The following is a 72,089-nucleotide window of genomic DNA, read 5'->3' as shown; positions in this document are numbered from 1 at the left end:
TGTGAAGAGGATCCAGAAACACGCCGTCTTCTCTGGACCAAAGCTCATTTAAAATGTTCTGAGTGGAAACCTGGATGAAGATGTGGAATTCTTTCTGGAAAGCATAGGTGATGACTCCTGGTTGGAATAATCTCTGGTACCTTTCTGTCTTGCATTGGACTTGAATACAGCATGAAAGAATTAAGATTGTGATTTTAACAGATTCAGGAAGTCCAGTACTCAGTTGCAGATGGAATAGTTTTTTTTTTATTATTAAATGAGATGGTTGGACTCTGGGACAAAGGTAAAGTCCAAAAGGAGACATGGATGAGCTGTGTTGGATTTTTTTTAAGTATACAGAAAATGCAGACATGATTTATTTGGGGAATACTGGAGAGGAAAAGAAAGCAAAAACCACTTCTTTCTACAGCAAAAAGGCAGAATATTTAAAAGTAATGCAGCAAACTTCCTTCTTCTTTCTTCCTGATTTTCTATTTTCAGGTTGATTTTTCAGCTCAAACAAATCTTCTCTGCCAGTATCCGCTGCTGTTCTGATGAATGTTGCACAATAATGTCACCATCTCTGTTTTACATAACTTCCTTTCAAGATCAGATAAATATGATCAGTCACCGCTTCCTATCTGCCCGTTGTCAGAGGTTAGAAGTGAAGCTCTAAACTTTTTACATGCGATCGTTCAGCATTCAGAGGTAAATATAACTTTATTTATACATATAATGGTAATTTAAAACATGAAAATAGTTGTTTTTCTGAAAATATTCTTTTCTTTGGTTTTTTAAGTTGAAAGATCAGACATCAGACCTGCAGTTGTGGACATGTAAACTGAGATAAATGAGACTGATGGCAGTAACTGTATAGTTTAATATGTTAATTTAATTTTTATCATACTTTTTGATAATTAACTATATTAAAGAAACAAAGCAAACCAGAATTTGGTAAAGATTGTGAATAATGATTAAAACAAAGGGAAAATAGTGAACGACTTGTCATCACGTCATGTGTCCAGCAGCAGCTTTTCCATGGATGATTTCTACATGACCTACTCGACTGACAAAAGCTTCAAGGTCGATGACAATAGAAACATCACAGACGGCAGCGACGGTACCTCCGTCATCGATGTGGTGGAATGGATCATCATCTGTTCTGGACTTCCTTTGACTCTAGTGGCCATCGCTGCAGTTTTTTCTCTGGTGTGTATCAGGTTAACTCTTCTGTATAACGACCATTTTGTTCCTGATGTGTTGGGCTGAACTCATGCAGCCTGAACTGGAACAGGGACAGCAGCTGAAACTGCGGTTCAGGAACAGGAACCTCAGCAGGACTGCAGCAGCCCTGCACAACCAGATAGATAGATAGATAGATAGATAAATACTTTATTAATCCCCCGTAGGGGAAATTCAAGTGTCCAGCAGCTGTACATTCACACAAATTCACATTCATTTAATGTGAATTTGTGAATCAATGGAAACCTGCAAAAACATAATTTCCTCTCCAGTCTTTCTTTATAGGCTTTCCTCGCCCTCCTTGTGGTTCTCTTCACTTCTCTTTGCACCATCCTAAGTCTGTCTCGGTCACCACTCCTAAACACCTCCTTTTTCTTGTTCAATACCTGTTTTAAATCCCTTGTAATCCAAGGTTTATTATTTGGAAAGCAGCGGACAGTCTTTACAGGCACCACCGTATCGGTACAGAACTTAATGTAGTCAGTAACACAGTCCACAGCTCCATTGACATCCCCTCCAGCCAAAAGTATATTCCAGTCAGTAAATGCAAAACAGTCCCCGAGAACTTCAGTAGACTCTGGGGTCCATTTCCTGACAGTTCTACTTGTAATGGGCAGCCTCTTCACACATGGTGTATATGATGGTGTTAGGTGGATCAGATTGTGGTCAGACTTGCCAAGGGGCAACATAGCCACCACACTGTAGGCATCCTTTAGGTTTGCATAACACAGATCTAAGATATTATGCCTTGTAGGGCAGTCTGCATATTGAGTAAATCCTCCTAAATGAGAGGATACATCCATGTGATTGAAGTCCCCTGATATTAAAATCAGTGCGTCTGAGTGTAGTGACTCAATTCCCGCGAAAGCTTCCTGGATGACGTCACACGCGATTGTTGCCTCTGCTCGTGGTGGGATGTAAACAATGATGCGAGAACTCCCGAGGCAGATAGTATGGTCTTAAAGTGACCAACAGGAGCTCCACATCGCGGCAACAAGTCTTATTCTTCACGGTTACATGACCGGGATGACACCACCTGTTGTTCACGAGCAAGGCAAGTCCACCACCTTTTGATTTTCCACACAATGCGGTGTCTCTGTCCGCCCTTATCATTGTGAAGCCGGTTATGTTGACATGCGAGTCGGCAATCCTCTCCACTAGCCACATCTCGGTCAAAAAGTACAAGCAACACTCGCGGTACAATCTGTCAGTCTTTACCAGTGCCTCCAACTCCTCGATCTTATTTGGTAATGAATTGACATTGCCCATTATAACTGATGGTATAAATGGCTTGTACTGCCATCTCCGTGCCTTAAACTTAGCTCCAGCTCTGCATCCACGGAGAGGTTTCTTGATTTCCGGCGGGATACAGTGCTTGATTCCCCCCGAATTGCATTGCCAGCGAAGTAGTTCATCCCTTGAGTACTTAAACATGCACATTTTAGAAAAGAAAACTCACTTTCACCACTCTTTCTCAGACACAAACAGGAGCCACTCGGACTTAATGCCACCGCAGTTGGCGCATGCGCAACTGACAAACCATTTAGTGGAAAACATTTTTCTTTGACCATGGAGACTTGATAAACACTTCAGTTGTGATTTGTGGACAGAACATTAGCATATTGAGTCAGGTTGAGGTTCAGAAAATGTTTCATGTATCACTGTTTTCCACAGATAGGAAAAGATCACCTTGCTCCAGTCTTCGTCATCAACCTTCTGGTTTCTGATCTCCTTCAGCTCTGCTGTCTGACTGCAGGGAAAGCTAACGTGGACAGCCTGTTAATCCTTTGCTTCTACTTTTTTGGCCTGATGGTCAGTGTTGGCTTCATGGTGTGCATTTCCTTGGAAAGGTAAATGAGTTCATCTATTATGCCTCTATCTACGTCTCAGACCATTAAATCAGTGTTTGTGATTAACTGTGTTTCCATTACATCTAGAATTAGACAAAAACTAAATGTCAACCCCCTATTGTAAAAGAAAACTACAGCGCCTTTTTGAAAAAGGTTGGGATGACGTGAAAAGGTGGATGCCTCTTCCTACATCTGTGCCAACTCAAGTTTGTTCCATCCCCCACAAGAAGACAGAACTTTGTTCTTGTTCTCAAGGTTCCGAGAAGAAAACGTCATTTTGTTCTCGCGGATGCGTTTGAAGACAGTTCTCGACACATCGGGCTGCAGAACTTTTTTTCTTGCAGGGCTCCAAGAAGTATCGTGTGATTGGTCGGACATTTGAGGTGGGCGTGGTTAACACGGAGAAAGCATGAAGCGGAGTCGCTGCTTCCGCGTTTTTACTGTTGCAGGTAAAACAGATTGTTTTGATTAAACAGCTGATCGAGGTGGTGAGAAAGTACCAACATTTTTACATGTGGTATTAAAACACTCAGACCCAGCCACGTGCACAACCCACCATGCCCCGTGCACGACACGTCCAGCCACGTGCACAACCCGCCATGCCACGGATGAAGTTGCTCGTTAAAAATTAAACTAGAAAAGCACTCAGAGAGCGGAAATGTTAATTGTCAAGCACAATGTTAAAGAATCCTTTTAAAACATTCCTGGATCCAAACGGTGATCTGGATCACCACCAGAATTTAATCAGTTCTTCATTTTCACATTTTCAACAACTCTTGAAACTTTTATAAAAATCCGTCGGTAACCTTACAAGTTCTCTTGAGCAAAAAGAAGCCGGGAAAAACAAACTGCTTGATGCAGGTAACAACCAGGTTCATTGCACATAGAAGCAGACATCTCCCCCTGCAGTGATCCCTCCCCGCTGCAGACCTGCTTCTTCTGGAGGATGGATGGACCTGATGAACAAGAAGGGTTTTTTTGTTCTTGCAGCCTCGAGAACAAGAACTCAGTTCTTGCTTCTCGTGGAGGATGGAACAAGGTTTAGATCTCAGTTGTCAGGATGAATGTTCTACCAGAATAAATTTCATCAGTCCAATGCTTCCCTTGTTACCTCCACCAGATTACTGGAGGAAGCTGGAGTCCTTGCTCAAATCGTTTGTCTGGAACAACAAGCGCCCTCGTATAAAAAGGTCAACTTTACAAAGGCTGAAACTTAAAGGAGGCTGGTCACTTCCAAATTGTAAATGATATCATTGGTCTTTCACTTTGCAGCACATGAGACACTGGCTGGATCTAAAATCAGAGCTTCTCTAGTTGGAAATTTAAAGGTATCTTGTAGCTAATAGACTACAAGATTTCCTGTTTACTAGTGTCTCTCTTAAATACTATTCTCTTCAACATGGTCCTATACTCTCTTCTTTATTAAAGACTTTTACATGGTGGAGAAGCACTTGGAAGAGAAGGTGAAATGGCACAGTCTCCCCTTGTGGCACAATCACTTCTTACTGACCACTTATGACAGACCTGTGAGTAGGTAGTAACATACGGATTTTAAATTATATAAATAGGGAAGATACCACACTTAGTTTTGGGGATCTAGTTTCTGGTTACAGGATCCCTAACCAATTGATGTTTTACTATTTTACACTTTGCTCAGCCCTCAAGTATCAGTAATATCCAGTGGGAATACAACTTAAATCTTATCCAATTATTGATCTAGTTTTGAATGCACCTAGAAAGATTGTATCATTTATTTATTCACAGTTATCTGGTCATTTAAAATCTTCTGATTATGAAATTAAAAACTGGCAAAAAGATATGGACAATTTGTAGACGGACATTGACTGGGACTCTGTTTGGGATAATAATATAAGTTCTTCTAAAACCCTCAACTATTTGTGACTTTACATGACTCCACAAAAGGGATATCTGATGGGGCTAGCTCCTCATCCGTACTGTACACTCTGCTCATTTGGCTCACTTGCCACTTTATTGCACTCTCTATGGGGCTATCAAGAAGTACTTTTGTTTTGGGGAAAGGTGTTAGATATTGTTTCCCAATTCACAGGTACTGACTTTCCCATGGACCCGACATTGTTGTGGACAATTCAAGATTTCCAATCATGCAGAAACCACGTAAATTGTGGTAGGCTTGCATGACAGCAGTTAAAAAATTATTAGTCCAGAGGTGGCTACCTCCCCATGACCTCCCAATAAAACATTGTTTGTACACCCTGTTTGATCTTTTGTACTTGGAATTATTCTCAGCTAGACTTAACCATGCTGGTTATTCTACTATCTAAACCTGGTTTAAAGGAATAGATGGAGTTAAGGTGCTTGTTATTGCTGTTAGACTAGCATGCTATTTAATCCTTCCCTTTACATTATCTAAATATGTAGATTAGTTATGTGTTGGTTGGGTGGGATAGAGGGTGTTCCAAAGGAAAATGAGTGTCATTCTTTGTAATGTTAAAATGACTCTTTCCCATTATTTAAAATGTTAATAAAAATTCAATTTAAAAAACTAAATACTGCAATAAAAAACACTTATGGAAACACCTACAATTAAAAAAAGGTGTCAAATATCGCTAAAATATTTTTACGCTCTCATGAGGTGTTTTTTGTAAAATGGTTTGCTATAGAAATATATCGCAAAAGGGTAACAGAAACACTTTTTTCGCATTTTTGTTTCCCTGGACATGACATGGGGCTTGTGACCAGTTCACTTCCTGTAAAGAAGGCGCAGTATGGAACAAACAACAGCAAGTTTCAGAGTTTTAGAAAGGAAAATGAGAGAAAAAAAGCTTCAATCAGTCTTAGCAAATTCTCTGCAACAAATGCAAAACCCCAAAATACGTGGCTACCTTGCATAGGCTGCAATCATAAAATCTCATGAAACCGGATGAAAATTTACAAGACCTGAGGCTTATGCACTCAACACTGTTCAATGGAAACCTGCAAATTGTCTTTGTTGTTTGTCAAAACTTACAAATATCGCTTTTATTTTGGGAAAAAATGTGACAAAAAAGCAGCTATTGTCTTCATCAGGTGTGTATTTCTGTCTTTCATTGCAGATATTTGATCATCGCCTGGCCGCTGTGGTACAGATTCAGACGAAACATCAAGACCTCTGTCGCTGTTTGTGTTGTTGTCTGGATCCTTCCGCTTGTTTATGTCCTTCCCTTCTATTTCAAGGTTGATATTCAGCTGACAGAAGTAATTTTTGCAGCGTACCTCCTCCTGCCCTTCCCCCTGTTCATCTTCTTCCTGGTTGGGACCATTAAAGCCCTGTCTGCAGCTCGTAGTGTGCCTGCTAATGAAAAACAAAGAATTGTGGCCATTCTGGTTGTGGTGCTGTTGATTTACATGCTGCTGTTCTTACCCAACATTATTTGGCTTTTGGCAGAAGAAGCCATAAATAACGAGATTTACCACACCATATCTTTCATCTTACTTAATATCAGTCCTCTCGCAGACCTGACCATGTATATTTTCATCAGAAAAGGTACCATAGACAAGGTTTTGGCCTGGCTGTGCTGTAAAATCTTGACCAATCAGCAGATGAGCAGCATGAGTATTGACATGTCAGCTTCTTCTAATCAGACTGTATAGCTTTTACTTTACTGGAAATTCTAACCTTCCTGAAGTGGAATTATGGTACAAATTTAACAGTTATAAACATCATGTTTTATCTATTTTTATAAATTTGCCATCTAATTTTTAAAATCATTCAGTTGACCTTCTTGGCCCTTTTTTGAGCTGAACAAATATTTTCTTAGCAGATGGTACTGTTGCAGAGGACACATTTATTTGTGGTCGATTGATTTGAATGCTTTCGTAAGATCAAGAGACACCAACACCAATTTCTCTCTTTTCAAAATCCTCATTATCCGCAGGCCCATCCCTTGCCAGCCTGGGCCTGCTGGGGCCTGTTCCCCCTGACAGCGGGGGTCTCTGGTTGGGGACCTCCTTTGCCAGCTCCTGGGTGGGTGCATGGCTGGCTCCGGAGTGGGGTGGTTGGGGTCTGTGCTTGGGGGTGACTGCCGTTTGCCCGGGTCTCTGGGTTCTCCTGGCCTTCCTCTTGCCTATGGGTGGGCGAGGTCACATTGGCATGATCACTCTTCTCTAAACAAGTTCCACTCTGAATGTTCAGCATGTGTCAAAGTGACTGATCTGGTCATCCAGCAAGTTTATTCATTAGCAGCAGGTAGCTTTCTCTTTGTCTTTCTGATTTAACTTGCTAGTTTCTGGTGCTCCTGACTGTCAATTCTCCCCCGGGACCATGAATCTAGAGTGTGCTTGTGTGTGTGTGTGTGTGTGTGTGTGTGTGTGTGTGTGTATATATATATATATATATATATATATATATATATATATATATATATATATATATATATATATATATATGTGTGTGTGTGTGTGTGTGTATGTGTGTGTGTGTGTGTGTGCGTGTGTATGTACAAATGTATATAGATGGGTATGTATGTGTATATACGTACACATTTATTTCTTCCTCTTATTTTCTGTTCTCTTTCTGTCCCTTTTCTGTCCTCTCCGGTCTGGTCCAGCAGCATAAACTCTGTAATACGAACAATTATCCAAAACAAATAGAAATACAAGGGGATCATTATATCTATAAAAGCTCCCCTTGGCAAAATAAATTTGCTTAGCAGAACACAGCATCCAGAACATCAGTCTGCTTGCTTAAATGCAGGACAAGACAAAATAAAAGATCCTCATTTAATTTTTCAGCCAGATCTAAAATGGCCAAATATGTGCTGCTGTGTTTCCCAAAGATACCAGAATATTATGTTTTTCCATATTCTGCCTTGACTAGACCACTTCATCTGTCACATTAGACAAGGTTAGTAAAATCCATGTGGGTATATGATTTTATGACGGAAATTTTGTCCATTCACCTAAATACTGGTTTTATTTTCCCATAATCATCTTACTGCAGACTCTATCAGCACCAGTTGTGTGTTAACAATTAATTTTCCGAAACATCTGTCTTTTCTTGTTAACCTCCCACCCCTTTTCATCTGGCTGCCAGTGCTCCTGCTTGTCTCCCTGTGCAATCATGTGACCTACTTCCTGCCAAGTGGAACCTGACCGCTTGGTGAGAGAGATGTGGAAAGTTTTTCCCTCTGAATAAAACTCTGAACTTCGGGTGAGATTATCACGTTACATCCTGAATTTCCTAAGAAGTCCACATAAAGTGTCTGCACTGTGATTTTCTGGGGACCTAAATCTTGAACTTGCATTTCACAAGTGGGGTCAGGCCCTGATTCCTCTTTAAATCTAAGAACTCTGTTGGTTTATGAGTGTCATGATCTGTCTGTTGGCGTTCTTCTGCTAATTGAATTAACTCAACTGGTGCATGTGTATTGTCCTTCTGTGAAATATCTAAAGACCAATAAATGTGTGGCTCTCTGGTGCTCTGATGAAAAAATCCATCCTGACTTTCTCTTCCACAGACTGCAACCATACCATGCTTAGTGGGAATGACTGAAATCTCTAATCTCTGTAAGAAATCCCTACCTATCAAATTTATTGGGCATTCTGGTGAGTACATTGCAGAACATTGCACTGCTTTATTCGACTCTGGCTCCTTGGACCATAGTGGATCTGTCATGTGTTGTAAGCTGAGCTGGCCATTTGCTGACTGACAGAAAAATTTTTTCATCTGTTAAAGTTAGACCTGGTACTCGGGAATTTAAGACTGATTTATCTGCTCCTGTATCACATAAAAAGGAAACTTTCTTGGCATTTACTTTGAGTGTTAACAGGTTTTCTCTTCATGCTTTGGTCAAAAAACATTATTTCTGCTGCAGAGAGGTCTACAATGCAGACAGATCCTCTCTGCTTCTCTGGAGCTTCCTGTGTTTTTCACTTGTCATCCTGTCCTGATGAGTCATGTACGGGCGGTCCATTGAATTCAGCTGGGTGGACCCTGCAGTTCCTGGCCATGTGACCTTTCCGGACGCATCACCAGCACTCCAAGTCTCTCCCAAACTGACTTCGTCTTTTCCCCCTGCCTTTTCCCATCCAACCTCTGGTTGGTGGCCCCGTATAGAACACTTGTGGCTGTTCTACAATTTTTGTGTCACTCACAAAAATTGATCCAGTTGTGAGATTCTTCTTAGATTTCTTCCCTTGAATAACAGTTTGAGCGTGCTGTGCCCAATTCATGCCCTCTGTCAGAGTTCCTGTTGCATTATTAACGTCATGTTTTCTGATAAAGTCGGCAATGCATGGTTGTAACCCAGACATCAGTGCTTGCTTTAGCTGTCTCATATAAGGAGTGTCCTCCCCTGCCTGTTCCGGGATTCCACTATGTTTTTGAAAAATGTCCTCCAAACGATTTCTATACGCATGTAGGTCCTCATTTTCAGCCTGTTTACACTGGGCTATTTTGTTCAAGTCTGGCGTCGGTCGAAATGTCTGTCTCAATCTCGCATGAACTGCCTCAGTTTGGTCAATTAAAGCCTGTTCCGTGTGATTTAGCACAGTTCCATTTGCCCGTGTGCCAGTGTATTGTCCCCAGACCTTCAGCCTGTCATATGTTAGACATTTTTTTAAAAGTCGTTTCATTTTACCGTCCATCAACAAAATAAGACTGTCTGAGGCTTGTTTATGAAGTCCTCTGCATTTATCCGAGGGTCGCCTAGGCTTTTACATGCGTCAGTACATTCCTGGTCTGTCCAAGGTCGGTAGACACGTATAGTGCGTTCTCGGTCGTTATCGAGGCCGTAATGAGGGTTTGCAACCTCTATCAGGGTAAAAGTCTCTGCTGTTGCTTGGTCTGCTATTCCATATTCCCTCTTTTGCTCTGTTAAGCATGGATACAGACCTTCTGATTTCCCTGTCAAGTTCTCTGACTGTTCTGTCACTACTGCATTTACTTGCAGTATTTGTCAACTTTGCACTTCTCTGTTATCTCTCTTTCTGCTCCTTCTGCCTCCTGCTTCTGTCTGTTTGCTCTGAGTTCTCTCTGGGTCTCTGTTCTGGCATCTTGCCTAATTTTTTCTCTCCTCACCGCATCTGACAGAACCAGCGTCTCCTCATCTGACTTCACAACAGCAACTGCCTGAAAAACTTCTGTTTGTTTATTCCCTGATCGTCTTCGAGCTTGAGTTAACCATAATCTTGACATCCTGAGCTGAAACACTTTTTTCTGCTTTTTTTCTTCCCGTCCGCTCTGCTACGTCCAAAGTCAGTTGTTTCACAAGCTTTTCACATTCTTCTACCATTAATCTTCCTGCAAATTTATACTTCTTGCTCCATTTCCTTAGAAATTTTGTGCTGCCAGGGAAATTTTTTTTCCATGAACTTCCCATCTCCCTCTAAGGCAGTCTTACTGTTTTTTGTTCCCATTATGACAACTTGTACTCTGTACAGACTACGTGTCTGTTAGAGCATAAATCAAATCCACTCCTTTCGTATACTTCACAAGATCAGATGTTTTTAACACCGTCCCATAATTCCACGAGTGGCACTCACTCACAAACTCTCCTTACACATACACACACGTGAGGTGAGAAAAGGAGAAAGACCTAACTCTTGCTATGGGCTCACTTCCGGCAGAGCTACCAACACATTTTTAACCTCCTTAATTGGCGGAGATGCCGTTAACCTCCTTAAAGGAAGGCGGAGAAACCTTCTTGCTAACTAAATTAACTACTTAATGAACCTCCTTAAAGAAAGGCAGAGAAACCTTCTTGCTAACCAAATTAATTAGTTAACGAACCACTTGTTTACCTCCTTAAGGTGGAGAAACCTCTTGCTGACTAAATAAATTAGTCAACGAACCCTTGTGTTAACCAGCTTAACTAGTCAACCAACCTCCTTCTAGGCGGAGATGCCTCACTTAGAAAGAAAGAAAAGAAAACCCTTGTCTCACCTCTTCACGTCATCTGGCTCCAGATGTTCGGAATTCCGTCAACCGATGTCCAGTGAGGAAAGTTGGGTACACCGCCAGCCAAGTGACAAATTCACGCCACAGGACTTTGTTACAGGACGCACTCATGCCCCGGCTGACGACAGACTAAACGACGTGTCTCCCTCCCATCCTCAGCTGTCACCGACCTTGGAATCCGGCTTCAGAAGGACCAAATATGTTAAGTTTAAACCCTTAACATCTTAAAATAATTATCATTAAATAAGGAGGAAGCCAGACGAGACGATCTTGTTCAACTTGCAAGGAGGCTCATCTCAGAAGCCTGGCTTCAAAAAACCTCCAAGCCATTTATTGAAAGGTACCACGTGACATTCATACAAGTTGACACAATTCAGTGTGTGTGTGGGTGTTTGCTTGGTTCAAAAGTCCAATACGTATGTCCTGATAGGACAACGCATATGTGTGCTCTTCTTAAAGATACCATTCTGATAGGAACCGAATGTTTATCAAATTTGGTCAGACCACTCTGACCTTGCACGTCACTGGAATGTCCTGCTTGTCCAAACAGCACACAGAGGAAAACTTTTAACTTGTACATGAGGATTAATGGGGGCTGCACGGTGGCGCAGTGGTTAGCACTGTGGCCTCACAGCAAGAAGCTGGTTCGATCCTTGGCTGGTTTGGTCAGTGGCCTTTCTGTGTGGAGTTTGCATGTTTTCCCTGTGTATGCGTGGGTTCTCTCCAGGTACTCCGGCTTCCTCCCACCATCCAAACACATGCATGATAGGTTAATTGGTCACTCTAGATTGCCCCTAGGAGTGAGTGTGAGCGTGAGTGGTTGTTCGTCTCTCTGTGTGGCCCTGCGATGGACTGGCGAGCTGTCCAGGGTGTACCCTGTCTGTCGCCCAAAGCCGGCTGGGATAGGCTCCAGCTTCCCCGCGACCCTGAATTGGAATAAGCGGTTCGGAAAATGAATGAATGAATGAGGATTAATGAAGAACATCAATGTAAGACTAATAAAAGATGATCATAATATGAACTGAAAATATTATAAAAACTGAAATTCCCAACAGCTTGACATACAAAGAGCTGCTATAGTTATTTTGAAGACCTGGTCTATAATTAGCTCCAAATACATTTTTACCAACAAAGGAAAATAACCTATTAAAATAAGTGGTAGATCATCTTTCTTAATCAAACAATGAAACAAAGTATTCTGGTGCCAGGTTTAACTGATTAACAAATATTTTGACTAGATATCACATTTAAAAACTTCCATGATTTGTCTGATTCCAAGAAGCTTTTTTGAACCAGTCAGTGAATTAGTTTTGTTTAGTAGCTCGTATTAAATTAGTTAATTTATTGTTATATGTTGTGATGTTTGTTTTTTTTTTTTTATCCTATTTGACTGTATAATTTAATCTTTGACTTTAAAATGCCTTTTATGGACTTCTTTTATGTTCTTGGTTTTATTATCCTTTCTGAAAAAGTTTAATTCACAGAGTCAGTCATTTGGTGAATAAAGTAATTTTATGCTTTGTTGGGATCTGAGGTGCTGTTTATAGCATCCCAGTTATTAATTTGAGGATACTGGGTTAGGTTTGTAAGGGTTTTGTTATTGAGGACCAGTAATTTTCTCTTTACACATGATTTGGGTGCTCTTTTAAACCAGTTTATAGAAAATACTGTATGATCTGAGATATCTGAATATACAGTACCAGTCAAACGTTTGGACACATCTCCTCACTCAGTGGTTTTTCTTCATTTTTTTCATTTTCTTAATTGCAGAGTACAACTAAATACATCCACACTATGAAGGAACACATGTGGAATTATGTAGTAAACAAAAAAAGTGGTAAATAAACCAGAATATGTTTTATATTTTAGATTCTTCAAAGTTACCTCCTTTTGCTTTGGTGACAGCTTGGCACACTCATGACATTTTCTCAATCAATTTCATAAGGCAGTCACCTGGGATGGTTTTCTCATTAACAGGATCACCTTGTCAAAAGTTCATTTCTGGGATTTCCTTCTTAATGCGTTTGAGACCATTGGCTGTGATGTGCAGAGGCATGGTTGCTACAAAGGTCTATACAGTGGTTTCACTCCTTTTGATCTCTGTTATAATCCATATTACGGCAAGTACCACTCAACTAAGTCAAGAGAAATGACAGTACATAATTACTTTAAGACACGTTGGTCAGTCCATCAGGAAAATTTCAAGAAGTTTGAAGGTATTGTCTAGTGTAGTTACAAAAACCATCACACACTATGTTGAAACTGGCTCTCATGAGGATCTCCTCAGGACAGGAAGACCAAAAGTTACCTCAACTGCATAGGATAAGTTCATCAGGGTCACCAATCTCAGAAACCGCAAATAAACAGCACCTCAGATAAGAGCCTACAGAAATGCTTCACAGAATTCAAGATGGTGATGCATTTCAACGTCAGCTGCTCAGAGGAGACTGCCTAAATCTGGCCTCCATGGTCAAATTGCTGTAAAGAAGCCACTTCTGAGAAAGAACAATAAGAATAAAAGACTAATTTGGGCCAAGAAACATCTGGAATGACCTCATATCAGTGGAAATCTGTGCTCTGGTCTGATGAATTCAAATTTGAGATTTTTAGTTACACTTGCCATGTTTTTGTGAGATGCAGAAAAGGTGAGCAGATGGTTCCTATATGTGTGGTTCCCACAGTGAAGCATGCAGGAGGAGACGTGGTGGTATGGCGGTTCTTTGCTCGTGAAACAGTTGATTAATTAGTCAACATCCAAAGACCACTTAACTGGCATGGCTACCACAGCATTCTTCAGCGACATGCCATCCCATCTGGTTTGCACTTAATGGGACCATAATTTGTATTTCAAGAGGGCAAAGATCCCAAACACACCTCCAGACTGTGTAGGGGATGTTTGACCAAGAAACAATGATGGAGTGCTGCATAAGACAACCTGGCTTCCATAATCACTTGACCTTGAGATGGTTTGGGATGTTTTGGACCAAAGAGTGAAGGCAAAGCATCTAACAAGTGCTCAACACCTCCAGGAACTCATTTGAGACTATTAATAAGTCATTCCAAGTGACTGCCTTATGAAACTGATTGAGAAAATGTCATGAGTGTGCCAAGCTGTCATCAAAGCAAAAGGTGGTTACTTTGAAGAATCTAAAATATAAAACATATTCTGGTTTATTTACCACTTTTTTGTTTACTACATAATTCCACGTGTGTTCCTTCACAGTATGGATGTATTTAGTTGTACTTTGCAATTAAGAAACTGAAAAAAAATAAAGAAAAACCACTAAGTGAGAAGGTGTGTCCAAACTTTTGACTGGTGCTGTATATTTAACATTCATTATTTTATAATTACCTCTTATACCGTTAATTACTGACTTCCTTTTCTCAGTAACCTGTGTATTTTTCAGTACTTCGATAAAAGCATTTTACATGACTTCCTGTTTCATTCTCTTTTGATTTGTCTAAATCAAAATCACCTACTATGATACTCTTTATTAAATTTATTTTATATAAAGTATGAAATTTTCAAAATAACCTTTAAATGTTTGTCGTGAATTTAATTATATTAAATTCCCGCTCCGAAGGATACGTTATTTAGGTGGGAAGGGTGAAAGCAAAGAACAGACCGCCAGCATCACAGACCCAGAAGATGTCAAGAAATGAAACTTCAATACGATGTCACTCAAGTAGAAAACGTTGGCCCCAGGTCAAATGATTAACACAAATTTATTAAAATAATAGAAATAGAGTTCAATGTAAATCTGCCGGGTTACTCAACTCATCCAAATGTGAGAAAAAATGGATGCCTAAGTTGTCACCATTTGAAGGTAGAGAACGTTGACCATTCATCAGATTGTTGACACAAAAGGATTGAGAATGTGATATCTAAAAGGCTACAGTAGGCTTTACAAGTAGTTAACAATTTACAAAAAGTTAACTAGTTACTTTGTTGAGTAACTTCTCCAACACTGCTAAGCAGTTCACAGAACTTTGATTACAGAAATGGTGAACAATCAGTTGCAATCTATGGTGACTTGTTATCCTTTAGGCTTTTATTTTGATAGTTATTACCTACACGTCATTGTCCGTTGTTTTATACAACAACGTTATTTATGTTAAAATTATCCAATGAGTTTGCACAATGATGCACACTTTTGGGTCTTATTTAGACATATGTACTCCAGCGTCTGTCTGTTTCCCTTTTGTCATCTTTCAATTCTGAAGGAAAAATAGTAAAAGGAATTGCCAAAAAGTACCTGAGCCACTTACGTGTGGGAGAGAGACTGATCACTGTCATTCGGTGTTGTTTAGAGCTGCCAGCGATGAAGAATGTTAAATGAGTGGTTAGTTGTTCCTGCAAGAGGAGGGTAGGTCAGCTACCTCCTGTAGACAGTTAGGACTGGGGAATAGTTGAGTGTGGCTACAATTAGGCTCATCTTGCTGCTGCCCAACTGTGACACAGCCTGGAGAAAGGAACCGTCACGCAACCGCTTTCCATCAAAGTCAATCCCCGGGTGATTGGATGGCACCTCAAGCTCAGTATCATGCTTGTCAGGTGAGTTAAGTGAACTCACTTAGCTTTTTTAACTTTTTACTTTATATCTTGCAAATTTGCTGGAATTCTAACTTGCCTGAGGAGAGAAGTGTGGATGGGAGGGTTTGCTAATATTAGTGGGCAGTATATATATTCCCTTAAAGTTGCATATTCTTTTTGGTTTTGCTGTGCCTCCCAAAGAGGGTGATGGGGCATAATGACACCGTTGGGCAAATAGTTTTAGTGCGGGGTTGCAGTCATCAGTTTGGAAACATTAACTGCTCTAAAAGTGGATGGCTTGCCTAAGTTGGATTCTGTCTCAGTTTTAATTAACTTTTCAAGACATTAATTAAGTTATCTTTCCTCTGAGTATTGTTAGATGTGATTGAGCACTTCAACATTTTTGAGGCAAGAATTTCTGCCTGTGGTGAACCTAACATTTTTACAATATGTTTATTATACTTGCTTTTCTGTCCATTTCAGTTTTTTCATAAACATTTTTTTTAATAACAAATATTTTAGTTATTCATTTTTTGGCTTTCTGAAATGTTATGTGAATTGATGTTCAGCAGCTCATTTCTGGGAAGTTCCTGTCATATTATTATGACAGCTTTTCTTGTTATTCCAGACATATCCCAGTCACAGGCAGATGGCCCAGAACAGCCACACTTGTAGTTTTGCCCCAGAACCTTGTATAACGACAGGAGACGGGGCTTCCGTTAAAAGTGGTTCTCTATTCATACGTGGTTGGAGTACTCACATCTTACAAACTCTTCTAAGTGGCACTGTTATTTACTACATAGTAGTGCTACATACTATGTTTATTCCATTTCAATGAAAAATTTTTCTCTACTGTCCATGTTTACTGCTTGTTCATGGAGATCCATGAGTGAGTTAGTTTTTGCCCTGTCTGCAAGACCAACACAAAGTGTCACACATTTGTGAACTACAGTGAAAATCACACGATTTTATTTTTTTAAGCAAAGGAACGACTGAAAAGTGCAGTGTGCAAGAATATTCAGCCCCGTTTTCTCTGTGTGCAACCAATTTCCTTTAGAAGTTGCCTGATGACTGCTGAGTGATTGAATGTTGGCCTAATGACAAAACGAGTAAATCTGTCTGTAATCTCATCTCAGTACCAGTACAGCTGTTCTGTGACAGCCTCAGAGGTATGTTAAGAGAATGTTGGGGCGCAAACCCACCATGAAGTCCGAGAAACACACCAGACAGGTCAGAGACAAAGTTGCGGAGAAGTTTAAAGCAGCGTTAGGCTATAAAATGATTTCTCAAGCTTTGAACATCTCACGGAGCACTGTTCAATCCATTATCCTGAAATGGAAAGAGTACGCCACAACCGCAGACCTACCAAGACTCAGCCATCCACCTGAACTTACAGGCCAACCAAGGAGAGCACTAACGAGAGATGCAGCCAGGAGGCCCATGGTGAGTGGACAAACTGCAGAGATCCACAGCTCAGGTGAAGAAATCTGTCCACAGGACAACTGTTGGATGTGCACTCCACAAATCTGGCATTTATGGAAGAGTGGCAAAAAGAAAGCCATCGTTAAAAGAAAACCATAAGAAGTCCAGTTTGCACTTTGCTCGAAGCAATGTGGGGGACACAGCAAACATGTAGAAGAAGGTGCTCTGGTCATATGAGACCAAAATTGAACGTTTTGGCCTAAATGGGAAAACTTTATGTTTGGTGGAAACCAAACACTGCACAACACCCTGAACTCACCATCCCCACTGTCAAATGGGGTGGTAGCATAGCATTATGCTATGGGGGTACTTCTCTTCAGCAGGGACAAGGAAGTTGGTCAGAGTTGCTGGGAAGATTGATAGAGCCAAATACTGGGCAATCTTGGAAGAAAAACTGAGTCTCCAAAAGACTTGCACCTGAGGCAGAGGTTCACCTTCCAACAGGACAAGGACCTTTAACATAAAGCCAGGGCTACAATGGAATCGTTTAAAATAAAACATTCATGTGTTAGATGGCCCAGTTAAAGTCTTCGCCATCGCTTCCGTAGCTGATATCGTCTTCGCTTCAAGTCAACGAAAAACGTCGACATCTGTCAAGGAGGGTCCGTCATGTGGAGGAGTGAATGTGAAAAGTGTCTCTTCCATATAAGAAATATTTCTTTATTTCATTAAAGTTTGGAAAGCCTCTTAGTCATTTTGAAGTAAGCTTTGAATTACCTATTTATTTGTGACAGAGGATGCGAAATCAATTATCTAGTCGTTTTTTTTATACATTGAATTTCTAGGAAAACTTCAGGCTTCAGGGCTCTTTTTAAAATCCCACATATTTACAGGTAATTTTGGCAGTTATTTTTAGCCTTTATTGTGTGAAGTTATGCATTCAAAACAGTAGTAACTTAGGGAAGTTATTAACTCAAACCTGACCTATATATAATCTGGCCGATAAAATCAGCCCTTTATAGCCTTTTTTTAAAATAATTAATCATCAGCTGTAATTTTGCTGATCAAATAATTTTTTCTTAATTTCGCATTGAACAGTAAATGCTGTTCAGTGTCGGGTTGCAGCTTTTGTCCACCAGATGGAGCTCTGACTCCATTCAATTTAGCCCTTTAGTTCAATATAATTTAACAAAAGGGCATTGGAGGGCTGCATAAATAAGGTTTTTCCACAGACTTCCACACACACCTCTGGTCAAAATGTAAAGATAAATCCATCAGTACAGCTGCCAGCCAGAGGTTTGATGCTTTGTTGCATGTTTTTATACAAAAAAAAATTCCTCCCTGCTGTAAAGTTAAGCAAAATGTTAAGGCTATAATTGATAATTTATTTGTTGTAAGAATCAAGACACAACCACCCCCCCCCCCCCCCCCCAAAAAAAATGTAATTTATTCATTATCTATCCGTATTTTCTGATCTTATCCCATCATTATCAGCAGTTATTGGGTGAGAGGCAGGGTACACCCTGGACAGGTCGCCAGCCCAATCACAGGGCCATTATAATTATATTAATTATATTGTTTTAATTTATTTAATTATATTTGTTTTAATTTTCAATTAAATCAACTTAAAATATTTTCTGCTAAATATAATCGACATCAGCCTTAAAAAATATCGGTTTGGTCACATTATTAACAACACCACATTCTTGATACCTATCAATCTTATAGCTTTGTATTAATGTAATTTTATGATGTATTAACATTTACTGCTGTAGATGTTTATTGTTGAGTTAATTCCAAATTAATTAATTTACTGTTGGGCAGTTTAAGCATTTCTTGTATATTTTCATCACAAGTTTTTCCTGTGTCATGCAAGTTTAGTTTTTTATTTGTGGAAAAAAATATCACATGTAATTTTTATTGTACTTCAAAAATGTGTAGCACTTTGTGTTGGTCTTTCACATACATTTCCACAGAAATATATGTATGTCTGTGGTGTGTAATGTGTCCAAATGTTCAAGGGGTATGAATACTTTGCAAGTCACTGTAGATCAAGGCAGTAGTTTACTAAAAAAAGTAAAAGAAACAAGTCCTGCCTAATGCTCAGTTATGCTCGAAATGTCCCAAACTTTTCGGTTCAAACTTTTGTTCTCGGTAACCGCCCACCTCCACTCATACGTCTCCTTCTGATTAGGAGTTATAAAATTTTTCTTTACCACCTCAAATTTGACCAACATGTCTTCTGATAAGGAAACAGAGCTGTGGGACTTGAGGCAGGGCTTTCCCTTTTCCAGGGCTGAGGTTGCTGAGGTGGTTAAAAAGCTCCTTGGTGGCAAGGCCCCAGGGATAGATGAGATCTGCCCTGAGTTTCTTAGGGCTCTGGATGCTGTGGGGCTGTCCCGGCTGATGCACCTCTGAAGCATTGCGTGGACATCAGGGACAGTACCTCTGGACTGGCACACTGGGGTGGTACTCCCCCTTTTCAAGAAAAGCGACCAGAGGGTGTGCTCTAACTGCAGGGGGATCACACTCCTCAGTGTCCTTATGGTGTATTTAGATGACCTGGAGAGGAAGGTCCATCCAGTCAAATCCCAACTTGAGGAGCAGCAGTGTGGTATTCATCCTGATCATGGAACTGTGGACCATCTTCAGGGTCCTGGAGGGGGCATACGAGTATGCCCAACTAGTCTACATGGGCTTTGCAGAAGGCGTTCAACCATGCCCTATGGGAATTCCCTTGTATGAGCTGTCCGACCCGTGTACCATTAGTGTTGGTGAAGGGTCCGCATTGCTGGCAGCAAGTCAGGTTAATTTTCAGTGAGGGTTGGACTCCACCAAGGCTGCCCTTTATCACCAATTCTGTTAAAAACTTTGATAAACTGAATTTCTAGGTGCAGTTGAGGTTTTGAGAGGATCCAGTTTGGTAATCTCAGAATTAAGTCTCAGCTTTTTGTAGATGATGTGATTCAGTTTTCTTTATCTGGTCTGAGCTCTAGCTCTCGCTTGAAAAAAAAACCGCATCAGAGACTGAAGCGGCTGGAACGAGCATCAGCACCTCCAAATCTGACACCATGGTTCTCAGCCAGAATAAAGTAGATTTCTTCTTCAGGTCTGAAGTGAGCTCCTGCCCCAAGTGGAGGAGTTAAAAGATCTTGGGGTCTTGTTCCTGAGAGAGGGAAGGATGGACTGTGAGACTGACAGGCAGTCAGTCGTGGTAAATAAGGAGCTGAGCCAGAAGGCAAAGCTCTTGATTTACCAATCGATCTACATTCCTACCCTCACCTATGGTCACAAAGTATATGGAAAACTGAGAACTGAAAAGGCCACGCCCAAGTAAAGCTGCAGCAAATCTTCAACCTGAGCCTGAGACAATGGAGGGTCTCACAACTGTAGAAAATATCCTGTATCATCCAAAGAAACCACATCCTGGTGAAATGAACGACTTCAAGACTGTTGCCCTGACGTTGTACATAATTAAGACCATGGAATGGCGACTGCGCCATCATCTGAGGTCACAGACACACCAGGCTCTGACCCTCTGCAAGTTTGCTTATCGGGAGAAGATGGGTGTTGACGATGCTATATTTCTGCTCCACCTATCTCTCTCTCACCTGGACAGTGGCAGCAGTGAGGACTGCTGCCAGTGAGGTGCTGAGGATTACATTCCTGGACTTCTCCAGTGCCTTTTACACTATGCTACCTCCGATCCTCGAGGACAAACTGACAGAGATGGGAGTTGAATCACACCTGATGGACTGGATTTAAGACTACTTGACTGACAGACCTTATGTGCGACTGGGGAACTGCAGGTCTGACACTGTGGCATGCAGCACAGCAGCATCTCAGGGAACTGTGCTCTAGTCCTGTTTACCCTGTACACGTCCAACTTCCAGTACAACTCCGAGCTCTGTCGTACAGAAGTTTGCTGAAGATACGGCCATTGTGGGGCGTATCAGGAGTGGAGAGGAGAAGGAGTACAGTAGCCTGATCCAGGACTTCATGGCATGGTGCGACTCCAACCACCTGTTCCTCAACACATCAAAGAGCAGAGAAGTGGCGGTAGACTTTAGAAAAACCAGGCCCTACCCAGAGCCAGTTGTCATTAAAGGCGATTTTGTGGAGGTTGTCCACACCACTTTCCACATAGGCTTGAAGCTGGACAGTCTGACATCAGTGGCAGAGTGACGGACACTTAATAGACTCCTGTCCATTACGGACAAGCCAGAGCATCTGCACAACACTATCTCCAGGCAGAGGAGGAGGTTCAGTGGCAGACTGCTGTCACTGGCATGCTCCACTAACAGGCTCAGGAAATCATTCCTCCTTCATGCCATTCAGCTCTTCAACATTTCACATGAGGTTTGAAAAACTTAATATTTGTCCAAGCCTGTTACATGAGCTAATTGTTTTTCTAAAATTCTCGGTAAAGCATGGTTGAAAAGCAATGTATTGACTGGTATGATTTTATAGAATTTTTTATTTATTAATACTTTAGTCATTAAAGTCCTTTCTGTAACCATTGCCAGTTTTTCTTTAATTGACCAAAGGGTACCAACAATTTTGTCCATGTCTGTACACCAGATGTTGTTGCTTTAAGAAGTTTCAGGATGCTGGTTGGAACACTACAGCAAATTCCTTAGGAGTTACAGGAATGTTAAACGTAGATAGAAATTCACTGTATGGTAAAAGACTTCCATTAGTATTTAGGAGCTGTTTAACAAGTATATAATTTTCTACCCAGTTCTCAAAGTAGAGTGAATTATTTTTGAAAAGAATAAATTGAAATGAAATGAAAAACACTGTAATGAATCCGTTGTTTGAAGAAGAACTCCGTGATCATGAGCAGGAACTCAGCACACTACACACTGCCATGCATTTCCGGTCAATCGCCGGGAGTGGAGGTAGGATCGGGAACCTAAAGCGCAGCAGACTTTTGTTTTATTAAGCTTTGTGATTGCATTTGAATCCCCTGAGCTACTGACAATTACATTAATCAGCCCGACTGCAGTGGATGTTCAGTAGCTGAGAAGGTTAGATCCTTCACCTTTGATCACAAAGAATGTGCATGTTGTCTTTCTATGTTTCTTCTCCACACAACACTTTAAAACACCACGAATTGGCAGTGGAGTCGTGGAACGAAAAGTACAGATCTTAGTTGCAGTAGGGCAAAGGTGTGGGCGTGGTGTCAGCTTGTTAAAGGTTGTTTCACTTAGACAGTTCACTAAAGCACCAGAATCTATTAAAACTGGCATTCTGAAACCAGTTTAATCTGAGTCTGTGGCAGGTCTGAAATTTTGTCATCAACTGCAAAAACATAAGCATCCCCGCTGGCAGTCATGTTCTGGCTTCTCACCTGGTGTGGACTCTCATGTAATGAACTTCCTTTGAAAGGCCTTTATGTGTGTCCTGTGGTCCTTGTTTTGTGATGGTTTTGAGTGGCATTGTCTTGCATAATGATTTAGTTTTCCACAGGCTATGCATTGTTTATTTGTAGCTGGGCATTCTCCATCATGAGTATATTTGCCGCCGCAGTTTCTGCAGCGGTTGTGGGAGTGCCGCCTGGCTGACCAGTTGCTCCTTTCTGTACGTGTCTGGAAAGATTTGAGGCAGTTTGACTGCAGCTGCTGCATCCTTTTCCATGCCTGTAGCCTGCATTTCAGACAGTTCTAGTGTTCGTTCGTAATCAAGAAGATTATCTAAGCTCAATTCGGACTCCCTCAAAGCTTTTCTGCGCGCCTGGACGATGTGCAACTTTGTATGATTTGCGTTTTGATCTCTGAACATCTGCAAATTCACAGGTCTTTGCTAGCATCCTTAATCTGGTGTGATAGCTGTCCAAATTTTCTCCAGGTTCCTGAGTAGCCTTCCTGAACATGTAGACCTGATATTGCATGTTTTTCTTAGGCAGGAAATATACTGCCAGTGTGGCGGGCGGTATAAGGCCCAAAAGACAACGCCACCTTGGGAGTGACCCAAGGAAAACTATACAAGTTCAAGTACCCAGTAGACAAGTTCCACTCAAAATTAATTTAAAAGAAAATAAAAACAACTAAAATCAGGGTGGTTTGACTGGCTGGTGATGGAATAGGCAGAAGGGGCATCTCAAATAACACAACAAAGATCACCCCACCAGAACATCACTCAATGCGATTGAAAAGACTGGTGAGGATTGCGTGCACACAGCAGTTGCAAAGGAGACTGCTCCACATAACGGCCTGTCCACCACCAGCAGCAACTTGTAAATCTAAAAGAATAAAAGAATGTCAACAAAAAATTGTTTGGTTAAAATACTAATAAATAATATAAAACTACTCTGAGGTTTAAAAGAAAACTGTCCTTTGCAGTGTCCGGTGCAGTCAGAACAGCTTATCATCAAAGCGAAGCAGCTTGTGGATCTGTGGACTGCGATAGGGCAGTTTTGTCAGGGTAGTAGTGCACTTGGGCCAATTTCCAGTGGCAGCAGCATAGGCATTCGTCTAGGTCCTCTGTGTCTAAGAGGGCACTGGATTAGTGCAGGATAATATAAGCAGAGGAGGACCACATTAATACCCCCATCAGAGATTGGCAACTACATACCGACCAGCAGGTTCCCACCTAGGTAAATCCTTTTATCACCACCCTGGAAGCCGTTACCTATCACAATATAGATTTTAAGAAAATATAGCCACCTGCACTACATAAAGTCAAAAGCCTGGCCAACCTACCAGTCCAGCCAGGGCTTCAGGGCATTAAACAGGGAGTTCAGCTCTCACAGAGTTCCTCTGTAGCACTGAGTGTGGACAGGAGATCAATTTTTTAACCTGCCTTACTCACCGCCACTGCTTTTATGCCATGGCCACCTATATTGGCTGGAGGCCAAATGTAATCAACTCACCTGAATACAATCAGGTGAGCAACCACTGGGTGAAGGTTGAATGTAATAAGCTCACCTGAATACAATCAGGTGAGCAACCACTGGGTGAAGGTTGAATGTAATAAGCTCACCTGAATTCAATCAGGTGAGTAACCATTACACTAGCTTCCGCTTTCTATCCGCATATTTGTCGTCTTCTGCCGATAACTTATCGTAAATGTCGTGTACAAGTTCTCCTGCAACGTGCAAAAGTAAAGCTTTAAGCCTTGCATCTCCCGTTATATTCATAGCGGCCGTGTAATTTTCAAACCTCTGCACCCATTTGGTCAAGCGAGGACCGACGGAACCACGATCAGTTTCCGTGTCAAAAGGAGGGAGAACCGCTGTATGTCCCACCATGTTTGTTGCTAGATTAGCTTAGCTTGAGTGACCCAGTACGGTCCACTATTCTGCACTTCTTCAGTTCGACGTCAGTCACAATTTCCAAGTGTCTCCGCATTTATTCCTCGTCGCCAATGTAATACATCTTTTCTTTGAAGAACTCTGTGATCATGAGCAGGAACTCAGCTTTATTTCTTACACACTACACACTGCTGTACATTTCCGGTCTTACTCTGTGTATTTTTCTCAACTTCTGCCTCCCACACGGTGGCGTAGTTTTCCAAAACATCACATTACAGTGAACATCACAAATACTTTATTAATCCCAAAAGGGAAATTCAATATTGTAGAACATAATAATTAACTTGAGGAGATCTTGTTCCGGAGGCTGATGGCTGCCAGCAGGAATGATCTTCTGTATCTTTCAGTCTTACATCAGACCTGAAGAAGCCTCTCACTGAACACACTCAGTTGTTTCATCACTGTGTTGTGGAGAGGGTGTGAAGAATCCTCCATCATCTTCATCAGCTTGTGCAGCATTCTTCTTTGGACAATCAGCTCCAGCGGCTCCAGAGTTACTCCAAGCACAGAAGCAGCTTTCTGGATCAGTTTGTTGATTCTCTTCAAGTCTCTGGTTCTGATGCTACTACCCCAGCAGATGCTGCAAAGCTGACTGCACTCTCCACAACAGACTTCTAGAAGATATGCAACATCTTGGTGCAGACGTTAAACCATCTCAGCTTCCTTAAGAAGTACAGTCTGCTCTGACCTTTCTTGTAGATGTAGTCAGTGTTGCATTTCCAGTCCAGTTTGTTGTCCAGCTGAACTCCAAGATACTTGTATTCCTCCACCACCTCAACCTCCTCTCCCAGGATGGAAACAGTGCTTTGTTTATTCTTGTTCCTCCTGAAGTCAACAATCATCTCTTTTGTTTTGCTGCTATTTAATATGAGATGATTGTCACCGCACCATTTAACAAACTGACTGACCAGTTCTCTGTACTCTACTTCTTGTCCATCCCTGATACACCCCACAACTGCAGAGTCATCAGAGTATTTCTGCAGATGACAGGACTCAGAGTTGTACTGGAAGTCTGAGGTGTACAGAGTGAAGAGGAATGGCCAGAGTACAGTTCCTTGTGGTGCACCAGTGCTGCTGACCTCCATCTCAGACACACAACCTTTCAGTCTCACAAACTGGGGTCTGTTTGTGAGGTAGTCATAGATCCAGGTGGTTGTGGAGGTATCCACCTGGAATTTATGGAGCTTCTCACATAACAAAGCAGGCTGAATGGTATTAAAAGCACTGAGAAATGAAAGAATATGACCCTCAGAGTGCTGCCTGAATGGTCCAGATGAGAGTGTGCTCTCTGGAGCAGGTATATGATGGCATCTTCAACCCCAAGTCCATTACGATATGCAAACTGGAATGGGTCCTGAAAGGTGTTTACTTGCTTGTTGAGGTGAGCCAATAAGAGTCTCTCCAGGACTTTCATGATTGTGAGATGTCAGGGCAACTGGTCTGTAGTCACTTGGTTCAGCTGGTTGGGTTTTTTTAGGCACTGGAACAAGGCAGGAGGTTTTCCACAGCACTGGGACTCTATTTTGTCTCAGACTGGTGTTGAAAAGGTGCTGGAGAATCGGACATAGTTGTTTTGAGCAGGTCTTGAGAACTCTGGGACTGACACCATCTGGACCTGCAGCCTTGTTCTGGTTCAGTTTCTCAAGTTGCTTCTTAACCTGATTGCAGGAGACAAACAAGGTGGAGGTCTCAGGATGTCCTGATGTGGAGGGAGATGAAGCTGTGTTCTGGTCCATGACTGAGCTGCAGGGTGACAGATTGGAGGGGTGACAGGAAAGCAGTGGGCTTATGGAGGGTGTGTGGTCTGTTGGGCTGGAGGTAGGGGGTGAACTGAACCTGTTGAAGAATATGTTCAGCTCATTAGCTCTGTCCAGACCTCCATCAGGCTGGTCCCCCTTTAACTTGAAGCCGGTGATCTTCTTCATTCCAGACCACACATCCCTCAGGTTATTCTGCTGGAGCTGACTTTCTAACTTCTTCCTGTAGTCCTCCTTGCACTTCTTAGTTTGTGTTTTAAGTTGTTTTTGTGTTGCCCTCAATAACTCCCTGTCTCCATCCCTGAAGGCTTTCTTTTTTATGTTCAGCAGCTTTTTCAGATCACTGGTGATCCAGGGTTTGTTATTGGGGAAGCACCTCACTGTTCTTGTTGGGACGATGCTGTCCACACAGAAGTTTATGTAATCTGTCACACACTCAGTCATGGTGTTGATGTCGTCTCCATGAGCTTCACAGAGGACGTTCCAGTCTGTAGCCTCAAAGCCTCCTCTAAGAGCATCTTCAGCTTCAGCAGACCAGATTTTGATAGTCTTTGTGATGACTGGTTGCTGCTGAACGATGGGCTTGTAGGTGGAGGTGAGAAGAACCAGATTATGGTCAGATCTTCCTAAAGGAGGCAGGGCAGAACAACTGGATCCATTATTCATATTTGCATAAAATAAGTCCAACATCTTATTTTCTCTGGTGGAGCAGCTGACAAACTGCTGGAATGTTGGTAGAGTTGCAGAGAGGGAGACGTTGTTGAAGTCTCCGGAGATCGCCATGAATGAGTTTGGATGCTGTGTTTGTAGCCGAGCAACGACGGAGCTGATGACGTCACAGGCTGTGTCTGGTGCGGTACCAGGTATTATATAAACTGCTACCAGAATAACACAGGTAAACTCTCTGGGTAAATAATATGGACGGAAGCTCACAGCTAACAGTTCCATGTCCCTTGTGCATATCTTCTTCTCCTTGACAGTAACATGTCCAGGATGACACCAACGCTGGTTAACCAGCACTGCAATTCCACCACCCTTTAGCTTTCCGCTGTGTTGTCTACTGCGGTCTGCACGGACCGTTTTAAAGCCCGGTACAGACACATTACAGTCAGGGATGTGTTCATGCAGCCATGTCTCGGTGAAGCACATAATACTGCACTCTCTGTATTCTTTCTGAGACCTTGTTAGCATCTCGAGCTCGTCCGTTTTGTTAGCTAGCGATCTCACATTACCCATCAAAACAGTTCGGAGAAATGGTTTAAATCTCTGTCACTAGCTGTCACTTTCTGAATAAAAAAATTAGTTTGGCCCACGACTTTGCTCCTCTTTTTAATTTTGGCCCTCTGTGAATTTGAGTTTGACATCCCTGTGCTACAGCTACATTTGATTTCCCAGTCCAAATCTCCATCTCTTCATGTGTAGAATATTGACAAAGTAGAAGAAAAATTCAGGCGAAGGGAAAAAAAAGTTTAAATTTCCTTGAGTTTCAACTTCAGTAACTTTATGCTGGTTATATTTACAATACATTTGAAATCTCAAGAGTAAAAATTTAAAGTGTTATCTTTATAAATAGACGAGGGTTTTGAATGTACTTAAAGGAGTTCAAGATCAGCATCTAATTTCATGTGAGTATGCCTTTTTAAGGGCATTTTTGGGGGTGACTGTTACGAGGTTAAAGAAGGAAATAAACAGTAAAAGACAGTTGTTGGGAATTTATTTTTAGTTTCCACTGACACCACTTCGGAAAACTGATTGTTTACAAACAAAAATGTAGAAATAAAATGGTGAAAAGTTAAGAATATTCTAAAATGAAGTGTAAACAGAATTATTCTATAAAATAATTGTACGTCAAGTTGCAATAACTATGGGGCGTTCAAAGAAACTGGATTATAAGAAAGTGTTTATTTGAATAATTCTGGCTCATCAAAATAAGAATTATGTTCCATTGTTGTGGTTAAATGCATGTCTGCTGTGTTACCGTGGTAACTTTATGCTAGGGAACAACTGATAATAATTCAATCCATTAAAATATCAGCCCTTCCTTTCTTTCTCAAATATAAATCGTATTGTATTCAAACCTTGTATGTAAAAAAAATAAGGAAAATCATTTTAAACTTATGTTAAAACAAATCAATTAAAAAATTATAAAAGCAATTACTAGATGAAGTTATGTGCATCTCAAAGAGGTCCGTGAAGATTTAAGGAATGATGATAAATTTTTGTTCAGGTCGGTCTTCAATGAGTCTAGATAAATAAAGATTGAATGAAACATCTTAGGAAACGGTGATAGTTTGAGTTGGACATCTTTGGCTAGAAACTATCTAACACCCCTTATTGAGTTCTAACTAGCACATAACTACAATGTACACAACACACTGCTAACAGATTTGTAAGAAAATCCTCCATCTCTGCAGCTTCTATTTTGTGTGGGCACTCGTGCCCTTTTAATATATTATGTCGTCTAAATAATTTGCCACAAACCTCACAGGGAAGGGGTCTCATTCCTGCATGACTTCTAATATGCCTGTTTAAGCTTGCCTTTTGACTAAATCTTTGTCCATATTCCTCTCAGCTGAACGGTTTGTCTCCTGTGTGGATTCTCATGTGTTGGTTTAAGCTTGTCTTTTGACTAAATCTCTGTCCACATTCATCACATCTGAATGGTTTGTCTCCAGTGTGGATTCTCATGTGTTGGTTTAAGTTTGTCTTTTGACTAAATCTTTGTCCACATTCATCACAGCTGAATGGTTTGTCTCCAGTGTGGATTCTCATGTGTTGGTTTAAACTTGTCTTTTGACTAAATCTTTGTCCACATCCATCACAGCTGAATGGTTTGTCTCCTGTGTGGATTCTCATGTGTTGGTCTAAGCTTGTCTTTTGACTAAATCTTTGTCCACATCTATTACATCTGAATGGTTTCTCTCCTGTGTGGATTCTCATGTGTTGGTTTAAGCCTGTCTTGTGACTAAATCTTTGTCCACATTCATCACAGCTGAATGGTTTGTCTACTGTGTGGATTCTCATGTGTTGGTTTAAGTTTGTCTTTTGACTAAATCTTTGTCCACATTCATCACAGCTGAATGGTTTGTCTCCAGTGTGGATTCTCATGTGTTGGTTTAAGCCTGTCTTTTCACTAAATCTTTGTCCACATTCATCACAGCTGAATGGTTTGTCTCCTGTGTGGATTCTCATGTGTCTGTTTAAGCTTGTCTTTTGACTAAATCTTTGTCCACATTCACAACAACTGAATGGTTTGTCTCCTGTGTGGATTCTCATGTGTTGTTTTAAGCCTGTCTTGTGACTAAATCTTTGTCCACATTCATCACAGCTGAATGGTTTGTCTCCTGTGTGGATTCTCATGTGTTGGTTTAAGTTTGCCTTTAGACTAAATCTTTGTCCACATTCATCACAGCTGAATGGTTTGTGTCCTGTGTGGATTCTCATGTGTCTGTTTAAGTTTGTCTTTAGACTAAATCTATGTCCACATTCATCACATCTGAATGGTTTGTCTCCTGTGTGGATTCTCATGTGTTGGTTTAAGCTTGTCCTTTGACTAAATCTATGTCCACACTCATCACAGCTGAAAGGTTTGTCTCCTGTGTGGATTCTCATGTGTCTGTTTAAGTTTGTCTTCTGATTAAATCTTTGTCCACATTCATCACAGCTGAACGGTCTGACTCCTGTGTGGATTCCGATGTGCATTGTAAGATTTACTTCATGAAGACAAGTTTTACCACAGATCTCACATCTGACAGTTATTTTGTCTGAGTGAGCTTTTTTTTGCAAAGTGACACCTTGCAACATTTTTAAACATTTCTCACTCTTCAAACAGCTGAAAGAACTTTTAGTTAAGCATCTCTGATGAGGTCTCTGGGAGGGCAACTCTTCACCACACTCAGAGCTGAGTGACTCCATGGCAGCGTTACACTCCACATCGCTGTTTTCATGTGACCCATGTGCCCTGCTGTCATTCCAGTCTTTATCACCACCCTCCTGGGAGGGCAACTCTTCACCACACTCAGAGCTGAGTGACTCCATGGCAGCGTTACACTCCACATCGCTGTTTTCATGTGACCCATGTGCCCTGCTGTCATTCCAGTCTTTATCACCACCCTCCATTTCAGTTCCAAATTCTGACAAAGAGTCTGTGAAATTCTGTGAAGAGTCTGAAACCTTTTTGTCATTATTTGGTTGAAAATACATTTTTGGGTCTGGATTACTTCTTAGTTCTGCTCTTGTTCATCAGGTTCTGATCTAATCTGTTCAGCATGGTTGTTGATCAGAACTTCTACCTCTGCGTTGCCTTTAGTTTGGGTTTGATGAAGGTGAGCTGATAAAACCAAGGTTGATATTCTTTTTCATAATCTTCACTCTTCACAGTAGCTACCATCACCATCATCAACTGTTCTCCATCCTGGCTGGTCATACTTCTTCTGGTTCCTCAAGGTCCTGCTTGTCCAGACTCCATTTATAAGGAACTCCCTCTATAATCACCAACTGCTGCTGCACATCTTCAGGAAACCCTGAAATAAAATAAAAAAAACAGATTAAACTAGATTTCAGACCTAAATTCATAGCTATGTCAATAACTTTTAGTTAAATTTTATAAAAATCCCCCAAAGACATTTTCAAAACTGACCGGCTCATCCAATGTTGTAGCTTATTTGTATAACTTAAATAGTTGAGCAGTAGGATTGACTGTACAGGAAAGGGGATATGTTGAAGTCCAGTGTTTTACTTGTCACATTCAGGCTTATTACAGCACAGAAGGACAATAGGTACAAACAATATTTACATCCACTTGGCGTTGGAATGTAAATGTGTGTGGTGTGAAATTCAATAAAGAAGGAATAATATTTACATCAATTACAAATACAAATCTGCACGATGAACCCTGATCACGTGGCTAAATACAGGTAAACATGTTTAAGGTAAATCTGCCTGTTCGGTTAACTTCCCTTTAATACTTGAACACAAAAAAATAGTGCCATTTAGTGGATGAATGAATAAGTATGCCTTAGAAGCCACATGGCGAGCTGGAATCTCGTCTCCACAAGAAAAAAACCCAATAAAGTCCTGAATATCTTTCTCATGTAATAACGCTCTAAACTCAAATAGACTTGTCCGTCCATCCATCCATCTTCTACCGCATATCCGAGGTTGGTTCGCAGGGGCAGCAGCCTTAGCAGGGAAACCCAGACTTCCCTCTCCCCAGCCACAATTGCAAACTCTGCAGGGGGATCCCAAGGAGATCCCAGGCCAGACGAGAGATATAATCCCTCCAGCGTGTCCTGGGTCTCCTCCAAAGAGACGTGCCTGAAGCACCTCACCAGGAGGCATCCTTACCAGATGCCTGAGCCACATCAACTGGCTCCTCTTGATGCGGAGGAGCAGCGGCTCTACTCTGAGCCTCTCCAGGATGACCAAGCTTCTCACCCTATCTCTAAGGGAGAGCCCGGCCACCCTGCGGAGGAAACTCATTTCAGCCGCCTGTATACAAGATCTCCTTCTTTTAGACATGACCCATAGCTCATGACCACAGGTTAGGGTAGGAACATAGATCGACTGGTAAATCGAGAGCTTTGTCTTGTGGCTCAGCTCCTTCTTCACCACAACGGACCGATGCAGAGTCCGCATGACTGCAGACACCGCATCAATCGGTCTGACAATCTCACACTCCATTTCTTCCCTCACTCGTGAACAAGATTCTGAGACAGTTAAACTCCTCCACTTGAGGCAGGATCACACTCGGCTGCGAATTGCTCTAGTGAGAGCTAGAGATCACGACAAGATGAAGCCAACAGGACCACGTCATCCACAAAAAGCAGAGACCCAATCTTGAGGCCACCAAAACAGATCCCCTCAACACCCCGGCTGCGCCCAGAAATTCTGTCCATTTACGTTATGAACAGAATCAGTGATAAAGGGCAGTCTGGGTGGAGTCCAACCCTCACTGGAAACGAATCTGACTTACTGCCAACAATGCAGACGGCAGGGACTTAACAGCTTGCACAAGGGGCTCCAGCACCCCATACTCCTGGAGTATGCCCCAAAGGAGTCCCCAGGGGACATGGTCGAACACCTTCGCCAGGTTCACAAAGCACATGTAGACTGGTTGGAAAAACTCCCTGGGATTACCGCCACCACAGGCACCAACAACCTTCCAGCCAGAGCTCTGGCTGGCCACCTCAACAATAAGGGCACGGAACACAGAACACTCAGACTCAATGTCCCCAGCCTCACTCGGAACATGGTTGAAGCTCTGCGGAAGGTGGGAGTTGAAGCTCGCTCTGACAGGGGACTCAGCCAGACGTTCCCAGCAGACCCTCACAACACGTTTGGGCCTGCCAGATCTGACCGGATTCCTCCCCCACCACCTGAGCCAACTCACCACCAGGTGGTGATCAGTTGAAGCTCCGCCCCCCTCTTCACCCGAGTGTCCAAGGCATGTGGCCGCTGGTCCGATGATACGATTACAAAATCGATCATCGAACTGCAGCCAGGGGAGTCCTGATGCCAGGTGTACATTTGGACTCTCTTATGTTCGAACATGGTGTTCAATATCCACAATCCATGACAAGCACAGAAATCCAATACAAAAAAACACCATTTGGGTACTGGGGGGGACCATACCTCCCAATCACTCCCCTCAACATCTCACTGTCATTATCCACGTGAGCATTTAAGTCCTCCAGCAGAACAAGGGAGTCCCCAGAGGGAGCAACCTCCAAGGACTCCAGAAAGGGTGGGTACTCTGGACTGCTGTTCAGTGCATGGGGGTCTGTTACTACAATCAAGGACCATGTTTCAGCTAAACACAAGCTATAAGTAGAACTGAATGACTCAAAAAACATAATGTTAGTGTGTGAGCAGCTATCAAACTGAAAGAATCTACCCACAATTACTTTATCTGAACACTACCAGCAGGTAACACCTACGTAAATATGACTAGTTAGCTATCAAAACTGTAGACCGAAATTGCGACAGTATATTGCATTATACTGGAGCTGTGGCTTTTGATAAATACTGTGCATTGAGTAACGTTTTTCTATGTTTTGTAATTTTCATGAAACAATTGAAGCAGATTGGGGATGCTACTAACATGATGACCATGCCAAAAATTTCCCAGTGATAAGCTACGTGAAACAACTGAACTAGATGGGGGATGCTACTATCGTGATGATCAGACTAAAAACGTGTAAATTTCATTCATTCATTCATTCATTTTCTGAACCGGAAGCTGGAGCCTATCCCAGCTGGCTTTGGGCGAAAGGGAGGGTACACCCTGGACAGCTCGCCAGTCCATCGCAGGGCCACAGAGAGACGAACAACCACTCACGCTTACACTCACGGCTAGGGGCAATTTAGAGTAACCAATTAACCTAACATCATGTCTTTGGACGGTGGGAGGAAGCCAGAGTACCCGGAGGCCAGGGATCGAACCAGTGACCTTCTTACTATGAGGCCACAGTGCTAACTACTGTGCCACAGTGCAACCCTGTAAAATAGAATTAATTATTTTGGCTTGACATGAAAAACTTTGCAATTTACATCCCACTCTGTAATCCAGAGCGGGATCAGTGGCAGATTTGGCTGTTCATTGTGACTGTGTAGGTGGAGTCGTGCAGGTGTCCTCTCCGCCCCTCTGACTGGCTGCAGCTGCAGTCAACCAAGTGCTATAGGACAAGGAGAGACTCTCGTTCATGACAATAACTTTACAATATGCGCTTTAAAGTCAGTCACCAAAACACCAGGAAAGTCTCCAATAACTCCAGTAAAAGTCGCTAGATTTGTCGCTAGTCGCTTCTCACAAAAAAAGTTGCCAGATTTAGCGAGAAAGTCGCCAAGTGGGCAACTGTGGCTACACTCTGCCTCTCATGACGTAGCACATAGCTGAAGTTATGTACGTAACGAGGTGCGCTTGCTTTAACTCTCTGTGCAAAGCGGTGCAGAGTCGAGGAGGAGGGAGGAAACCCCGCCAACAGCTAAAAACACCTGCGTGATAACAGGATACTCGAATATGACAAACATAGGCATTTTCTATATCGCACAGGGTACTAGCCACGATATCTCCAGTATATTCGATATATCGCCCAGCCCTAGACTGAACAGACATGGCCATAGTGTATCATATTCTTAAGTAGAAGAAATTGAAATAGCCTATTGTCTTCGCAAGCAGCCAGCGATGATACCATCTCACTACCACAAAACATCAAGCCTGGTCTGTTCACAATATTTGCATGTGACAATATAGACAGATTAGAGGAAAAAAATCTGTGGTAAATTGGCATCCATCCATTTTCTGCCGCTTATCTGGGGTCGGGTCGCAGGGGCAGCAGGCAAACAAGGGAAGCCCAGACTTCCCTCTTCCCAGCCACATTTGCCAGCTCTTCAAGGGGATCCCAGGGTATTCCCAGATCAGCCTGGGTCTTCCCTGGGGTCTCCTCCTGCAAGGACGTGCCTGGAACACTTTACCAGGGAGACGTCCAGGAGGCATCCTAACTGGGTGCCTGAGCCACTTCAATTGGTTCCTCAGCTTCATTCTGAGCCTCTCTATGATGACCAAGCTTCTCATCCTAACTTTAAGGGAGAGCCCAGCCACCTTGCAGAGGAAACATTTCAATTGCATGTTCTCGCGATCTTGTTCTTTCGGTCACTACCTACAGCTCTTGACAATCCGAAACAGACAATTTTCCAGCAAATATCTTGGACGGGATATTTTAAGCATATATGAGAATTAGGCAGGACTTGTTTCTACAGCCTACTACAGCCTTGACTGAGTTAAACAACCTCAATGGACATGAACACATTGACTCTTCTCTCCTTTAAAATGTGTATTTATTAACAAGTTGCACCTATTTACAAAATGCAGACAGGGCAAAAACTAACCCACTCAGGAATCTGTGTGAACAATCAGTAAAAATGGAAAGTAGCAAATAAAAAATGTTCATTGACATGGACATAAACATAGTACATAGCACAACTATGTAGTACATAACATAGTAACACTTAGTAGAGTTTTATAAGTGTAAGATGTGAGTACTCCAACCACTTATGAATGGAGAACAACTTGGAAATGAAGCCCCGTCTCCTGTTGTTATACAAGGTCCTGGGAAAAAACTACAGGTGTGGCTGTTCTGGGCCATCTGCCTATGACTGGGATATGTCTGGAATGACAGAGAAAAGCAGTCATAATAAAAGTCTGACAGGACCTTCTTCTAGAAATGAGCTGCTAAACATCAATTCTACCATCAGGACATCATTCTTACCTGCTGGGTCATGAATAGGTCCACCATCTGGAGGCATGGGCTTGTCGGGATCAAGCTGTTCTGATCCCATTCCTGAAGGAGGGTTACAAAATAATGAAAATAAGTTATATCAGGCATTTCATGCTTTTTTAGAGGGGATCAGAGTTGTGTAGAGACGATAAGAGAGACAAAAAGAGGGGGAAGATATGCAACATTTACTTCATTTATAACTATTTCTCAGCAACAGCACTCAGAGCTCTCTCTTGCTGAATGGATACAGGTAAGAATTATATTTCACATGAGAAGTTCTTGTCAACATCGCATCACACTTAACACTAAACTAAAGATAAAGCTGGAGTAATAAACAATCGACAGTTATGGAAGAAACACAAGAACTGTCTGATATTGATATGGATAAATAAATCTAGTTCAACTGACATCCTCAGAAATCAGGGAAGTGGCTTGATTTAGGTTACCTTCAGCAGACTTTCTCTCTGGCTGCTTATCTGTATCCCTGTGCTGATCTCCTGAAACTGTCTCTTAGCAAAGTATGAATATCCTTTGAGTGCTTTATCTTCATTGTCTCCAAACTGATGTAACATTAGCACACAGTGACAACTTCAATCATGATGCTTTTACACCAACTTCTGTAAATGTTAGCTGACTTGGCAGTGGCATTCAACCAGCTAATGTAAACTAGCATTAAAGACAAGTTTTCAATGTTAAAAACATTCTCCATCTAACACAGATACAGCTGATATCACGATTATCTAGCTAACCTCAACAAGCATTAAACTTGTGAATGGATTGATTTAATGACCAGGCATGGTCATTGTATTGGTAGCATTAGCCCAAACAAAGCCTTCGTCACATTGCCCATGAAACAGGAAAGGATTTTGTTATTCGTTTTGGGTCACTTACATCTACATGTCAGCGCAAGCCATCAACCCAGTAATTATTTAAACAACTCTGAGAATTGGCATAAAAACATTTAACTCAAGTGATCGTTAATTTATCATATACTTACTGATGACTCTCTTGTTGAGCTGCAGCTGCTTGCGTCCGTCCTACTACCTCAATGAATAGCATTCTTTGATCTTCATGCTTCGGCGTCCAGCCTCTAAGTACCTTTTGGTAGGACCCTACATGAGGTGTCCTCTGCGCGCCTGATTAAAATACACATTTATTTCTGTTTTTATTTGCTTTTGAAATATTTGGACATCTAAATATAACACTATGCTGTGCCACGTTAACAGTAAAAATACAATATTTCCAGGGATGGCCAGTGGAGTGGGCAGCTTTTGGTTCGAGGTGGCACTGGCCACCCCTGGCCACCACTTGGGGCGTCCTTGACTTTTATCCAAAACTCTTATAAGCCTTCTAACCATGACCAAAACACTAATATCATAGAAACAATTTAAGATCTGAAAGCAGCAAGTAAAAATGATCACAGAAAAAGTTAGAAAAAAAAATTACCCTTTGAGGAAATTCTTACAAGCATTAAAGAGCTTAAAAACAATAAATCCACTAGTATCAATAGCTTAACATCTGAATTTTAGAAAACCTTTGACAAAGAAATTGCAATATTTCTCCAAGCTGTCTATAATGAAGCCTTTGACATTGAAGAATTGCTACCATCATTACAGCAAGGACTACTCACTCTCATTCCTAAACCAAATAAATACATCTTATTGGCTGATAACTGGAGCCCAATTATTCTCTTAAAGCTGGGGTGGGTAATGTTCCTCAGGCACATTTTTATTTTACTATGGGTGAAGTGGTTCCTACTCCTGATAGTAGTCTATACATTCTGTAATCATGAACAATAAGAAATATAGTTAGACCCCTCAGTTTACTGTAAATCTGTAAAAACTCTGACCAATCCAAACGTTCCGACCCAAATGGAGTTGTTCATTTCTTATATTTTGTAGCTTCTTCTCCCGGCTCCCCTCCTCCCCCTCCAGCAGCGCATACCTGATAGCCACACCCTGCATATAAACAGCGTGTTAGGATGAAAATACAAAGTAGTGAAGAAGAAACTCGGAAGGCAAACATGGCTGAGAAAATGCAGGAAGGATTTCCCGACCCGGCTCGGTTTATTTGCCTCCTCCCGCTAAACAGCCGAGAAAGAGAAAATCGTTGGTGGAAAAAGCTGCGAATAAAAAAAGCCTCGGATCACGCAAGGAGCAGAACCAGAGGGGGAGGAGCCAAGGACAGGTAGAGGAGCCAAGACAGGGCGCTACCTTCACATCTTGCTCACTCCCCAACATTACCTACCCCAGCTTTAAACAACAATTATAAAATTATTGCCTTAGTTTTGGCAACACTTCAAATCTGGCCTAAATTAAATCATTTACCAATCACAGAGTGAGCTCATGCCTGATCGCCACATTTCTAACAATATCCATTATTATATCTGTTGTTCCACAATGGTGGAACGATCTCCCAAACTCTGTCCACTCTGCAGAGTCCCTGTCTACTTTTAAGACCCAGCTGAAGACTCAGCTCTTCAAGGAGAACTTCAACACTTAGTATAGCTGTATTTATTGGAAAGTTGGAGAACTTAGCCCAGTTCTTTGCAACAAACTTCATGGTATTAATTCTTTGTATTTTTACATAGGTGATATTATGTAGTGGGAAGGGAGTAAACAAAAAACACAAACAAAAAAAAAAAAAAAAAAAAAAAAAAGCCTGTAGCACTTCATGGAAGGACCTATGTCCAACTGGACAGTCCACCAGCATCTTCCTACGATGTCCTCTACTGTTTGATTTTGTGCTTGTATTGTTCTCACTCATATCTAAGTTGCTTTGGATAAAAGTTTCTGCTAAATGACTGTAGAATAGAACAGAATCCGTCCTGTCATCGACCTGTTCAACTATAAAAATCTGATTGATGGTTCCCCATTAATTCTTTTTTATATATTTTCAAGAAGCCTTCAATACTGTTCCTCATAATTTCATCTTTGACACACTTGAATTCTTCAAATTTGATAACTTTCTAAAAATGTGACATGATAACAATTCCAGTTTGGTCAAACTTCTTCAGGGTCCATCACCCAGGTTTGAAGAGAAAGGAGGCATCCACCACTCTCTCCTTAACTTTTTCTAATTGCGGGTGAAATTCTGAATCTGATTATCACTCAGCATTCCCTCTAAAGGCGTCCCTTTTAATGACAAACAAATTAAAATATCTCAAATGGCTGACACTACTCTTATCTTAGAAAGCCAAACTGAAGTCTCATTTGCCCCGTCTGAAGCTGAAAAGTTCTCTGAAGCATCTGGTCTCAATGTAAATCTGAATAAATGTGATATACTTTCTCTTAAAGATATTTTGCACACTTATATCTGTGCTACTCAAGTTAAAAAAATTTCAAAAGCTTAGACATCACAATATCCAGTGATTGTAATTAATAAATGACAATTTAAACCCAACAATTTCTTCAATACAAAAGAAATTTAATTCCTGGTTTGTCAGAGACATTTTCTCGAGTACCGTAAAGTAAAACTGAAGGTCATTCTGAAATCTTTTCTGTGTTCTCCTCTATTGAAGGAAACAACAAAAATAATTTTAACAAGCTTTTATTTGAACAAACAAACCTCACTAAATCTAAAAAGGTCAGCATGCCCAAATGCTGTCGGTAAACTTCCTATTCAGTTATCAAATTTCCATAAACAGGTTTTATTATGTTGGTCTCTTCTTTACAAACACAACTATTCCCACATAGATGTTTTCTATGGAACAATGCCTGTATCAGAAACAAAGATAAGTTATTTTCTATAAACATTGGTTTCACAACATCCTGCTTGGAAGGCAACTCTTTGATAACAATGGTCAATTATATTCATTTGATGAATTTAGGAGCAAATACAGTGTTCCTATACCTTAAGATGAATGTTGCACTGTTATTAATGCCCTCCCATCATGTATCATGGCACCATTGTGTTGCGAACCAAATATACATAGCTCTTTTAATAGAACCAACTACAGTGTTAAAGTAGATGGAGTTTCCATTTTTGATTAGAAATTTAACCATGCTTTCATAAAAAAAACTCCTTACTACCAAAACTACTACACCTACTACATACAGATGGCTAGAACAGACACTACATGGTAAAACGTGAAACTCTATATTTACTCTTCCTTACAAATTAGTTCTGCCCAACAAGGTTAAAGAACTTCTCTTCAAAATTGTACAGAAATAGTATCCTGTTAATGGTCTCATTTATAAATACATACCTGGTTTACATGATAAATGCAGCTTTTGCCAACATGACTCTGAAACTGTAGAGCACTTACTCTTTCCATGTGTGCATGTCTCCAATTTCTGGCTTGACTTTCAATTAGATCTTAAATATTTGGGTAAGGATTTGTTTTTAATTGAGTCTGACTTGCTATTTATTTTTAGAAATTGTAATTCCACCCAAAATGAGTCACATATCATCCATTTGCACCTTATTTTGGCAAACTTTTACATTCATAAAATGAAATTTTTGAAAAATTGCCTCTTTTTCTCTGGTTAAAAAATCTGATCTACGTACTTATTTCAAGATAATCCAAATATTGAACTGTAATTTGCTAAAGCTTACTAAAAACTTTACATCTGTGCAAACTTTATCAATACATCACAGTTTAAATCCTCTTGTAATTTGTATATGTATCGTTAAATTTCTCTTTCCACCTTTAATGTTCTTTTGTTCTTATCAATGACCATCTTCATGATTGCATTCTGCATTAATTTGTTTATGTTCTATAGTGTTTTCATCTTTCTGAAAGAGTTTTCTTCTCCACGCGGCTCTTGTTTTCTGTGGAGCTAAATACCAGTGCAGCGCTACCTCTGGTGGGAATGGGGAGATATTATTCTAATGGTTTGGAGCGTGGGACCAAAGTGCAGCGTGAAGGTGATCTCTGTCTGCGTGGATACACCCCACTACAACTGGACCAAGTCCCCAAGTCTAGCGGACTATCCTCATGTAAATGCAGCCTTAAACTATGAAAGCAAACCTTTTTAAAGCAAGGATGTAAAGTGTCCCCTCCTCTCCTGACGAGGCTTCCCTCCATTAAAACAAACGTCCTTCTCTAATCCTTCTTCTGTGGCCTCGTTTCTCTGCAGAGGACACAAACCAACTTTAGTCGCTAGAAAACCAACATCGGACTCACCTGCTGGACTTTAAAGTAAGCTATCAATTAAATAACGTTACAGAAAATACCTTGCGAGAAAATGAAGCGGATTCTCCAGATCTGTTGTCTTCCTCTTCCTGCTGCTGCTGCTGCTTCTTCCTCTTCATTTCCGGCAGGCTGAACGCCGTCAGGCGTGTTGCTGCCCCCCACAGTCTATCAGTGGAACTGCATCAAGGACAAATCCTCCGATGTAGACTGGAAGAGGAGACTAAATCAATAACTACCGGAATTGTTACACCCTGGTGCCCCAGATGGATTTGAATTCTGGACTTCTGCAATTCTGGAAAGGGATTATATGAAGAAAGACACTCAGACATGATGTCTGACCTGCAGCAGCACTGACGTGATTGAAGCTTTGTGTGTGTGTGTGTGTGTGTGTGTGTGTGTGTGTGTGTGTGTGTGTGTGTGTGTGTGTGTGTGTGTGTGTGTGTGTGTGTAATTTTGTAAGAAACCTCTTTAATTTTATTGTTAAGAAAAAACATTTCATTCATCAACCACGCCTTTTTCCATTCAATATAATGAAAGAGAGATGCCCAAACACACGTTCCTTGGGATAGCTGTAAAAACAATATTATATTCCTTTGGTGGGACTGTTATGTCAAATTTAGATGTAAATTCTTCATGAGGTAACAGTTTACCATCCGCTTTCATAAGTTGTGAGTCCAAGACTATTCCATTATTTACCCAGTTTTTGTTATATAAGGATTTTATTTTTTATTAAGAATGCACCTGTTATTCCAAATGTAATAGTTTGTCGGTAAGAAATTATGTTTGTACAGTAACTTCCTTGCTAGCAGAGCTGGCTTGTGAAAGTTACCTGATTTTATAGGTGATTTATCAGGATTATAATCACACTTTAACAAGAAATTGAGTCCTCCAACTGAATCAAAAATGAATTTAGGGAAAGCATTCCACATGCTATCTTCCTCTTGAATTAATTTAGTCAACCATTTAACTTTAAATGTATTATTTAGGGTTTCAAAACTTAAGACACCCAATTTGTCTTGTGTTACATAATATCTCTTTTTTTAGAAAATGATCTTTATTTCTCCAGATGAAGTTGAATAGAATCTTATGTCGTTTCTTATACGTAGTAGTCAGCAGTCCTTTCTTTTTTTCTTTTTTTTGTCTTGTCCAGCATTTAAGCAGCAGACTGATGTTCTGGATGTTCTGCTGAGCAAATTTATTTTGCCAAGGGGAACATTTATAGATGTAATGATCCCCTTGTATTTCTTGATTCTTATTTTATTTTCCTATTTGTTTTGGATAATTGTTTGTATTACAGAGTCTATGCTGTTGGACCTGACCGGAAAGGACAGAAAAGGGGCAGAAAGAGAACAGAAAAGAGAACAGAGAAAACAAAAGAAGAGATCAACGCATACATGTATCTGAACATACATACCCACCTACATATATATGTATATACACTCGTACACACACACACACACACATATATATATTTATTTTTATATATATATATATAGAGAGAGAGAGAGAGAGAGAGAGAGAGAGAGAGTAGCCGGCATTCCTAGAGCCAGAGACACATCAGCAGCTCGTGATATTTTCAATTCTCAATTTGTCTTTTTTTTTTTTTTTTTGGTTCGGGGATCAATTTAATAAGGCGTTGTTGAAGGGTGGGTGGTAATTCTCCATTGTCTGTGGCTTCTTTAAAAACCGCCACTAAGAACGGGGCTAAATGCTTCCTGAATGTCTTATAAAATTTATGAGACCATCACTACCAGGCAACTTGTCTTTAAGGGAGCCAATTCACTTTTAAACCTCTGTTAAATTGATTTTCTGATCACAAGCTAATTTAAATCCTTCATCGATACCGCTAATATCTTTTTTGATACCTTTAACAAACGCATCAATGCTTTCGTCACTTTCAGAATCAGAGGCATATAGCTTCTTATAAAAGTCAGTAACATGCTGGGATATAGTAACGCTGGTTACTTCTGACCAACCAGTGAGTAGTGGACAAAATGCACAGTCAGAATTAGGCTTAAAAGGTTACGTTTTATTACAAAGATGGTTTAAAATTAAACTAAAAAAAATAGGCAAATGTCCTTCAGTGTTGGTGTGCCAGTAGGCAAACTGGGGAGAGTCAATGGAGGAGGTTGGGCCTGTTATGCAGCTCATATCCACGTGGCAAAGCCTTACATCAGGCTAGCAGTAGCTAAGCGAAGTCTGTCAGCCAATGAACCACCAACTCAGACCTCTGCCATTCCTCCTCCTGAGCAGAACCTGCAGGTCTCCCTCTGAGCCCACCTGGACACACTTCACCAAGCCACAGAGAGCCAGAATGTTGTGTGTCTGCCTCTTAAATAGGACAGTGATTTACTAGCAGATGGGGAACACCTGGTTCACCACACCCACACACAGTTCCACAGCAACCACACAAAAACAAAATGGTGATACAGTTCTACCACGTTACAATATGACCTTTTGATCTTCACATATATGGTCATCAGTTTTGAGTTTAGAGAGGGAAGATAATTCAAAATTCCTTTTTTACAAATTACAAAGTATTTTGTCCATTTTTCTCCTTGTTCCAACCATTTCCTTCTAGACCTGATAAAAGCCCCTCTGGCTTTTTCTTCATAAATTCTGTCTAATTCAAGTTGTCATGCTGCAGAAAGATTTACCTTATCAGACAACTCTAATATTTTGGTAATCATTTGAGATTCCTCGCTAACTTCCTAATTTCAAATTTCATTAACTCCCAATGATTACCATAATTATTTATTGTTTTAGCTTGTTGCCAGTGTTTTTCAATGATAACTTGTGTTTCCTTCTTAAATTGTTTATTTTGTAATAGCGTTTTATTTAACTTCCAATAATCTCGACTGAAATTGTTTTTACATTGAGCCATGTTGATTTTGATAGTAACGGCTTGGTGGTCAGTAAAAACTGCAGGCTCTATTAGAACTGGATCCACACTATTCTCAATGTCTGAGGAGATTAACCAGAAGTCTAGCCAAGATTGCTTAGATTTATCCTTGTTTGACCAGGTGTATGAATTTTGATTTGGGTTTTTGTGTCTTCAGATATCAATAAGGTCCATTCTACTACAGATATTATTCAGTTCACACACTGATTTGGGCTTAGGCGGCCATCTGTCCATCGAATTATCCAAAACTGTGTTAAAATTCCCCATAAAATCTGGGCAGTCAGAAATGATAATAACAGCTGATTTATTTTATCTTCAATTGTAGAAAATAGAATTTTGTTGTTTTGTTTAACATTGGAGGCATAAATATTAATGATGATAAATTGGGATTGATCAATATCGACTACAAGAATTATCCATCTACCATTATCGTCTGAGAGATGCTTAATGATATTACCTTTAAATTTCCCTTGTAATATAGCTACCCCTGCCGGTCTGTTACTCCCAAATGAGAACCACAGGTTCTTCCCCCACTGACTTCTCCAAAATGAAACATCTTCTTCTGAAGCATGGCTTTCCTGTATAAAATAGAAATCAGCACCTTTGTTTTGACAATACAAAAAAAGACATTTTCTTTTTAACAAGTTTTTGACACCCCTGACATTAACAGTAAGCACAGAAATTGACATGATGAACACAAACAACCAAAAACAATCTTCTCTTTGATCAAATATAAACTTCTGTACTCTAATGTTAATTGAATTGCAGGAATTACTGAACTAATTTACTTCCCATGCCAGAATACTGTGTACTATATAACTCAATACGATATAACTTGAACATAAACTCCAGAGTTTAACAGGACACTATCAGTTCGGATAACACTTCATCTTATTTATCATTTGACTTCTTTACCATTCACAAAGGCCCTATTTCCCACAAAGAAAGCCTTATCACCCTTCTTCCTGGCTGCTTCCACCGCTGGCCACAGACGAATGCGAGTGGCTCGGTTTGTAAGATCCTCTTTAAAGTGGAGCCGGTTGTTCTTCAGGTAGTTGTTTGCCTTGGACGGCTTCCACAGTACATCCCTTGCCTTTCTTGAGATGAACCTGATGATCACTGGGCGTGGGGGCTGATCCTGGCCTCCTTCCTTGGGCCTCCCGATTCTGTGAACTGTATCCACTGCAGAAACAACCGACTCAGCCTCCCTGACAGGAAACACAGCTCGATAGATATCCTTGACTTGTGATCTGATGTTATCTTCACCTTTTTCAGGGACACCGTGCAGACGCAGGTTTTTCCGTTTCATTTACCTTCTGCTCCATCTCGTCTACTTTCTTCTGAAGCACTTCACACGTCTTTTTAAGAGCTACGTTTTGGGTTTTTAAATCAACGATTTCTTGGTGGCAGAAGTCCAGAGACTTTTTCAGGCCATCAATTTTCATGGTGTTGTAATGAACGGCTTTGTCTGTTTTATCTGCCCTTTCATTTATCTTCTCGGTGACAGCTGAAATGATTGTGTTTTGTAGCTCGTAAAGTGAAAGCTCAATTTGTGAGTCAGTTCCCCCACCTTTGTCTCTACTCTTTTTAGCAGGGTGCTTCACGGGTGTGTTTGGCGTGGAAATACAGTCTCAAGAATGCATATCTTTGATGTTACGTTTTTCCTTGAGGGTTGCAGTTTCCATTTGTGTCTATGCTCTGAGTTTTCCATCGTTAGCTTGTTGCTAAATCTGTATCCACAAATGGGGATGCAAATAGCAAAAAATGGGTTTTCTTCTTCTTCTTTCAATCTGTCTTTTAACAGTTACCTTAGTCCAGTGATTTCCAAACTTTTTCTGCATGGCCCCCTTTTTGTCAAAGACAATAATGTTGAGCCCCTCCTCCCATCACATGAACCGAAGAAACATACTAAGAAATGCCTCTTTAGTTTTAGTGGCTGCATTGTAGGTACCTATAATTAAAACTGTATCAGCATTATTATCCATTTTTCTGCTTTAGTGTGAAACATTTTAAACCAGGAATCTCTGCAAACTACTTTAGGTGAGTCAAGTTTTGTATGAGATGATGCTGCTTTAGTAAAACAACTCTGCTTATATATATTAGTTGTTAGTAGTTTATTTCTAACCTGCAGGGTTTTCTTTGTGTTGAAGAAGTACCCAAGTAACAGTGGTGTAACTTGTTTGGCTTCATACTTCATTATATTACATGATATTTTGGTACATGCAAAAAACTGTGGTGTCATTATTACCCACCATTGATTATTACTCTTACTGGTCAAGCAGGGACAGTGTTAAATATTACAGCAGCAGTCCATCATAGCTTGTTCTCTTTTTTTTTATTACTTGAAGTCTAAAACTGGCAAGGTGGAGTCCACATGAAGCCACAACAACAGTGTGCTGATGCTGCAAAAGAAGAAGAAGACAGAAAGAGACGCAGAGTTCATCCTGTTGTAGGAAAGAGGAGAACTTGGGGAGTTTCATTGTTTAATCCAGGATCTGAAGCTGGACCATGACCGCTTCAGGATGGACTTCAGGATGTCCATGAGACAGTTGGAGGATCTGCTTTGGAAGCTAGCTGCTTGCTTTAAGAAGCAAAGAAGAAATAAAGACGTTCGTCATGATGATACAAAGTTTAAACTTTAAAGTTCTTTTTTTTTCCAACTCCTGCTCTCAGCGAAGGCAGACGCTTTTTCTCTTTGCTCCTGTTAGAATAGAATAAAATAAACTTTATTGTCATTGCAACAAGTACAATGAAATTTAGAGTGCCATTTCAGTTGATGCCTCTTTATTAAATAAAACATAATATAAAAAGATAAAGATAAAGATAAATAAAATACACAAACAACGCAATAGTGTACCATCTGCTGCCCCAGCTTAATCATCTATGATTGGCAGTATTTAAAATGATGACAACTGTTGGGTAAAAACTGTTCTTAAATCTGTTTGTCTTCGTCTTCAATGATCTATACCTTCTACCTGAAGGTTAATAGTTCAAACAGCGAGTGTCCAGGGTGTGAAAAGTCCCTGCTGACATTTTGGGCCTTTTTGAGACAGCATGAGCTGTGAAGGTCTGCAAGACTGAGGAGAGGGCAACCAATGATCTTCTGAGCGGTGTTGATGAGTTTCTGAAGCGCTTTCCTCTGAGCCACTATGCAGCTGTTATACCACACACACATGCAGCATGTCAGTATGCTCTCCACTGAGCACCTGTAAAAGGACACCAGCAGTCTCTGACAGATGTGGTTCTTCCTGAGGTTTCTTCCCCTCCCTCCCACTCTGGACTCGGAGCCTCTTTTTACATCTCTTTACTTTCACTCAAATTGACATCATGGATCTGATCGGCTGGTCTCTCAACGCAATTGATCAAATTTTCTCAACCCAAAGATCGGGCAGAGGGGAGCCCGCATGTCCTGACGGGACGCTTCCGGCTGGATGCGTTCAGGACTCATGGGCCAGATGGACACAGATGTGTCTGGTGGTTCTGTCCTCTGAGGACGTGGAGGACGTTTACATCTTTGGAGTATTGGTGATCGGGATTCTGCTGATTGGCGCTGGTGGAGTCCTGATCTACCTCAAGACCCGTGAGATTCTGGCAACAACTGGCAGGCTGCCTGAATTCGGTAACGGTATGTGCCGGGCTAGCAGTGCACAGACTCTTGCGTTGACCGGACTCGACCGTAAGCAGGATGCCAGTCTGGTCCATACTGGTCATTTGGCCGAGGTCCCGGAGCTGGTCCGCAGAATCGACAACAACATGGAGAAGATGTCTGTTTGAATCTGTGGAAATTGTGTCTTGTTTTAGTTTGTGCTTCAGTGTATGAGGTTTTTTTCTCTGTATTTTCGGGCTGCGTCATTGTGGCGCAGCCCGAAGTGACATGACCTTTTTTCCCCCCACCCCATTAGCCTAATGTATCTCTTTTCTTATCTGTTTTAAGGCGGCGCTGGAAAAACTGGCTGCGGGGCCTAAGATCAGCTTGGTTCTGTATTAATGTTAAATGTCTGTATGTCAAACCTTGGACGAGCTGGCGTGAACTTTGAATTTCCGCTCGGGGATGAATAAATTATCTTTGATTTGATTTTGACTTTGATTGAAGCAGCAGCGACAAAGTGACACCTGCATGGCTGCAACTGCTGATCTCAGTCAACACGCCCTCTCTGATTGGTCGATTACATATTTGTCAGATGCAAACAAAAACAAATTCAGCCTCAGTTTGAAAAACTAAAACTCGCAAAGTCACTGGATAGAATTTTGTTCCTGATGTGAACGTTCACATTAACTTTACACTGAGCTGATAAAAAATACTGCTGTGTGAATTATTCAGAGTGTGTAAAGGCCTTGTAAAGGTCAAGACTTTCGGCACTGTGAAAACATTTTGTAATCTGTAGCAACTGACATCATGGTACTTAGTTTAATGACTGTTAGTTTCAGGTACTTTACTTTTTCTGCAATGTTCACCACCACACTGACTCCAATCAGTGGCTCACTTCCTGGTGAAAACCAGAGAGATGGACGTTACACATATCATTTACAAGCCTTCCACGTCCACATCAGCAGAGTTTCATTCATTAGTTTTCATGTTGAAACCAGGAAACCAGAGAAGTTCAAAGTTGGGACATGTCTGCTGTCCAAGTTTGTCATTCCAGCTGAAAACCTCAAAGATGACCTGCACGATCAAGAGTTACATGGTGCACTTCTGATGCCATCAGAATCAAACACATCATGTAAACAGGAATTATTTCCTGCACCCCGGTTCTTCAAGATAGCGGGAACTTTTCCTTTATTATTAGTATCTGTTGGAGGATGTTCTGTTTCAGAACTGGAACAGAGAAAAGAATTCAAAGCAGGGCGTCATATCTTGATCATTTTATTTTCATATGTTAACCTCTTCATTAGTACCAGGCTGCTGGTATCCTAGTACACTATCACCATTTGGTAGTACTGAAGAGGTTAATCCACAGCGTTGCTGGAAAACAGGAGAGACTGTTGTACAACAAAAGAAAACACAGAAACCGTGATCATTGGAAATAAATATGTTCATAAAAGACCATAAAAATCAATAATATTTTTAAAAGCCAATGTCATTATAAAAACCAGATCAAAGTAAGTTTAAAAGTGTCATGGAGCGAGGAGGTGTGGACACAAATGCAGCGTCGGCAGGCAGTAGAATCAAGGATGTCTTTGGAAGTTAACTGAAGGCACACTAACGTGGAGACACAAGCACATGAAGCGAACAAATGAACACGCAAAGTAGACCTGAGACCAAGGCCTATAAATACACAGAGGGAACAACAAGGAACAGGTGAACTGGATCAGAAAATTAAAACCAGGTGAGACAACAGGAAGCAAAATGGGAGACAAGACACAAGGGAACAAAACTAGTAAATAAAACAGGAAACCAGGAACTAAAGCGACAACACAGAACATCACGGCATGACAAAAAAAGGTAGAAGTACAAGCTATGAAAAGAAGAAATAAAATAAATTTCTGCCTTCTGTTAAAGAATAAAACGTCTTTGCTAACCTCCAGAACCGGGAAACTGGTCCAAGGCTAGACTCCCATCAGACCCTAGTCCACACCTCCAGGTTTGATGATTGCATGCCCAATTACTTTTGACAGGGAAGAAGTCGGCTGGGTCTCCTTCCTTCATTTATTAAAAAGTAACCACTTCCCAAACGGTTGGAGCAGAAGGCGCAGCACATCCACATCTGGAGAGTTCACAAGGCTCAGTCACACAGGGGACTCTGATTAGCTGAGAGGTCCAACAGAGCCAAGAAAACATGGAATGGATCAGATCCTAGTGGTCTGGGTGGATCAGATCCTAGTGGTCTGGATGGATCAGATCCTAGTGGTCTGGATGGGTCAGATCCTAGTGGTCTGGATGGATCAGATCCTAGTGGTCTGGATGGATCAGATCCTAGTGGTCTGGGTGGATCAGATCCTAGTGGTCTGGATGGATCAGATCCTAGTGGTCTGGATGGGTCAGATCCTAGTGGTCTGGATGGATCAGATCCTAGTGGTCTGGATGGGTCAGATCCTAGTGGTCTGGATGGATCAGATCCTAGTGGTCTGGATGGGTCAGATCCTAGTGGTCTGGATGGATCAGATCCTAGTGGTCTGGATGGGTCAGATCCTAGTGGTCTGGATGGATCAGATCCTAGTGGTCTGGATGGATCAGATCCTAGTGGTCTGGATGGGTCAGATCCTAGTGGTCTGGATGGATCAGATCCTAGTGGTCTGGATGGGTCAGATCCTAGTGGTCTGGATGGGTCAGATCCTAGTGGTCTGGATGGGTCAGATCCTAGTGGTCTGGATGGATCAGATCCTAGTGGTCTGGATGGGTCAGATCCTAGTGGTCTGGATGGATCAGATCCTAGTGGTCTGGATGGGTCAGATCCTAGTGGTCTGGATGGATCAGATCCTAGTGGTCTGGATGGATCAGATCCTAGTGGTCTGGATGGGTCAGATCCTAGTGGTCTGGATGGATCAGATCCTAGTGGTCTGGATGGATCAGATCCTAGTGGTCTGGATGGATCAGATCCTAGTGGTCTGGATGGGTATATCCTCACAAAGAGGCCACAACAGAGCCATGACATATGATCACAGAATCAGATGCTACTTTAGGATAAAACCTTCTGTATAGTTTTAGTTCTACGCACACATGAAAACAATACAAAGGCTAAACCATGTTCCACACATAAGCTGGGATGTACAGATGTACTTTTTGTGGATCTGCATGTACTGACCTGGTGTGAGAATGTTCTACTCTCAAGCTCTCATAATAAAAGAGTGACAGACTATAAAGTACCGAAACGTTCCTGTAAAATGTACAAAGTCAAACTGGATTAAAAAAGACTTCTCACACATGAACTGATGATTTATATCTGATCAACAAAACTAAACCACATTTTGTCTCATTTACTTTCTTTAGTCTCAGATATTATGCTGTAATAAAATTTCATTTCCTACTTTGAATGTAAACTGATCAGTTTTCTTTGTTTATGTCACGTTGACATTTTTACCTGACATTAACAGTCAAGTCCAGACCAGACAAGTCCAGTTTTCTCTCAGTGAGATTGCAGCACAGTGTCGGATGAGGAATTAAGAACAAAACTCTTGGTATCAGTTCCTTCAGGAACGATGAGTCTGGTTCAGTCCCACCGTGTCTCTGGGATTCAGCTCGGTGTGGGTCGGTGTCTGGTCAGACTAGAGTCCGTCAGCAGGAGGTCTGCATGCCGGAGATTCTGTGTGCCTTGATGTGTTGTTTGGGGGCTGTTGGTAATCCGCTGTTTGATTTTGATTATTGATGTTTGACCATTCAGTCAAGAGAAAGGAGGTTCCAAAATGACCTTAAAAATCACCAAAGGAACCAGGAAAAAGTTAATTCAAAGGTAGTATATTGGAGATAGATGGCACACTCCAGCCAAAAAGCTTATTTTTAAATAAATAACTTGGATGTTAGTCAAAGTTTGTTACACTGTTAGACACAGAGTCAAATGAATCGACCTGAACAGCGTTTTTTTTTCTCCCCAGAAAATAAGTTTTGACCACGAAACAGGGCAGTTGAGACATGCTTTATATTTTTCTGGTTTTAATTGTTTTTTGTTTGGAGGATAATGCTTAATAGACACCTGCAGCCGAGTTTCTTCCCGCCATCTTCTCAACATATTCTGGTCAGTATATCAAAACTCGCATTTCAACATTTCACTGAGGAGGTACATGCACATATTCTCCAACTCACATCAGGGTATCAGCCATCGGCTCACCAGGCATTTTCCTGGTTGGCAGATACAGTCCTATTTACTGGTCAGACTGGTCAATAAAATGCAGCGGATCAGCTGTGCGATTAAAAAAAAAACATTACGGTTTGTTTAGAGATGATTGATGTCTTTACTGCAGCTTCCCATTCCTCTGCTGCCATGGATGATGATGATGTTAGTAGAAGTTGTTTTAAGATGGTTTCCATCACTGACCTTCTGTTCTGAGTGACAAGGCCCATTTAACCCATTAAGGTGTCTTTTTTAACAAATCCTCGTCCGTTTGCCCAGAAAGTCTTCTACATTTGGGGAGCCAAATCTGATTGAGAACAATTACTTGGTTTGCTGGTTGTATTCACTGGTGAACTGGTTAAATTTAGTTCATTTATATCTTCCTGGACTAAATCATGTTATTGAATGATGATTTTTAACAATCGACATAAACAGTGAGACAGCAGATGTCTGGTTTTCTTTACAAGTAACACAATGTGATGACTGCTGCTGTAATATTTAACACTGTAACATAGATGTCTGATTTATTAACAAATTACACTTTTTGGAACATCTCCACTCATAGTTCTCGAGGTTTTAAGGGATTGAACTGTTGATATTCAAGGCAGCTTAAATATTTGTGTTGTGTATGATCGTATATGGCCTAGTTTGGGCCAATATGGAAAATGTACGACACATGTACAATTATGATGAATCATGAATATATATTTTGTGTAAATAGGTATTCATTTGATTAAAATACATTAGTTGCTTCATGCATGAAGGGAACTGGTTATGTGCATGTTCTGGGTATGAATGCATATTAAGTTGACAAATAAAATAAATGACTAGAAATTTAACATATTAAATACAAAATAAGTTGAAGATCCTCGCATCAATGTTGTCGGGGGCTTCATGGCCTTGGTAGGAACACTTGTGGCAAATGGGTCTCAAGGTCTCGGGGTTCCGGGGTCTTGAGGTCGCGACTCAGTGACTGCTATGATGCCCCGGCTCCATAACCAGTGTCCTCAAGAAGGGCTGGACCATCTTCCATTCTGGAGAGTCGCCGAGCGGGCAGGTATGGGCACTTGCTCACACTTCAGTTCTTGGGATCTTTTTAGGTATGCAATTGTAAAGGTGGCAAAGGCAACTTTGGCTAAATATTTCCAGCTGAGTAACAGATACCTTGGTTTTAAAGTCCTGAGCAGATGAATAAAGTCTGACGTTTTCCATTTTATAAACAGGCACTGTATCTTTGGTAATATGCATCATGACTGCTCCCACCAGGACCTTATGATAGGAGATGCAGTGTAGCAATAATTTCCCTAATGTGGTCTGTCTCCTGACAGGGTTTATCCCACACCCCAGGTCAATGAATCCCACCCAGCCAACAATCCAGGGTTAAGCTTTTTATATCCTCCACAAGACAGTCTTTCAGTCAAGTTCTCAAGGCTGACAGAGACTTGACTGAATCTGGCTTTCAAGCTTCCATTCAGATTCATTTTAAAACCCAGGCTTACAATCTGTGGCTTGCAAAATGCCTAAACTATCCAGTACAGAGGTAACACCACCAGAATTGGGTCCAAACACCAACTCAGTTTTATAAATATTAAAATGAATAAAGTTCAGTGCCATCCAAGACTTGGTGTCTTACAATCATGTTTGCATAGTCCATCCTTCTTATTAAAGGGAATATAGATCTGACAGTCATCTGCATAACAAGGAAAGGAGATGTCACGTCTCCTGTCTCATTCTGGAGCCACACCTGTAATGCCAACACAATTATTATAATATCATGGTCAGCAGTATCAAACACAGCAGTTATCCAGTAGAATTAGAAAAATGCTGTGTAAATTGACAGTTAAAGACACAAGAGATATTACAAGTACAGTTATAATGCAGCTTTCCATCATTTGCTGGTGGTAATGTGTTACCTAGTTGTTTAATAAGCTACTATAAGCAGACACTCAGCTTGCCACCAGCCTGTAGTAAAAAGTAATAAAGAACTATTTACGTATGAAAGAAAGACAAAAATGGCCCCAAACCCTCATAAAGGCAACTGGGAGTTCAGGGTCTTGCTTAGGGGCTCACAGTGGTTAATTTTAGTGAACTGGACTCACAACCCACTTGTCACAACAGAACACTTAATTCAAATCTGTTGTCATAACAACTGCAAAATCAAACAAAGAAAAAAGATCAGGTGATGGAGTAAATGCTGTGGATTGGTCATTCAGGCCACATCTGCTCCAGTCTGTCAGGGTTTAATCAGCCAATCACAGCGAGGATTGACTTTGTGGACATCCAGCAAATGGCAGTCCGGGTGAAGGCGACGCTCACCTGACAGACAGACACACAGACGGGTTCCAACAGGTTCTCATTTGTTCTAACACCAACTTATTAACTGATTATGTAATCATGATACTCACAGATGTTTCCACCAACTTCATACAGATGCTGAACAGGGCTGGGGACAGAGAGACAGGTAGACAGGGAGACAGACAGAAGGACAGGCAGGTGGAAAGGAAGACGGACGGGTCAGCTGTCAGGTGTTTCTTTAAAAGGGAAAGAGGTCTTCATTAGGACAGAATAGGTACCTGGTCTCACTCTGGAAGCGGGATGTCACATCTTTGGCTGTTGTCTGTTCATCAAGTTGTATCGCCATGGAAACCTTGGTGTGTAGGGGGGCGTGAACCCTGATCACATCTTCACACAGTTCCGTGATCTGCATATGCACATGTGAAAGGTTCAGTCTGTCTTGGTGTTAGTCTATCCCAGTCTTAACTCAAGTCTCAGGCTTATCATGGTTTTGGTCTGTTCTGGTACTGTTCTCAGTCTCTCTCAGTCCTGGTACCAGTTTCTCCCGGTTCCACTCGTTGTCTGTCTGTCCTATCCATCTATCTATTCATCCATCCATTCATCCATTTTCTGCCACTTATCTGAGGTCGGGTCGCGGGGGCAGCAGCCTAAGCAGGGAAGCCCAGACTTCCCTCTATCCAGCTACATTTGCCAACTCTGTGGAGGGATTCCAGGCGTTCCCAGGCTAGCCAAGAGACATAATTCCTCCAGCATGTCTTGAGTCTTGCCTGGGGTCTCCTCTCAGAGGGACGTGACCGGAACACCTCACCAGGGAGGGGTACAGGAGGCATCCTGACCAATGCCCAAGCCACCTCAACCGGCTCCTCTTGATACAGAAGAGCATCAGCTCTACTTTGAGCCCCTCCTGGATGACCGAGCTTCTCACCCTATCTAAACTCATTTTAGCCGCATCTGTGCAAGATCTTGTTCTTTCGGTCACAACCCACAGCTCATGACCATAGGTGAGGGTAGGAACATAGATCAACTGGTAAATTGACAGCTTTGCCTTCGAGCTCGGCTCCTTCATCACCACAACAGACCGGTGCAGAGTTCGCATTACTGCAGACGCCGCACCGATCCATCTGTCGATCTCACGCTGAGGACCATAGTCTCAGACTTGCAGGTTCTGATTCCCATCCACTTCACAGCAGGAGATCATGAACAGATGAAGCCAACAGGACCATGTCATCCGCAAAAAGCAGAGACCCAATCCTGAGATCACCAAACCAGATCCCCTCAATGCCTTGGCTGCGCCTAGAAATTATGTCTTTAAAAGTTATGAACGGAATCAGTGATAAACAGCAGCCTTGGCAGAGTCCAACACTCACTGACACCTGTTGTACAGGGACTGGACAAGAGGGTCGGGTACCCCTTATTTCCGGAGACACCGCCACAGGAACCCCCGGGGGACGCAGTCAAATTCCTTCTCCAAGTCCACAAAGCACATGTAGACTGGCTGGCAAATTCCCATGGCCCCTCCAGGACTCCAAAGAGGGTATAAAGATGGTCCACTGTTCTGCAACCAGGACGAAAACCACACTGCTCCTCCTCAATTCAAAATTCGATGATCAGACCCTCCTCTCCAGGACCCCTGAACAGACCTTCGCAGGGAGACTGAGGAGTGTGATCCTTCTGTAGTTGGAAAACACCCTCCGGTCCCCCTTCTTGAAAAGGGGAACACCTCCCAATCACTCCCCTCCAGGTCTCACCGTCATTGCCCACAAGAGCATTAAAGTCTCCCAGGAGAACAAGGAGGTCCCCAGAGGGAGCACCCTCCAACACTCCCTCCAAGGACTCCAGAAAGGGTGAGTACTTTGAACTTCTGTTCGGTGCATGTACACAAACAACAGTCAGGACCCATCCCCCCATCCAAAGGCAGAGGGAAGCTACCCTTTCCTCAAACGGAGTAAACCCCAACATACAGGCACCAAGCCAGGGGCCAATAAGAATGTCCACACTCGCTAGGCGCCTCTCACCATGACCAACTCCAGGGTGAAAGACGGTCCAACCCATCTCGATGGTACTGGTTCCAGAGTCCAAGCTATGCGTCAAAGTGAGTCCATATATCTATCTCTAGCTGGAAAAGCTCAGCCTCGCGCACAAACTAAGGCTTCTTCCTCGCCAGAGAGGTGAACTTCCACGTCCCTAGAGCCAGTTTCAGCAGCTTAGCATTGGCCCACCAGGTTCCCCGCCTCTTGCTGCTGCCATTGCACCTGACCCCTACAGCTCCTCCCGCAGACGGTGAGCCCATGGGAGGTGGGGCCCATAAAACCTTTTTGGACTGAGCCCGACTGGGTACCATAGGCAAAGGCCCAGCCACCAGATGCTTGCTCTCATGCCCCACCCCTAGGCCTGGCTCCAGAGGGGGGTCCCAGTGACCCGCATCCAGGCAAGGGAACACTTCAACCAATTGTTGACATCATCAAAGGGACCTACGAGCCACATTTAGTCTGGTCCATCCCATAGACACCAGTTTGACATGGATGACCCTACCAGGGGCATAAAGCCTTCTAACTATATAGCTGCTAGGATCTTTAGGATGCAAAAACCCTTCCACCATGATAAGGTGGTAGCTCAGGGAGGCGCTGTCTGTCCTAGTCCTGATCTAAGTATGTCCTGGTATTGGTCTATGTCTGTCTGGGTCCCAATCTTTCCTGGTTTGGGTCTTAGTCTATTCTAGTCCCGGTATTTGTCTGCCTTGGTCTCAATCTGTTCTGCTTCAGTTTTTACACTATCCTGGTCCTGGCCCTGACCTCAGTCTGTCCTAGTCCTGTTTATGGTTAGTGTATTCTCTGGTTCTGCTCTCAGTATGTTCTGACTCTGTTTCTCACCTGGTTTCTGTCATTCTTCTCATTCTTCCTCCTCAGCAAGCGTGTCCTAGTCCTGCTCAGGACAAGTGTTTTCTGATTGGACACTTGGTTCATTTGTCTCACCTGGGACAGCAGGAAGTGGGGGACCTATCACAGAAAACAGGAAATTATGTCCGTAGTGGGTAAGACAGTGATATTACTGTGTCCATATCTTGAGACTTACAATCCACAGCAGTTCCTGGTGTCTGATCATCAGCTGTATCAGTTGCGCCCCACCCATTGCCTCCTCCATCTCCTCCTGCTGCTTAGCAATGGAATGCTTATTTCCATGGTTACGAATAGCAAACATATTGGGAGCCATCACCATGGAGACGTTGCACAGAGACATCCGGTTCTGGTCTTGATGAGATACCACCTTACGTAAGAAGACCAGCAGGGCCTGTAACAATGGAAAGAGATCCAGGTTTATCTGTTACCATGTCAACAGGTTGAGAATTATCTGTTACCATGTCAACAGGTGCAGGATTATTTTAACTCTATTCATGTCTGTGGAGAGGACAACATTGTGGCTACTAGACTCGACTCTGCCTATGTCAAGGTCTGTCTCTCTTTGCCTCAGTTTGGCTGTCTCTATGTTTGTCTCTTTGTTTTTCTGACTGTGTCTTTGTCTGTAAAGTAGTAAAGACAGTATTGTGGCTGCAACTTTACTCTCAGAGTGTCTCTGTGGACTTCAGGAAGAAGCAGGGACAGAAGCTGCAGGGCCTGGATCTGATGTACCTCAGAGGACAAACCTGGTGAGACACAATAACATGTCAGCACTACTTTCATAACTTTAACATGTGTATATGTTTATGACCAAATGTTAGGTGGACAGGAGTGTGTGTGTTCACCCATCACAGAGCGGTAGGTGGACAGGAGTGTGTGTGTTTACCCATCACAGAGCGGTAGGTGGACAGGAGTGTGTGTGTTTACCCATCACAGAGCGGTAGGTGGACAGGAGTGTGTGTGTTTACCCATCACAGAGCGGTAGGTGGACAGGAGTGTGTGTGTTTACCCATCACAGAGCGGTAAGTGGACAGGAGTGTGTGTGTTTACCCATCACAGAGCGGTAAGTGGACAGGAGTGTGTGTGTTCACCCATCACAGAGCGGTAAGTGGACAGGAGTGTGTGTGTTCACCCATCACAGAGCGGTAAGTGGACAGGAGTGTGTGTGTTTACCCATCACAGAGCGGTAAGTGGACAGGAGTGTGTGTGTTTACCCATCACAGAGCGGTAAGTGGACAGGAGTGTGTGTGTTCACCCATCACAGAGCGGTAAGTGGACAGGTGTGTGTGTGTTTACCCATCACAGAGCGGTAGGTGGACAGGAGTGTGTGTGTTCACCCATCACAGAGCGGTAGGTGGATTGGAGTGTGTGTGTTTACCCATCACAGAGCGGTAGGTGGATTGGAGTGTGTGTGTTTACCCATCACAGAGCGGTAGGTGGATTGGAGTGTGTGTGTTCACCCATCACAGAGCAGTAAGTGGACAGGAGTATGTGTGTTCACCCATCACAGAGCGGTAGGTGGACAGGAGTGTGTGTGTTTACCCATCACAGAGCAGTAAGTGGACAGGAGTATGTGTGTTCACCCATCACAGAGCGGTAAGTGGACAGGAGTGTGTGTGTTCACCCATCACAGAGCGGTAAGTGGACAGGAGTGTGTGTGTTCACCCATCACAGAGCGGTAAGTGGACAGGAGTGTGTGTGTTCACCCATCACAGAGCAGTAAGTGGACAGGTGTGTGTGTTTACCCATCACAGAGCGGTAAGTGGACAGGAGTGTGTGTGTTCACCCATCACAGAGCAGTAAGTGGACAGGTGTGTGTGTGTTCACCCATCACAGAGCAGTAAGTGGACAGGTGTGTGTGTTTACCCATCACAGAGCGGTAAGTGGACAGGAGTGTGTGTGTTCACCCATCACAGAGCGGTAAGTGGACAGGTGTGTGTGTGTTCACCCATCACAGAGCAGTAAGTGGACAGGTGTGTGTGTTCACCCATCACAGAGCGGTAAGTGGACAGGAGTGTGTGTGTTCACCCATCACAGAGCAGTAAGTGGACAGGAGTGTGTGTGTTCACCCATCACAGAGCAGTAAGTGGACAGGTGTGTGTGTGTTCACCCATCACAGAGCGGTAAGTGGACAGGAGTGTGTGTGTTCACCCATCACAGAGCAGTAAGTGGACAGGAGTGTGTGTGTTCACCCATCACAGAGCAGTAAGTGGACAGGTGTGTGTGTGTTCACCCATCACAGAGCGGTAAGTGGACAGGAGTGTGTGTGTTCACCCATCACAGAGCGGTAAGTGGACAGGAGTGTGTGTGTTCACCCATCACAGAGCAGTAAGTGGACAGGAGTGTGTGTGTTCACCCATCACAGAGCGGTAAGTGGACAGGTGTGTGTGTTTACCCATCACAGAGCAGTAAGTGGACAGGTGTGTGTGTTTACCCATCACAGAGCAGTAAGTGGACAGGAGTGTGTGTGTTCACCCATCACAGAGCGGTAAGTGGACAGGAGTGTGTGTGTTCACCCATCACAGAGCAGTAAGTGGACAGGTGTGTGTGTTTACCCATCACAGAGCAGTAAGTGGACAGGTGTGTGTGTTTACCCATCACAGAGCGGTAAGTGGACAGGAGTGTGTGTGTTCACCCATCACAGAGCGGTAAGTGGACAGGAGTGTGTGTGTTCACCCATCACAGAGCAGTAAGTGGACAGGTGTGTGTGTTCACCCATCACAGAGCAGTAAGTGGACAGGAGTGTGTGTGTTCACCCATCACAGAGCGGTAAGTGGACAGGAGTGTGTGTGTTCACCCATCACAGAGCGGTAAGTGGACAGGTGTGTGTGTTTACCCATCACAGAGCAGTAAGTGGACAGGTGTGTGTGTTTACCCATCACAGAGCGGTAAGTGGACAGGAGTGTGTGTGTTTACCCATCACAGAGCAGTAAGTGGACAGGTGTGTGTGTTTACCCATCACAGAGCGGTAAGTGGACAGGTGTGTGTGTTTACCCATCACAGAGCGGTAGGTGGATTGGAGTGTGTGTGTCAGCAGAGGCGTTGGTAGCTCTCTGATGAAAAGCTTCATCAAACCTGCAGCGTCCACCTGTCTCACTGAAGACCAGTCAAAGGCTCCACAACACCTGTCCAACTCTTGGCGCAGGTGCTATATAGAGATGAAGACAGACAAATAGAAAGACATTCACTCTTGTAATATTGGTTCTCTTTGGGACATTACCATATCGCTAGAACATTTCTACTTTGGGGACATGTCTTCTCCTGGGTCATACACTTCTACAATGTGGGGTATTTCTACACTGACAGAACATTTATAGTATGTGAGGACAATTGAAGTTACACGATGGTTACTTTATTTCTAAACTTATACTATGTGAGGAAATTTGTGCTCCGTGGGGGCATAATAATGATAACGATGATAATAATAATAGTGGAACATTTCTACACACAGATCTGAGCATTTCCACTCATGTGGGGACATTTTTACACAATTGTAATTTTTCTTCTCAATGGGGGCATTTTTTCTCTAAAGGGGATGTTTCTATGCCTTCAGGACATTTTGCTGTGTTGGGATACTTATTGTTCTCGTTGTGGTAGAACAGTCCTTTACAGGGAGATGTTTTGTGAAGCTATATCTCCAGATGTCTTGTTTGTGCGACTGATGGTTTTCCTGTGAAGGTTTGTCTCACCTTTAGTCTGGCTGCTGATCCCGGAACTCTGAGGATCCCTTCGGTCTGAAGTCCAGTTAGTTCTAAAATGGACAACAACTACAGAAAGACAGACAGCTGGTCTGAGGTCAGGTAATCTGATCCAAACTGAAATAACTTTAACTCTGTCAGCTGATTCCTTCTTGCTAATCCTAACTGCTAACCACAGAGACAGGGTGCATCATGTTGAAGCTCAGCTGAAGCTACAGATATGTCCAAGTGTTTGTGGACATATCTGTAAATTCTGAAATTAAGACTGGATTATGCAACACAGAAGACAGATGGACTGAAACCGCCTGACAAAGAAAGAAATGTACAGAGACAAACAGGGGGACTGAAAAAAGAGAGAGACATGAGCAGAGACAAAGAGATTAGCTGACAGAAACATGAAAAAAGACAGATGGACAGAGGCAACCTAATGGATGGAGACAGGCAGAAAGAGAGGGAGATTGACAGAAACAGAGTGAGACAGTCTGACAGACACAGAGAGACAGAGCGATAGAGATAGACTGACAGAGACAAAGAGATGGAAAGAGCTAGATGAACGTAGATAGGCTGGTGTAAAGACACAAAGCGATAACATGATAATGAGATGGGCAGACTGGGGCAGAGATATATTAACAGAGAGGACAGGTGGTAACAAAGACATGGACTGACATAGAAAGAAAGACAGAGACAGAGAAATGGACTGAAATAGATAAGAGACATGGACTGAGACAAATATGGACTGACATAGATAGACAAAGACAGACAGGTGGGCAGAGACACACTGATGTACAGAAACAAAAAGATGGAGAGCCAGAGAGAGAATGATGGACAAAGAAACAGATCATTTTTTACCTTCTGGAAGACAACAGGAACTTTGATTCCAGGGAACGTTTTTCTGTCGTTTTCTAGCAGGGAAGTCAGAGGAACTCCAAACACACCGCTGTCTGATGGAAACATACTGTTAGAACCACAACTTATCAAGAATTAGAAACATAACATTACCTCACTGGTAGAAAAACACTGATATTCCCAAGTCCTCTGTCGATACGCTGTTTAACTCAGACCCAAAACATTCCCAGGTTCTCCACGGATACATTGTTTCACTTAACAAAAAATATTCCTGACACCTTCTGGTGGACTTTTGCTTTGGGCTTATGGAGCCTAAAAAACCCCTCTAACTAGGAGGCTAGTTCACCAAAGTTGCGTGAACTTTCCTTTTTTAATGTCACATCAGTTGCCAAAGAGATTTATTCTGCACAGCTAGTTTGCTCCAAACCAGCCTACTGCGGTTATGGCGTAACTAACCTGATGCAGATGCTACCTGAGTTTAAACTTAACAGCAAGACTGACAGACAACCTAACAGCCAGAAACAGTTAGGCTAACAGCTAGGCTAACAGCTAGACAGCCAGGCTAACAGCTAGGGTACAAGGGTCCTAAAATGGCCAACCCTTGAACACACAGCGGCTAGAACAGCATCCACACCCCCACATCCTCTTGAGAAACATCAGGAACATCCTCAGAGCAAAGTTCTGCTCTGATCCATTCATCTGAATCGGTTGTGCTGGACCAGGAACAGACTGAGAACCACCTGGGATATCACAGTAACAATCAGTAAAAATGCAGCTGGAACCACAAAAAGACATAGGGGGAAGGGTTAAAGGGCAGAACCTCCTAAAGAACTTCTAATGTCATTTACAGAACCATAGTAGACAGAATTGGGGGACCATTAAACACCCAGAGGATCTGAGGTTTTTCTCTTCCAGCTGTTGTCCACCAGGGGTCCTCCTAGTGCGGCTGCACACCTGTTTGTCACCTAAGCTCATCAGCGGAGGATAAGAGGAGTCTGCTGCCAGCCCTTCAGTGATCTGAGTGTTAGACCTCATGGTAACATCAAGCCCTCTGAGTAAACGTCTGAGATTATTTGTGCAAAAGCAAATCTGTGCAACTCATTCCAACTTGTTTCCTTTGAGGATAAACTTCTGGAGCAGCTCCCACTGTAACTCCCCAGCCTTCACATCCGTCGCCTTTCCATTGATGGGAACCTTGGATATCTTTAAAGAAGCACAACTGGATCAGGACTTTCCTTTCACAACAACCGCCTGCCAGCCATCGTCCTCACTCCATTCCAGGAACAGTTCAGATCTCACCCATTCTTCACCATTACCGCTGCGGTTAAACACCTTTTAAAGGATAACTTTTCATCTCCTAAGAGAGTTGGGTCAAGCAGCTAGCTAAAACCATGATATATGACAACTGGAAGAACCACCAGCTGATAGAATTCTTCAGGACTATTCTAGATCTAGATTTCCTCTATTCCACCTGCATTTCCAGTGAGACCCCCCAAGGACCTCTGCAACCATCAAAGGTCTTTTACTGTAGGTTCTCTAAAAGAGCCAAGAGATTCATCTTTAAGAATTTCTTCTGAAATTCCCCATCAGACGTCTCTCTGTAGTTAAACTGCTCATCGTCTCAAACCTGTGTTCAGACCGTGATGAGAAAATGAAGCGCACCCCTGGTCCTGCTGCGTGGCGGGCGGGTGCGTTTGGTTTGGACGCCCAGAGCAAGCAGGAAGGTGGAGAGCTCAATGTGAGAGATGAAGCCGAGCCGGGTGAGGTCACGTGATGACAGGTCATCTGCACAGGTGAGACCCTGTGATGGGGAGACAGGTACGAACTACACACACACACACACACACACACACACACACACACACACACAGCAACCAATCAGCGGCCTGCAGATTTATAACCAACTCTAGGAGAAGAAAAGATCTGAACTCGTCTGTCTGGAAGTTCACACTCACCTGTAACTCGCTGTTTTTACTTCCGTTGAAACGGAGACAGTCCCAACAAGTCCCGCCCCTTTTGTGTTCAGCCACACCCTCTGAGTAGGGAGTTTCCCGCACCAGCCAATCAGCTCGTCTTGGCCAACTCGCGACTGTGTGTGTGTGCGGAGGGGAGTGTGTGGGGGCGGGCAAGTTGGTATGGGTTGGAGAGGAAGGATGTTCTGGAAGATGACCATCAAAAGCAAACGTGGGGAGAGTCGGACGGACTGTAAACAACAAGAAGACAAGCTGGAAGTCAGCGTGAAGACATCCACTCACCAGAAGCACTAAAAACATCCGATCAAGCATGAAACACTTGGCATCACCTGAGGAAGCATGCAAAGGTTGTTAGGTTTATGTGATCCATGAAACGGTGAGCAGGCTGGTACCTCTATGGGTGCTGCGCCGGATGGTCTTGGTGGTGTTGTGGTATCGACTGGGAGGTGACTCAGCTCGACGCTGGGAAGGGGAGGAGCCTTGCTCTGCTGAGTCATCATCAGGCTATAAGAGAAAACAATTTATTTCTAATTCTGGATGTCCCAGACATCCCGTTGCGAGTGACTAGCGACATTTTGGCATTGCAAGCCGTGAGATGCACCTCGGTGAAGACATCTCGCACATCTCTGACTGGCTGCCTGTTTCTCTTCCTCAGTGTCTCATTGTAGTTGTCCAGCCTCTTCCTCACTGTGGCGGCCTGTTGCCGTGTCAACGTGGACAGCACAACGTCTACTGGTGGCGCCGCCTCCTCCGACCACTCCGAGCCTGTCACCAGCGAGGATAACCCTGCCTCTGTTAGCCACGCCTCCTCCAGCTCCACCCCTGTAGGATGAAACATACTGTTGAGAAAGACCACCCCGATGGAAGGTTGCCTTTTTCCCAGAAGCCGGATGCATCCGTCTGCTCTCACTTTGACTTACCATCCATGCTCTTCCTCTCCTCCTCCTCCTCCTCGTCCTCCTCCCTCTCTTCCTCAATGCTCTGGACTTCCCTCCAGTAGGTTTCCATGGTGGCACGGCGGACATCAGAGGTCACTGTGCAAACTAGTGGAGGGATGGAGGACGTGGTGGACGTAGATGACATCTTCCTGTAGAGATAAAGGAAATTAGTCATATCAGCCAATCAGAGCATCGCAGAGCCATGCAGGGTTTTTTTTACCATTACAGTCAGGTTTCCATGAAGACAGGATGCTCAAACTCTTCTTGTGTCACTGATTTGTCTCCACCTTTGTTGTTGTTTATTGCTCCAGTATCCCTCACTGAGAACTACACTCCCAGAATGCGTTTCACCTACATGTGGAGGCTCCGCCCCCTCACCACATTTCCCACCGTCTGACACCAGCTTCCATGAAATATTCATCATCATTTTCCTGAGTATCGATCCAGCAGTGTGTGTGAGGAACCTTCGGCTAATGGTTTTGGTTCCCAGGGGAGGACAGAGTGGAGTGCTCTGGCAAATGTTTGCTGAAGTTTGTCCATTAGGAGGAAATGGATGCTGTCTGCCAATCAGAGGCAGTTGTTTTCACTCAGGTCCTCAGATTGTAATCAGACCTGGTTCTTCTTCCAGCGGAATGTTAAATCAGCAGGTAAGGCTGAGATTCGGATCAGTTTGTCATTTACTAGCAGATTTGACTATTTTGGCTTCTTCAGCTCCAAACTAGCTTGTGGACTTGGTTGTGGTTCAGCAGGTGGCTTGTTGGCTCCGGATCAGCTGAACCGGCCAGAACTCAGACCAGGACCAGAATTACCAAGCAGGTTTAACAGAACCACATGGTTAGCACGGGTGAGAGGCAGGGCTAGTGCCACAGGTCAAACGTCTTTCCACCATCGGTAACCATGACAACAGCCTGGAAATCAGTGAGGATCCAGCTGGGTAGTTCAGTGTGGCCGTATGATGAGTTCCGCTTGTCTTCAGAACTCATCAAACGGATGCAGATTCTGAGTTCAGAATCCACCTAATCCTGCTGGTGTCAACTAGATCCAGAATCAACAAAAGATCAGACTGGCTTCCAGGCCGGGCCGGATCCAAGTTCACAGAGCTAAACCTGAACCAGTTCTAAAATACAGAGTAAAGCTGGATCCACATCTGGCAGAAGCAGCTTAACAGACCAGAACTTGGAGGTTTGAGAGCAAAACATCAAGTTCTGGTCCAATCAGAACCACGGAAACCATTTTACCTGCATGACTTTGATGCCTAAATATCTATAAATGTGCCAGCAGAAGCTCTCCTATCAGCAGTGAGACAGAAAGCAGAACTCACCTCCTCTCAGTCCGGCTGCTGGTCCATTCTGAAAGGAGATGCAGGAAGGGAGGGGGATCTGATGGGAGGGGCCGCCAACGCTCCAAGTTTAGACCGGCAGCTGGAGTCCAGCTCAGATGGGGAGTGTCGGACCAAACCCCATCAGCTGTCGGAGCAAACAGGGACTAATGTGTGCTGAGAATACAGGGTGGAACTGAACTGGTTTAAACTGTTCTGGGATCTGGTCCAACAGACCAAAAACAGACTTTATAATTTTGTCTTAAACTGTTTTGCTCCACCTCGTTGTAAACATCGAATGTTCAGGACGTACTGTCTCAGCATTTCTTTCCCATTTACTCCAGTCCAGGGTCACGTGGTGTCTCTCCCAGCGTTGTGGGCCGGGGGCAGGTACACCTGGACAGGTCGTCAGTCCATTCAGGACCCGCACAAACAACCTATTACCAGGGAGAATTCAGAGTGACCATTTAACCTAACACACAAGTCTTGGCTCTGTGGAGAGAAGCCAGAGAGAACCCACGCCAACGTCACACAGAAAGGTCACTGTTCAACTGTTCCACTGAGACTAATGGCAGCAGTTCTGTCAGAAAATCAGACTTTGTCCATGAGCCTGTTTACATCCCCATCAAAACCAAACATCTGGGAGAATTAATCATCTTTCTTATGAGATCTGATGCGTTTACATGCGTCTCTGAAGTATGATATATAAATGTGTCTGCATTGCCAGTCCATTATTAGACTTATTATAGAATATATATATATATATATATATATATATATATATATATATATATATATATATATATATATATATATATATATATATATATATATATATATGTATATGTATAAAAGCATGGTGACATCACTTCCGGCTATTTGCTAAACATGATGGACCCACAGTTATGCTATGCTGAGAGGTAATAAGCTGCTAAATGCCACTGAATGTTTTACGACTCCCACATCCACACGGATCCTTACAAAGGAACGTAGAAGCGCTGTAAAATAGTTTGTTATGCCGGAAAATTGTGTTTACTTCATTACTCATGTTGTAGTACAGATACAAAACTGGCATAATCTTGGTGAGTGAAGCTCATTTTGAGCATAGAGTTGCCTTTTTTACAGCCGTAAACATAATTCACCCAGAATCTTCTCGAATTAAGAAGTTTCTGCTTGTTTTCCAGCTTTACAATCAGAACTTTTATCTTCAGAGGTCCAGAAAGAAAATTATTACAAGTGGAAGAAAAATCTGAATTTCTTTTTCATCAGTTTAAAATCAAAAGGGGCTGGAGTTTATGGTGTATTAATTCCATTCCTGATAATCTGATAAAGGCTGTTATGTTATGTCTACATGAACACTTGAATTATGTGACAGCTTCAGAAATCAGGTAATTGTAGTTCTGGTGTGCTTGGAGAGAATATTTATGCGGTAATAAGTTGTCGGAACAAACGTGTTTCTGTTGAAGACCGATCTCAGTGAAAAATCTGGGATGTTGCCTGATCTTTGATGATTGTGTGGAGAACTTCTCTGATTTCATGGACCAGCATGAAAAGGCATTTTGTTGGTCCAATGAGTGCAAATATGGGATAAAGGTTAAAGATGCATTTGTAAAAATAAAAGAACGGGGAATGCAGCCAACTCCTTGCACCCCAGGGGTCTTTTTGGGATTTCTGCTTAAAGAATGACTTGATTTAATCTCTGTGATTATACTCTGTATTAATACTAGTGTGTTGAATTAATTGGAGATGGAACATAGGAAAAAATTCAGAATTTTCTCTTCACTAAAATATATTTTTAATAAAACATTAATGCAATTAAAACTTGCTTAAGTCAATAAAAGCTTCCTGAAAACCATGACTCAACATGTGGATGTTATCTGTGCAAAATGTCGTGAAGCTGAAGTGAAACAAAACAACGTAGCAGAGGTTTTACTATAGAGACGGCAGCAGGGTTTTTTTGGCACATCTCGAAAAGTTACGATTTTTTAAGTATTGAAAGTAACTACAAAGTTGAAAAAGAACTCCATTCATCCGGTTATGGAGATGCAGGACTTGGTCAATGAGTGAAAATGAAAAAAATTGTTCAGTCTATGCAACATGAAAACTTACTCAAACAAGAGTTGTGGATTCAGTTTAGACCATCCATCCATCCATCTTCTGCCGCTTATCCGGGGTCGGGTCGCGGGGGCAGCAGCCTAAGCAGGGAAGCCCAGACTTCCCTCTCCCCAGCCACATTTGCCAACTCTGCGGGGGATCCCGAGGCGTTCCCAGGCCAGCCGAGAGATATAATCCCTCCAGCGTGTCCTGGGTCTTCCCCGGGGTCTCCTCCCAGAGGGACGTGCCTGGAACACCTCACCAGATGCCCGAGCCACCTCAACTGGTTCCTCTCGATGCGAAGGAGCAGCGGCTCTACTCTGAGCCCCTCCCGGATGACCGAGCTCCTCACCCTATCTCTAAGGGAGAGCCCGGCCACCCTGCGGAGGAAACCCATTTCAGCTGCCTGTATACGAGATCTTGTTCTTTCGGTCACGACCCACAGCTCATGACCATAGGTGAGGGAAGGAACGTAGATCGACTGGTAAATCGAGAGCTGAGCCAGAAGGCTCAGCTCCTTCTTCACCACGACAGACCGGCGCAGAGTCCGCATGACTGCAGACGCTGCACCGATCCGTCTGTCGATCTCACGCTCCATCCTTCCCTCACTCGTGAACAAGACCCCGAGATATTTAAACTCTTCCACTTGAGGCAGGACCTCACTCCCGACCTGGAGAGGGCAATCCACCCTATTCCGGCTGAGGACCATGGTCTCAGATTTGGAGGTGCTGATTCCCATCCCAGCCGCTTCACACTCGGCCGCGAATCGCTCAAGCGAGAGCTGGAGATCACAACCAGATGAAGCCAACAGGACCACGTCATCTGCAAAAAGCAGGGACCCAATTCTGAGGCCACCAAGTCGGATCCCCTCAACACCTCGGCTGCACCTAGAAATTTTGTCCATATAAGTTATAAACAGAATCGGTGATAAAGGGCAGCCTTGGCGGAGTCCAACCCTCACCGGAAACGAATCCGACTTACTACCGGCAATGCGGACCAAGCTCTGACACCTGTCGTACATGGACCGGACAGCCCTTACAAGGGGGTCCGGTACCCCATACTCCCGGAGTACCCCCCACAGGAGCCCCCGGGGGACACGGTCGAATGCCTTCTCCAGGTCCACAAAACACATGTAGACTGGTTGGGCAAACTCCCATGCCCCCTCCAGGACCCCAAAGAGGGTATAGAGCTGGTCCACTGTTCCGCGACCAGGACGAAAACCACACTGCTCCTCCTCAATCCGGGATTCGACTATCCGGTGGACCCTCATCTCCAGGACCCCTGAATAGACCTTACCAGGGAGGCTGAGGAGTGTGATTCCCCTGTAATTGGAACACACCCTCCGGTCCCCCTTCTTAAAAAGGGGGACCACCACCCCAGTCTGCCAGTCCAGCGGTACTGCCCCCGATGTCCACACAATGCTGCAGAGGCGTGTCAGCCAGGACAGCCCCACAGCCTCCAGAGCCTTAAGGAACTCCGGGCGGATCTCATCCACCCCTGGGGCCTTGCCGCCAAGGAGCTTTTTGACCACCTCAGCGACTTCAGCCCTAGAGATAGGAGAGTCCACCCCTGAGTCCGCCAGCTCTGCTTCCTCATTGGAAGACGTGTTGGTAGGACTGAGGAGGTCTTCGAAGTATTCCCTCCACCGACCCACTACGTCCCGAGTTGAGGTCAGCAGCTCCCCATCTCCACTGTACACAGTATTGATGGAGCACTGCTTCCCCCTCCTGAGCCGCCGGATGGTGGACCAGAATCTCCTCGAAGCCGTCCGGAAGTCTTTCTCCATGGCCTCGCCGAACTCCTCCCATGCCCGAGTTTTTGCCTCGGCAACAGCCGAAGCCGCATGCCGCTTAGCCCGCCGGTACCCATCAGCTGCCTCCAGAGTCCCACAGGCCAAGAAGGCCCGATAGGACTCCTCCTTCAGCTTGACGGCATCCCTCACTGCTGGTGTCCACCAACGAGTCCTGGGATTACCGCCACGACAGGCACCAACTACCTTACAGCCACAGCTCCGGCCGGCCGCCTCAGCAATAGAGGCACGGAACACAGCCCATTCAGACTCAATGTCCCCCGCCTCACTCGGGACATGGTTGAAGCTCTGCTGAAGGTGGGAGTTGGCATGTGGCCGCAGGTCCTGTGATACGACTACAAAATCGATCATCGAACTGCGGCCCAGGGAATCCTGATGCCAGGTGTACATATGGACACATGTTGGAACATGGTGTTCGTTATGGACAATCCATGACGAGTACAGAAGTCCAATAACAAAACACCATTTGGGTTCAGAGGGGGGGGACCATGCCTCCCAATCACTCCCCTCCAGGTCTCACTGTCATTGCCCACGTGAGCATTAAAGTCCCCCAGCAGAACAATGGAGTCCCCAGAAGGAGCACCCTCCAGCACTCCCTCCAAGGACTCCAGAAAGGGTGGGTACTCTGAACTGCTGTTCGGTGCATAAGCACAGACAACAGTCAGGACCCGTCCCCCCACCCGGAGGCGGAGGGAAACTACCCTTTCATCCACCGGGGTAAACCCCAACGTGCAGGCACCAAGCTGGGGGCTGATGAGAATGCCCACACCTGCTCGGCGCCTCCCACCATGAGCAACTCCAGAGTGGAAGAAAGTCCAGCCCCTTTCGAGGGTACTGGTTCCAGAGCCCAAGCCATGCGTCGAGGTGAGTCCAACTATATCTAGCCGGAACCGCTCAACCTCGCGCACAAGCTCAGGCTCCTTCCCCACCAGAGAGGAGACGTTCCACGTCCCTAGAGCCAGCTTCTGCAGCCGGGGATCGGACCGCCAGGGTCCCCGCCCCTTGCTGCCGCCCAGCTCACACTGCACCCGACCCCTACGGCTCCTCCCGCAGATGGTGAGCCCACGGGAGGTGGGGCCCATGTAACCCTTTCGGGCTGAGCCCGACCGGGCCCCATGGGCGAAGGCCCGGCCACCAGATGCTCGCTCTCGTACCCCGCCTCCAGGCCTGGCTCCAGAGGGGGGTCCCGGTAACTCGCGTCCGGGCAAGGGAACATTCATGCCCAGGTTGGTCATCATCGTAGAGGTCGATGAGCCGTGCTTGGTCTGGTCCCTCCCCGAGACACCTGTTTGCCATGGGTGACCCTACCAGGGGCATAAAGCCCCCGACAACATAGCTGCTAGGATCTTCGGGACGCACAAACCCTTCCACCACGATAAGGTGACGGCTCAGGGAGGGGACCAGTTTAGACCAGTCCTGTAAATGTTAGGAGTTTCCCTGCTGCAACACACCTGATTCAAATCAATGGCTAATTCAATTCAATTCAATTCAACTTTATTTATATAGCGTCAAATCACGGCAATGCCATCTCAAGACGCTTTACAGACAGAGAAGAAAACATAATGAAAGCCAATTCAAAACAGCCTATATAAGGAAACCAACAGATTGAGTTGAGTCCAACTCAATCTCCCATCCTGAGCAAGCACACTGGCGACAGTGGGAAGGAAAAAACTCCCTTTTAACAGGAAGGAAACCTCCGGCAGAACCCGGCTCAAGGACAGGCAGCCATCTGCCTCTGCTGTGTGGGGGGAAGAGGACAGAAAGACAACAGACAACAGGAACTGCTACTCCCGGCCAGGGAGACCTGGGAGAAAAAGAAAGAGAAAATATAAAGAGCGATAAAGAGAAAAAGAAAGAAGCTCAGTGTATCAGGAAATGTCCCTCAGCAGTCTAAACCTATAGCAGCATAACTAAGGGATGCTAATCATCCCTAGCTATAGGACTTATCAAAAAGATAAGTCTTCAGCCTAGTCTTAAAGGTGGGGAGGGTGTCTGCTTCCCTAACACTAACTGGGAGCTTATTCCATAAGAGAGGGGCCTGATAACCAAAGGCTCTGCCTCCTGCTCGGCTCTTTGAGACTCTAGGAACCACAAGTAAGCCTGCAGTCTGCGAACGAAGTACTCTGCTTGGTATATAAGGAACTATGAGGTCTTTGATACATAGTGGTGCCTGGTTGTGGAGGGCTTTATATGTAAGGAGAAGGATTTTAAATTCTATTCTAGATTCAACAGGCAGCCAATGAAGAGAGGCTAAAACTGGAGAGATATGACCTGCTCATTATCAGACTTATGCAGAGTTTGATGTCAGCCTCTCCACCAGTCTGCAGATTAGGTCTGATGTGTGCCAGGTGTGTTGCAGCAGAGAAACTCCTAACATTTACAGGACTGTGGCACTTGAGGACCAGAGCAGGCTACCCCTGGTTTAGATCTTCATGAGGGAGGGCTTGATGCAGTCAGTCTGTGTGTGAGAGTCTACACTACCTACATAGTGCCCTACACAGTGCACGTGAACCCAGCACGTGGTTCATATACAACACCTGTGCAGGTAATCAATCCTGCCCAGCATCATGGGAGGGGAAGTCCCAGACCAAAAAGCCTGTACTTAGGGATAATGCTTGCAACATTTTTAAAACAACATACTTTACAACAGAGCTGAATTTCCAAGAGTGAAGAAGAGTTTTTGAACTGCAAAAACCCAGGAACACCAAAGCCTTGTTTAACCCCTGTAACGACTCACTGTTGGAGTCTATGTCAGAATTTGTTGATCATTTTATCAAGTTATATGTTTGTACACTTCCATCTTACATTAAGGATTCTACTGATGTCATTAACAAAATCTTGGAAATTAATGACTTGCCTAAAATACTTTAGTAGTGACCTTGGAAGTGGAAAGTGTGTATACTAACATATCCCATGATAAAGGCTTAAATGCTCTGAGTGTCTGTTTACAAGACCGCACAGACCGTCCCACCAGCAAGTTTATCATACAACTGGCCTCCATGGTTTGGAAACATAACATCTTTCATTTATAGGATTCTTCTATCTACAACTTCAGGGAACATGTGTGGGCTCTACCTTTACTTTGATGAAGGTTTATAATTGGAAGCTAGTTTGATTAAACCT

The 72,089-nt window shown here is 43.1% G+C and overlaps 1 protein-coding gene and 1 long non-coding RNA gene across 2 annotated transcripts; both read right to left on the bottom strand.

Moving 5' to 3' along the window:
* Positions 1–27,660: 27,660 nt before the first annotated feature.
* LOC306771015 lies at positions 27,661–40,516 on the bottom strand. The gene is made up of 3 exons (XR_013771751.1): positions 40,474–40,516; positions 40,268–40,370; positions 27,661–30,540 (listed from the first exon to the last, which is right to left on the bottom strand). It is a non-coding gene; the product is annotated as an uncharacterized lncRNA (long non-coding RNA).
* A 12,767-nt stretch (positions 40,517–53,283) lies between these two features.
* arhgap28 (Rho GTPase activating protein 28) lies at positions 53,284–63,814 on the bottom strand (the record flags this gene model as incomplete). Its single annotated transcript, XM_079259627.1, has 14 exons — positions 53,284–53,416; positions 53,506–53,543; positions 53,674–53,801; positions 56,266–56,391; positions 56,468–56,683; positions 56,953–57,035; positions 59,284–59,437; positions 59,979–60,056; positions 60,837–60,928; positions 62,496–62,634; positions 62,789–63,036; positions 63,199–63,310; positions 63,408–63,628; positions 63,727–63,814. The coding sequence occupies 14 exons, from the start codon at positions 63,812–63,814 to the stop codon at positions 53,334–53,336; spliced, it is 1,806 nt and encodes a 601-aa protein (XP_079115753.1). The 3' UTR covers positions 53,284–53,333.
* Between the last annotated feature and the right edge of the window lie 8,275 nt (positions 63,815–72,089).

Source organism: Telmatherina bonti (genome assembly GCF_933228915.1).
Source record: "Telmatherina bonti genome assembly, chromosome: 20".
Lineage (NCBI taxonomy): Eukaryota > Metazoa > Chordata > Actinopteri > Atheriniformes > Telmatherinidae > Telmatherina > Telmatherina bonti.
Note: the sequence above shows the minus strand (reverse complement) of the source record. Positions and strands in the feature narration are given on the sequence as shown.